Raw genomic sequence first — 72,089 nt, 5'->3', positions numbered from 1 at the left:
CCGTCCAGAACTCAGCACGTTGTGCTGCCTTGGGACTATTCACACAAAAGACAGCTTCTGACCATTGTTGCTTTTTTTTGTGAAAAATGTTTAAATGTTTTTACAGTTTTTGTTCCGTTCGTTATATTTAAAAGTTAATAAAGTTTTATAATCCTACTTTGTTGGAGTGTTTTTTTTTTTTTAAAAAGGGGTGAATGGGGCCTTGAATCGGGTTATTGTCATGTGTGGGCTTTGCAAGTGTACTGCTACAGGATCGGACATTTCAAACTCAAATGCACGTTCTTTTTCTTACCTTTCCGAAGCATGGAGCGCAATAGCAGGCAGAGAAAGGGTGATGCAAGTGTTGAACACTGCCTGGCCTGGAAGTTGCTGGCAGTGCCCCCCCCCCCGCCCGCTCCTGAAAGAGGACACACACACACCGCCGCCCCGAGTACTTCACAGATCTTTAAAAGACCATGCGCTTGTTCATGAGGCTTAAATGGTTTATCACCCCTTCTAGAACCCCTGCATCGACCCTCTGACGTTTCCTGGAAGAATTACCACGTAACACAATACCAAGCCTTGTCAGCTGAAACCCCCGAGGAATCGTGGGGCATATTATCAAGGGGGTTTATCTCCGCTTTTTTGGCTTTAAAAGCCAAGAAAGCGGAGATAAAATTATCTCCCTATTACCAAGCTGTCGCTAACACCAGTTAGTGACAGCTAAAAGGAGATAGCGACCATCTTGGGCCCCGCTTTGCATGTCAGTGATATTTATCACTAATGACATGCAAAGTGGGCGTGCCAAGATGTTAGCGACTGGAAACAGTCCCTAACATCGCTACCTCCTATTACCAACTTTTGGAGATATTCGCGCTAAGCGCGAATATCTCCAAAAGCTAACACCTGACCTGAGCAGTTCTTAGCCATGTTATCCAATGGGAGGTGGATAACATGGCTAAGAGCATTTGCTCGATAATACATGAATATCGCTGACTTTTCTGCGATATTCATGCATTGCGGCCGTTTTTTATCGCATTTGCGATAAACCTTGCTAATAGCAAGGTTTATCTGCGATAAAAATCGCCGATGTGCGGCGATAATTTTTGTCTCTAAACAAGTTAGAGACAAAAATTATCGCTAGTTGTTGGTAATATGCCCCCGGGTTTTTGCTTGCAGAAATCGGGAGGCGGGAGACTAGCACTGAAATCAGTAGTCTCACGCCTGAATCGGGAGGGTTGGCATGTCTGGATTCTCTACAGCTGGGGCCATAAACTACATCCGCAGGGGTAGGTGATAGCCTGGGACCAGCCTGGCATGTAAAATGGCTGCCGTGCACGACAAAACTGTGGCATTGGAAAAAAGGCAAGATGGCGCAGACAATGTTTATCAATAAGGATTCATTTATAACAAAATATTTTATCGCAGTGACAAATTGGCGGTCAACACTTCCTGATTTCCATCGAATCGAACGTTAACAGACGTCACGCAGCAAAAAAAAAAAAAGCTCACGCACAGCCGCTGGAAGAGATGTATCAACATATATGAGCCTCCTCAGCCACCCTCAGGAAACATAGGGGATTAGGATACGTCTCCCGCACCCCCTTATACCTAGTAATTTAATTAAAACGAAGCACAAAATGGCGAATTCCCTTTTCGCTACCAGTTTGCGGCCCAGTTCACGGCCCGTGAAGCGCTTCTACCGTGAAAAATCATTTTTTTTTTATTTTCCCCACGGGACCCTTTAATAACCCCAACAACATTCCTAGGGGGTCAAGAGGGGTATACCTTGCCCCCTTTCATTAAATTCCCCCTTCGTTTTTCACCTCTTCTTCTCTCTCGATCCTACCGAGAGATAAGATGGCGGCCGCTCCGGACTGTTCAGAATGTTGACAGACACCGGAGAGCCAATCAGCTTTCTGCACGCAAAGTTACGTTTCCGAAAAGTAAGCGAACCGGAGCGCAGTCCGGAGCGCTGTTACAGATATATATCTTCTTTTGAACGTTAATTTCTCAAAAACTACTGGAGCACATATATTGAGACCTAGCAAAGGCACATCGGGCTAACAGTCCCTACAATTTTGCCAAGTTTCGTGCAAATCCATTCAGCCGTTCGAGCTAAAAGTGAGTCCAACCGCCCTATGGAAATTAACATGGGAAAAACGCGTTTTGGGACCCCCCTTTTTTCTCGGCCCCCCCTCAACAAAACCCCCCCAAATTTTTAAGGGCTGCTCAGAAACAAAATGTGCCATTTTCCTGAAAATTTCAGCCGATTCCGTCCACAAACGCCAAAGTTATTAGACATAGAATTTTCAAAAATCCCATAGGGAATAAATCCTAACTATATATACCTACTGGCGATAGCCAGTAGGTAATATATATATATATATATATATATATATATATATATATATATATATATATATATATATATATATATAGAGCTTTTAAAACAAACACTCACTGATCTGATCACTCTGCACATTCAAGTCCACTGGGCCGGCATTGGTTTAACAGACCACAAGCTTCCTATTCAGTTTTTCACCCCCGCCCGAGCACCCAATACCAAGCTTACATACTATTTACATTGCAGCAATAAGCCAATCATGCTTACATGACACCAGGTATGAGCGGACACACACATAATGCCCCGGGACTCATGTAAACAAACAGAACAATGTATCCAAGGAATTAGTTGGATAACGTGTGATGCTATGTGAATATGTTAACACTGTCAACACCTTTAAGTAAGATATATTACGAGTACACAATATATGTTTTTATAATGTACCTGCTAAAACGTTTTTTGCAACAACAAGTGAAAAAAGACTGCCATGAATCTCCAATGTGCAAGTTATGAACTTGTCTATGTCAATGCATAGGGTGTGACCCTGAAACCATAGCAACAGCCAGTTTAAACCAGATTGTTAATTAAACCCATGACAACATGTATCTGTATATATGCTTCGTAATTTACAATGCAGATGTTAGTGAACAAGGCGGGAGCAAGCCGCCGAAATGTGTCTGAGCAGTAACTGAACATGTAATAAATCGTTTGGATTGAGATCCACGGAGTCAGCGCCTTGTTTGATTGGAAGTTTGGTGTGGTAAAGAATATATATATATATATGCACATGGGAGCTTGGGAGGAGCTGGTCCTGGGCCATGAATACCGCCATAACATTAGCAACAATTTGGTTGCGTGGTTTCGTTTTATAGACGATATTTTTGTTATTTGGCGTGGCAGTGAGGAGGATGCATTGAAATTCATTGAGAACATCAACATAAATGAACTACATTTGAGATTCACAGCAACATTAAGCCAAGAAAGTGTGACTTTTCTTGATACAGAATTGTATATAAAGGGCAACCAGTTAGAGCCTAGGATTTTTCGGAAAGCAACTGCTAGCAACAGCATACTGCACGCAGATAGCGCACATCCGCCTCATTTAATATCTAGCATCCCTTACGGGGAGATGCTGCGATTAAGACGCATTTTCAGCAACCCATGCGATTAAAAGAAAGCACAGGATGAGAGCATTAGCCGCTTTTTGGAGAGGGGTTATTCGAACCAAGTACTACAAAGGGCTAAAGATAAATCCATGGCTCTTTCTCGGGAGGAGCTGCTGACTAGAAACAGTGATAGGTCAGATGAGACAGCAGACAACCCAGCAGATGAGACTCCTGGTAATAACAATAGTTTTAGAGTTTTTACTGGATATAATAGACAACACCAACAAATCCGAAAAATACTTAACAAACATTGGCCTTTGGTTACCCATGATTCTGTCATAGGCAACATTCTCCCGAAACAAGTCTCCCTCACATTCAGCAGGGCACCATCACTTCGAGATCATGTGGTGGTCACGAACTCCAAACCCTACACTAAATCAACCTGGTGGGAAAAGAACAAAGGCTTTTATAGATGTAAAACCTGCAAGGCCTGTAGCCATGGACAAAACACAAAAAACTATAGGGACGGATTCACCAATATACAGCATCCCATTACTCAGGTGTTAACATGTAAAACCGAGTATGCGGTATACATAATGGAATGTCCCTGCGCACTGAAATATGTGGGCAGCACGAAGAATGCTGTCCACATTCGCATTCTTCAACATTTGCGGGCCATTGCTAATAGCGACAACACCTATCCAGTGGCCCGCCATTTTAAAGAATGCCACCACAGTGACAACACCCAGCTTAGATACTGGGTGATTGATTCAATTATGAACAGCAAGAGAGGGGGAGACAGAGATACAAAGTTGAGGAAATTGGAGACTAAATATATCTTACTCCTCAATACGAAGTCATCAATGGGCCTCAACATTACGGAGGACTTATACACATGTTTGCCCTGAAATAACTGCAAATGTTACCTTTAAGATCAGCAGGAATTATCCACATGGGTGTTCCCAAACCTAAATTCCCCTGAGGGAAAAGATTGTGGGTACATTAGGTGGAGAGAAAATAGACTTTGTCAATTTCAGTTTTCTTAAATCTGAGGATGTTGTAAACTATATGAAATCATTGATCATTGGGGAGCACAAATAGAAAATATTTAGATTGTGGTGGATCCTAAAATCCAGTCAATCTAATAGTATTATTCGTTACACCAAAATATATTCATATTTTTTCACTTTCTATTACTGAAGAAGACTATGGAAAACAACATGTAATCAGGTCAACAGGCAAGATCATTGACCAGGAATTACAGTGTGGCAGGATATACCCTAGCATCCATGTTTTCACTATCCACTGAATAGGGTATTTGTTGTTTAACATACAGATATGTGTTGGAATTAGGACTGTCATAGTTATAAGATCAAAACAATACAAAATATTGCACAATTTGCGGTTTTTGCACATTTAAATGCGATTTTTACATATATAATTGCGTCATTTGCACAATAGATGAGCGTATTTGCACAGTCTGGTACAATACCAAAAAACAGCACTTGCACTTTATTATTGACAGTTTTCAATTTGATTTACGATATGTGATACCCTACAGTGTGAAACAAAATGTAAAATTTGAATTTTGTATTTTACAAATAACTGTCAGGATGAAACGATACAATGCCATCAATTAGATGTTTTTACATATGTATATATATTATCATGCAGAGGTCAAAAAACTTTTTTGATTTAGCAAAACAAGTATTTTACTAGGAATACATATGGAGCCTATGTACAGTGAATGAATATCCACATGTATACAAATATTTATTTGTATGCAGAATATCTATGCAATCAAAACAGAGAACCTCTTATATATTAATTCTTTGTCAACATATATTTAAGCATTAACTGAGATCCCACATTATATTGGTATTTGACAGATATTTGAACTTATGCCTTCCATCAAAATATCGGAGCTGAAAAAGTTTATTTAAAACATTTCATTATGTTTTCTATGTCTATGCTTCAGACTTTCACATGTGCAACCAATTTACCTATCACTGGCACTTTAAAAGGTGGACACCGACAAACAAACATTGTCATTTGAACAAGGCTCGTGCGAGCTGAAACGTCATAGACTGTTTTTCTGCACTAAATAAATAAGAAACCTTATTGGTCCGTGTCCGGTTGGTGCTTTGCCTGGCTGGTTGCTACTTCCAAGACAGGCAGGACGGCGGAATACACGATATATATATATATATACCAGGATGCTCGCTGTTTAAAATACGCCCATTGGAGGGCTGGACAATTAATTGAAGCACCGATATGGTCAAGGTAATTGCAGCACTGCCCCCTTAGATGCGCCAAGCTCCACCTCTGAAGAAGACCGTTGCACTGTCGAAATGCATTAGGAACTGACACGGAGCTTTTAATAAAGCAGCTGAAAAGAAACGCGATGTGTGTGCGACTCGAATCTTTCCTCTGAAAGGTGTTAACAGTTTATAACGGCTTGGTCTGGCCGTGGAACACCGCACCGCCCAGAAGAGCGCCGCAACTGCCTGAATCTGACCGTCTGAGTTTCCCGCCGCAAGGCTACAGGGCAGCGGCAGCCACCATGGACTGGACTATGGTAGAGGTCCCAGCGGTTACGAAAAAGAACTGTTGGGGAATCGCGTCAGCATAAGTATGTGGCAAAATCCATCTCCCATTGAAGGGAAATCATCATCGGCGGCAAAGCAACTACAGTGACCAGGATGCTCGCTGTTTAAAATACGCCCATTGGAGGGCTGGACAATTAATTGAAGCACCGATATGGTCAAGGTAATTGCAGCACTGCCCCCTTAGATGCGCCAAGCTCCACCTCTGAAGAAGACCGTTGCACGGTCGAAATGCATTAGGAACTGACACGGAGCTTTTAATAAAGCAGCTGAAAAGAAACGCGATGTGTGTGCGACTCGAATCTTTCCTCTGAAAGGTGTTAACAATATATATATATATATATATATATATATATATATATATATATATATATATATATATATATATATATATATATATATATATATTATTTTTTTTTTTTACATACACAAAAAAACTTTTGGGACATTTTCATAATCCAACAAATAACTCAGCCTAGACGTGGTCACTGTTCTGTATTAGTATAATAAGGACATACCAAGGGCTAGAGGTACTCAACAGGTTACTATAAAAAAAATTATTAATTTAAAATAAAAAAGATAAAAAGCTATGATATTCATCTTTAAACATGTGTGCGACTGAGTTATCAAAATTGTGTTACGTCAAAACAAAAAAATAATGTCACACTATTTTATCCCCATTTTTTTGTATCAATACAAGTCAAGTCCCATCAGAAGAAGAAGATTTGGAAGGCCAGCGCCAAAAAGGTAAGTGGCGCAGCAACCAATGCCACAAGAAATGGGAGGACCTACAATGCTGGACCAAGAAGTCAACTTGGCCAGTCCTCTCAACATTCTAAGCATATGCACTGCACCCTGATCCCCCTAATGGCCCTCATACTTGTGGTGGCCTATCCCCAGCTTGATGATGCAGCTGAAAGCTCCTTAGCAGCATGGAGGGGATACGTTTTCTGTGTTAACATAGATTTAACATAAGTTTGTTAGATTTTATAAGGAACAGTTGTATTTAACAGGCCAGAAGTTTTAGTTGTGTCAGGTGTGATACTCTGTCACAATTGTGAAGGACGTAACATCCCCTCTATTACAAGTGACCTAGCATAAAATGCACTTATGATTCAATGGATGCTCCAAACTTCACATTTGTGAGTTAGTATTATAAACAATAAATATTAAAACTGAAGATTAAATGAAAAAAATTCTGATTGAAAACATATTTAAATTATGTTTTTATGAACTGTTTATTGAAAAATAAATTCTATAGGCATACATTTTTGAAGAAAAAAAACAGACAAGAATGTGAACATATTAGTGACAGGGTGACCAGAAAACATTAGTTTGATGTCCTTTGTTATGTCAAGATCAAAATTTAAGAATTAAAAAGTATAAAATCCTTAAAGGGCTTTTTGCAGATGGAATGTTCCATCATAAAAGAAAAATATATTTTGTCCAACCTATTCCAAGAGCAATATTTTATAATGCACATGGAATTTAACAGATGGAAATTCAGTCACTTATATGTTGGAGTATCCCATCTGTAAACCTCAAAATTATGCACAATAATTGACTCATTTAGAAATATTTGAAATGTATCAAAGGTAAAAAAAATCTAATTGTAAAATGCATTTTGAATTTTAATTTTAAAAATGTATATGAATCAATGTTTTCCAAAATTTACTGTCATATTGCATCCATTTTTGACTAAACTGAAAGACAGATTATTTTATTATTTCATTTTCTTTTTAATGGTAACACACACTAAAAATAATTGAAGATGTTGTAGAGATATTCTTTGACTTTTTCCTATCATACTAAAGTGGATTAAACATGTATCGACCCTATGTATTTGATTATGCAACAGAAGTAATTGAAAACTAAAACAATATAAGTGAAAACATAGGGAATTATACATTAATACACAACTCAAGTACTGAATCAAACATTTAACTTACTTTGTTTTAATATATTCAGTTCATTCAATTAAGTTTTACCATTGTGAAATGACCAAAAACAAATACTGGTTCAACATTACAATACTTATTACCATACATAGATTTATATTGATATCTATGAAAATAAATACAAATCTGCTTTTTTGCCTTGAACAAACAATGTGCAAAAGATTTTTGTGTTATATTACATTTTTGTAACATAAGTAACCCTGGGCAAAGCACTACGCTACGCTCGCATAGTTTGCGAAGTTTACGCAACTTCGCACTACGCACACTGCACTTAGCACAGTGCAAACATGTGTAGCGTAGTGCAACATTTGCTTGCTCGCGGTCCTCAACGTCGAGTTGGCGACCGCGAGCAAGCAAAATTACATCCTTGCGAGACTTTTCCCTTGTTCGTGATCAGCAACATCAAGTTGCCGATCACAAGCATGGAAAATAACCCTCCGGGCGAGATTCTTAATGCGGGGAGGTTAGGTTTCTCATTGCGAGTGGTCGCGCATGCTTGCGACCGGTCGCGATGAGAAACTACCAGTCCACGTTGAGAAAGCTGCAGCTCGAGTAAAAATCTACTCGAGTGGCAGAAAAGTACAGCTCGCACCGTGCAAGATGCGGTTTTCAATCATTGCACAAAGCGAACATGCTACTACGCAGTTTGTGTAGTGCTACGCATAGCGCGTGTAGTGCGAAGTGCACTTTGGGCAGCTATGCGTAGCGCTACTTCGTGAACTACGCCCACCCCTAAACATAAGTGCACTATTCAAAGCAACAAATCAGAACCATTCAGAAGTGTGAACGGATCCTGGAGAGAATAGTAAGACAAATGATCAAAAGAAAATTAGAAGCTATGATAGATAATTACAAAACTGTGACCAAATGGTTTCTGAAGATGTTCTCTTCATGCAGGAGATAACGATAAACATAAACCAAAATGTAAAAGATTTGACACAGGTGAAATATAAAACTTTAGAACATGTTTCAAAAAAAGGAATTCAAGATCAATTATATTCACACAGATACTGTACAACTATTTTATATGTGTTTATAGCATCTTCAGTAGCAGGTGAAGGAGATGTTGGCAAAGAAGGCAGGGAAGCAGATTTCCACTGAGTTTCAAGTGGAGAAACATCAGACACAGATGGGCAAGTGGCAAGGAGGCTGAGGGGACTGGAACGGAGACCACACACCATCATCTTCATTGGAGGCCTTCACAAGTGACCATTCCCTAGTGATGATGGACCCTACCAGAACTGTAAAAACCTCATCCTTATCAACCAACCAGAGACACATCTCCACCCTTCCTCCCGCCTTTCCCATGTTGGACAGACCTGAACCCCTGAACCCCTAGGAGGGCTAGGGTCTCCTTTGCCACATGCAACTCACCTCCTGCCCCTAACACCCTGGTTGCGCTGAGTGAGGAGGCTATTGACTTATTACGCAGCATCTCTCTAGGCCAGAATGCGATTGTGAATGGATTCCATGGGGTCACCTTCCAAATGCATTTATGGATTCCATTCACAGTTCAATGTCTGACATGCAGAGATTTCTTGCTAAAATAGCAGCCTACTCAGTCAACCTAGACTTCCAACCTGCCTAACCTTCTGTCTCAACTCAGGTCCTTTCTATATCCCAAATCCAAACTCCCAATGCAATCCCAAGCAAGCACACTCATTTCTTTGTAGGCATCGACTTTAACAGGCACAAGCAGCATTATCACACACACACATAAACACAAACACACAAATAAACACAACAAACACACAAACAAACATTCATTATTAAAACTTTACCCACAAGTACAATACCCACAAGCACCTCTACCGCACCCTTAACCACCACCACACCCACAACAACCATCTCACACACCACAACCACCACAACACCCACAAGCACCAAAATCACCACCACCATCACAACCACCACCATACCAACAAATAGCACAGACCCCACAACACCCACAGCCACCATTGCACCCAGAAGCACTACAACCACCACCACACCCACAACCACCACCACACCCACAAGCACCACCAAACCCTCCACCAAACCCTAAAGCACTACAACCTTACCAACCACCACAACAATGCACTCATCAAAATCAACAGACTCAGATACAAGCACCTACACACACAACAATCCCAACCAAAAGGCAATCCATACATTCACCAGAATATCACACACTAGCCAGAAAACACACTCCCAACATACAAAACAAGCACCATACCCAAATGCAACTTTCAAGCATACAGACACATGCACTTTGCCCACTCCAGCTCCCTCCACCTCCACAAATCAATCTTCCAGCACTGCTCCTACACTTACTCCTCCTTCCAAATGCTTCTCTCCAACTGTCCTTGAACCTGTAACAAACCTAAACCCACCCCCCCCCCCAAGAAAAATCCTTGAGGTGCCTCCTATGTGTCCAATAGATGTCCTTTCCTGAGGTGGCTATCCTTTGGACTATGTTTAGGAGGCAAGTTATGAGCAACAAAGCCACAAGGTATTGTTGTGGAAAACACTTTTTTTCGTATTTGTTTTGTTTGAAAAAATACTTAAGAGAATTATCTCAATTATAAATAAAAAAATATAATTTTACAACATTTGTAATAACATTATTATTCATTTATAAATTCATTGATTATTAAACATGTTAAGTATGAAAATATGAAATACGCATTCTTACTAACATTGAAAACAGAAAATAGTAAAGATGTTTTCTAATTACATAATTGTAAAGTCCAAACATAAGGAAAAAAAGCACCAGACATTATAAATTTGGTGGAGGCATTCATCATGATAATGGACACTTACACCAAAAAAAAATAGAAAACATTTATTTTATCCAGGTGTGTTTATTTTAACTTAATAAGTGAAAAAATAAACACATACTCATTACACCTTTAAAAAATAAATAGAATTCAATAAAATACAGAAAATGCACTAAACAAGGGAAAATGTGACATACATATATCAAAAATATGATTTAGGTTGAGAACTGCCGTTTAATTTAAATTATTTTGTAAAAAAATGTTTTACCTTATCTGGTACAATTACTGAATCATGCTAAATTTAAATTATTCCCAAAAATGTGTAATACATATGTTTAAAATTTGATAGTTTACGAAAAATAAGGAAAGACACCTGTAAGAACACATTACGAACTTTGATTATAATATGACACTTTGTGTAAGGCCTGATTACGAGTTTGACAGTCTGGGAACTGCAATACCCATGGTTGTGGTTGGACCGTTGCAATCTCAGCCGTCCAACTGCCATGTTCTAAGATTTTCCTTTTGCTTTTGCAAAGACTGCTGGAGAACCACCGACACCTCCATCCATCCATAGACTGCTGTGGTTGGGGTCAGCAAAAACTGGCTGACATAGGGCGGTACAGAGGAGTTTACCACTGTCTATGTTATGAGTTGGTTTTCCGACAACCCAACCACAGCGGTTGGACCGCCAGCTGCAAGTAGGCAGAATCAAAGGTTTTGTGGTGCATACCCATCCTGTTCTTCACATCAGAGTTCGACATGGATCCCTTTCTAAAGGTTTCCGCTTTATAGCAGCATTGTCACCCTGAAGAATATGACTCTGTTTACTGCGATATACAGGTAAGTCCATTTTGTACTACATACCCTTTGAGTGGACTGCCCAGAGTTGGGCCAGACTCCGGTAATGGGTAGGTGGTACTTTTTCACATGTATCATGCATATGTGTATATTTGACACATGTGTAATCGAAATATACACACAGGTATTGATAAAAATGGAAAACCATTGATCACCGCAAAGAAGACAGCTGCTGGCTCTGCAGTCAACTCGTAATACAGCAGTTGGAAGACCGCCGGTGCTGCAGTCTTATAGACACCGCAGCTGTGGCATTCAGGTGGTCGAACTGCTAAACTCGTAAGCAGGCCCTAAGTGTCCATTATTATGATGAAAGCTTGCACCAAATTTGAAGGAAAAATATTGTTAATACGTGTATTTACATACATTTCTCAAACAACAACATTACACACACATATGCATCACACACTAGAAAAAAATGCACTTGTCCAGGGCAAATATAAACAGACAATTCAAAATAAAATAAGTAAAAAAGAACCTTATCTTTGATTCAGGGGACGCAGGTTGATTTTCTTCGAGGTCAATCAGTAGATCTTGGAAAATCGGCTTCATGATGGAAAGGGAAGTGGAAAAAAGAAAATAAAGCTTAGGTTTCTACCTTAAATTCCTCCTAAGCCACTAACTTAAGTGTGAAGGTTTACCCGCCACACTTATCTCAATGGGAAGGCACATCATGATTGGACACAAAGAAATATTGGCTGAACTCTCTCTAAAAACTGCTTTTGCCTGTGAATCCATCAATGAAGGAGGAAAATTCTGGTGGAGATGGCATGACGGACTAACATCCATAGACCCAACAGCATCTAAATTGAGTGGCGGACTACATAGTAGGCAGACGGAGTACCCAACTGAAGAGTGATGGGGTAACCAGATACGCCATGATCTAAATCAGGCCCTCTGTCTTCAATGAGTTGTTGTCACTGGCCAGTACCCCAACTTTTAAAACTGTTCAAGCATCACTGTACCACATAATATTTATTCACCACGATCACTGTTTTACAGGCCATAAAAGGCAGATAATGGCTGATGAAGGACCTCAAAATGCAGTCTGCCCAATCTCTTTGCTCTGCTTGGTGCATTTTCAGATGCATGGAAAAAGAAATGTAAGAACATTTTCTGGACCCTTTTCAACAACTGTCATAATTATTGTGGTTGTAATAATGGGAAAACTATGCTTAGCTGCTATGTTACAAATTCAAACATTACTTTAATCCAGTGTAACACGAGTGGAAAAACAAATGTAGTTTATTAATCAAGAGGCATGACACGGCAAACAAAACAATTGTAGTTCTGATTACTCAAAAGAACATTGTAGTAACAAGAGCACACATTGACTCCTAGGGGCCCATTATGATGACGGCTGGACTTTGTCCACCCGTCATCCTATCATGGATAGGTACCGCCTGCCATAAGGGCGGGGGTCCCGTGTCTGGCATTAGGATGCACCCGCCACAGTGGCGGGCGCATCCAGCATTCCTAACATTGTGTCGGGCGGTGCACTCAGCACCGCCCACCACAATGCCAGGAAGGCATGCTGTGCACTTACATGCACAACATGGCAGGCACCGCGTGGTGCCTGCCATGTTGTGCATGGAACTGCGGGGGGCGCCATAGGTACCCCCCATGTGCACCCCCTACCTTCCAAAGTTCCTGGGGGCCCGCAACGTTTCTTCTTATTGAGGTGGGTGGCTTGTAGTTTCAGTAGCGGCCTTGTTGTTTCGTTGTAAGTAATTTTTCTTTTTTAATAAAGGAAACATGTTGCACAGTTCACAAAATTTTCTACAACCTTTGAAATCAATCTGCAATATTTATTCAATTCACTATGTAGCCCAGTAGTCTGCCAATAGGCCTTTCAGTCATTAAGCCCGGAGATACTCATGGCTGCCTGAAACAACTGTTTCTGTGGTGCCTTTTGAATTTTTACATCATTTGTGACATTGATGGCATTGGATTGAAATACAAAATGGTTTTTTTGGGGGGTTATTTTACTTATTTCTATGTGTGTTAACTGCCATTGTTGGATGTGTGTGGCTGTAATTTGCAAACCTTTTTTTGCCCTGTGAATTTTTTATTTTTGGCATTGTTGCATTAAAGATGTGTTGTTTAGCATGCCTCCTTTGTCTGGCAAATGTGCAAGTGTGTTTGTATTAGTGGGCCGTGTTTTCCTTGGCTGAGCCTCCCCATGTGGCCAGGAGCCATTTTGCAAAATCTGTGTCCATATAGGCCTGCTTGAGATCATTGTTTTCCAAGCCTCCTGCTAGATGCATTTCGACCATGTGGCTGATAGCCATTTTGTGAAGGCAGTTAGTGTGCTTTTGCCATGTATGCCTACATATCTGTCTTCCCTTTGTTCCCCTTGGCTTATTGCATTTCATTGTCATTTGTCAGCTGCCGCTCCTTAAGGGCTGCATCCCACGTGATGCACAATGCCAAACCGTTACATTTGTTTTTTTGTTGTTGTCCTTCTTCTTTCCGATCCTTTTTGAGTGTACTACTGTAGTGTACACAGTACATCATGAAAGCCCTTGTTGTTGTCAAAATCTCACAAATGGTTACACTGTATTGTCAATTGTTTTAATAACTGAGGTAATAACACTAACAAGTGTGACCACACACACTAAATTATATTGTATTTTGTTAGAAAGGGGGTGGCATGGTGCAGAGCGGGAAGGCCAAACTCTTGAGGACATGTGTGAAGCATCCACGCAGTACACACAGACAACACTCAAGGCACACTACAAAAAGAGACCACACCAGATTAGGTGAAAAAGAATAACTTTTGTATTGGGTCAAATATGCAATAGTAAACACAGTGGTCACAAGGCTGTGCCAACTGGCGCCAGGGCAATATAAACAAGGGAATTACTTGCAGGATAAATGGAAAAAAGAAGGTAAGTCCATCAGTGTCACTGTTGCAATTAAAATATAAGCATTAACATTTGGCAAATCCATGCAGTGGACACAAATCACGAGGCCTTAGACCAGAGGTCTTCAATCTGTGGGGCGCGACCCCCAGGGGGGTCGTGGAGTCCTTGGAAGGGGGTCGCAGATTCTGTCGGAGCATGCAGTTCCTGGCGTTGGGCTGATTGAGGGTGCTCACGGCGGAGGCCGAGTTCACACTGAGGGGTGAAAAACATCAAAGCCTCACTAACATGTAAATGGTCTTTTAAAGACCTGTCAAGTACTCGGGTGTGGCTGTGTGTGTGTACAATCCTGTGATCTACCACATACCAGGCTTACATGCCAGGAACTATCACAAGGAATCTGCTGCCCTTCGGGCCTGCAGGAAGGGTAAATTAGGATTTTGAACACAATTGCTTCAAAGAATAGCAGTTCCTTTTCTGCATGATAGTATCAAGAGCAGAAAGGGTGTGACTAATGATTGATTATTTTGTGAAACAAAATCACAATTCACATGTGCTACCTAAATTAGATATGCAGTAATTTTAATTTTAGTCCTCATTTTGAAATTATATTAATGAAAAGATTCACAATTTAGTTGCATCGGGTTTCGTTTCGTTCCGGAAAGGAAAGGTTGACAAATAGAAGTTTAGATTAATTAAAGATTGTTTCTCCATTTCTGCTGCTCCCAAAATGGAAAACACACCTCTCAGGAAGTTGGAAATCATGGAAACTCATATTAGGTCATCTTTGGTCTATCTCCCAGTGTTTAGGGTAGCTAATATTTGCAGTTAGTGGTAGTATGTGTTCGTCTAAAGCACCTTCTGGTGTCCTTTTAGGCAACAAAAACTTTGAAGAAAAATAGGCTGACATATGGCTTATTTGGGACCATTCTGTTTTTCCTGCATTTCTTTTAAATGTATTCACGTCTTGAGGAAGATGATCACTGCTTTTGTTACAATTGCATACTGCTCATATAAAGGAAGCTTGTTATATGCTGCTTTTTATGAGCGGGCTTCACAGCGCAGCTGTCGCCAGACAAATGTGAGCATCTCTACAGAGGTTTTGGCTCTGCCCACATTTTGAGAGCCAGGAGTACAGTAGGTATTGGAATTATTTCGCTTTTTCAAGAGAGACTCCCTGTAATGAGAATTCCTCGTTTACAGCTTTTCTTGCTTCTTTACTATCGATTGAGAACTGAATATGTTGTTCTGTAAAGAAATAGATGGGTTTTAGATTTGTGAATCTCCAATTCTTGCTATTTTCTTTCACAGACTTCTATTTTGCTGTTAATCCCGTGTTTATACATCTATCTTGTCGTTATTTTATGTTGTACAGATCCTTTATGCAAGACCTCTAAAGGCTATTTTTTTCCGTGAGCCACAGTAAAGGAGTTGGAAGATTGCCTTGTATATTTAATATTTGGAACTCTAGGCCTAAGAGCCTGTGATATCTAGTGCCTATACATTGCCTTTTTTTTAGATTTAAATATGTTTTTATTCATCAAAAGGAGTAAAGGTTAGATGGATTGATGAATAATGGATGGATGTGTGAAAAAATGGGTAGATGAATGATGGGTGAATGGATGGATGAAAGGGTGGATGGATGAAGGATGGATGTATGGATGGAAGGATGAAAGGGTGGATGGATGGAGGATAGATGTATGGATGGAAGGATGAAAGGGTGGAAGGGTGAAGGATGGATGGATGGATGATAGGATGGATGGATGTAGGATGGATGTATGGATTGATAAAAGGTTGCATGGATGAATGATGGGTGAATGGATGTGTGAAAAGGTGGGGGGAAGAATGATGGGTGGATGGATGTATGTATGTATGGATGAAAGGGTGGATGGCTGAAGGATGTATGTATGTATGGAAGGATGAACGGGTGGATAGATGAATGATAGATGTATGGATGGAAGGATGAAAGGGTGGATGGAAGAAGGATGGATGGATGGATGGAAGGATGAAAAGGAGGATGGATGAAGGATGGATGTATGGAGGGATAAAAGGTTGCATGGATGAATGATGCATGGATGGATGTGTGAAAAGGTGGGGGGATTAATGATGGGTGGATGAAAGGGTGGATGGATGGATTGATGAAAGGGTGGATGGATGAAGGATGGGTGTATGGATGGGAGGATGAAAGGGTGGATGGATGTATGGATGCATAAAAGGTTGCATGGATGAATCATGGATGGATGTGTGGAAAGGTGGGTGGATGGATGGATGGGTGGATGGGTAAAGGATGTATGTATGGATTGAAGGATGAAAGGGTGGATGGATGAAGCATGGATGTATGGCTGGAAGGATGAAAGGGTGGATGGATGGATGTGTGAAAGTGTTGGTGGATGAAGGGTGGATGGATGTGATGAGGTCTAACAGGTGCATTTATGGTTGTCAAAAGTTGATAATGAGGAGTACCAGTTTCTAGAAACTTTTGTCAGGAGGGGGTCCTTACGCCTAAAAAGGTTTTACAAGGGGGTCTCTGCATCAAAAAGTTTGAAGACCTCTGCCTTAGACATAGATGATATGGAGGCCCAGGAGCATTAAGGGACCATTACCGTGAAACATGAACCTGTGGCATCTCATGCATCCTCCCTGGCCACGTAATCCGGCCAGGACCTGGAAAGGAAACAGGCTTGCAGGCCCTTAGGCATAAAGCCTTAGCACCAAACATAAACCTGTGGGCATAACCCTTAGCTTAAAAGCAGTAGGCTCAGTAATTGTAAAATTTGCTATAACCATGGACCTCAGCATGCCAGTCAGCACATTAGCATTGGTCTAGATTATCAGCTTTGATGCAACATGAGGCGGAACTCCAACGCTGTAGACCTGCAGGGGTGAGCATCCCCTGTAACATGAGGGATGAAACAAACAGTGGTCAGGCGCAAGTCACAAGGCAAGGACCTGTGGGTATGGATGATACTAACAGAACTGTATTAGGACAGGCACCGTCTAGCTAAACATGAGGCAGGGCCATGAAGCCTCACGATGAGCTCACTACCACCTTGTTAGCTTAGAGCAATATGCCAGTCTATGTCACCCCAGACCTAAACCTGTGAGAGTAGGGGCATCATGCGGGGCAGAGGCACAACCTGCCTTCCAAAACAAACATGTCCACTGTAGGGGGGGGTAGTCCTGGGCGTCGCAGCACCTAGGGAGCCACCCAATCAGTGCCTCTCAGTCTAAGGAATGCCCATGTGACATCCGCCCAGAACCAAACACGGGCAGCTGGAGTCCCCTCTGGGTCCCTGAGTATCACCAAGAAATGACGTGGCCCACAGAAGAATTCTGGCCCCGGGGGAGGGCACCGACAATGTGCCCCAGTGCCCCCTTCCCCACTGGTTCCCTAAAGAGCCCCCACTCACCAGGCTCTAGGGGGTAGGCTATCGATGTCTTCTCACAGGGGACAGGCACCGGTATTGCCTCGACTGTCTCCTGCCTCCCCAGGACCTCTCCGGGCCTCCACTCACTCTCGGTCGGCCTCTGTGCAGCAGGAAGGAGGCTTCCCCTCCTCTTGGAGCCCCCAAGATGAGGCCTGCACCGGCCTCAGCTTCCTGATTCCTTCTGAGCCTCAGGGCCAATCAGGCCCGGCCCTCGGGAGGTGCGCCCGCCAAACCCAGCGCACTCTCTGGGGGTGCAGCAGCCTCCACCAATGGCTGCGCGGCGCTGTCAAGGGCGGGGCAGATGATGCGGCCGGTGCCCCTGTCATGTGACGGCGGCCCTCTCGGCTTCTCAGGCCCAGTGCGGGCCCTCCCAATTGATCGTGGCTCACCTTTCACTCAGGGGTCGGCGGCGGTGACTCTTGACCACAGGGCTTCTCTGGAGATCCCCGGGCCGCAGCGGTGAGTTCAGGCGGCAATTATGCGGGGTGGGCACCCGCTCATCAATTGTTCATGAAGCGGGGTAGGCAACTGCAAAAGTTTTGAAATACACCAAGGGCACCAACACACGCATGCAAAAGCGCGGCAGCACGCGGGGTAGGCACCCTTGGCGCTTTTAAGTAGACAATTCTTCCTGGGCACTCGGCGCTTGCGAATCCCTGCTCCTTCCTCCTGGGATAATCTAAATTAGGTGCCAGCAAGCGGCAGAGGCGAGCAGCCTCACAAAATGACGCTGCAGTCCCTGGCTCCCACCTCGTCTCTCAGGCGGCGGCAATACAGCGCTCCAACTACAGCGTCAGCGAGGCACTAGGGCCCAGAGGCACACAGTTCCACACAGCACGGCAGCGCCCACGCTCCTCACCTCCTTCTTCTTGAGTAGCATTCATATAGAGCGCCGCAGAAATCTGCTCCTCACCTCTGGTGCCGGGAATATAGCGCTGCACTCACCAAGCGCTAGTCAGCAGGCCAGCTTGGGACCAGAGATAGTGCTCTTCTTCGCTGGGACTCTGAATATAGTGCTCCTCCCCTCCTTCTGAGCGCACACAAAAAGGTGCTCCCTGGCAGTCAGGTAAAGCGCTCTTCTCTTTAGGCGCTTTTAGGGGTAGCGCTCGTGTGGCACACGGTCCCACCAGCCTCAGGGACCTAGGATGACGCTCCTTCTTCAGGGGCCAGGTAGCAGAGCAGTAGGCACTACTGGGCAAGGTCAGCAGTCAGTGGGTACTCATCAAGACAGGGCGGTAGGCTTTAGATACCATCCACACTGTAGAGTGGCACTCCTCCTGTACAGCAGCCTGTACTCCTGCAGTGGGGCTTTCACTAGCCCTGGGGACAGCATAAAGGTTTTAGTTGGGTGCAGGGTCCAGGACACATGCCCAAGTGGTGGTACAACTCTGGCAGCAGGTCCCCTCACGTTCATGTCCCTGCTCTGTCTGAGCACATGGTGACACAGCCCACTTATTTATGCGCCCCTCACCCCACCCACCAGGCAGGGCCAGAAGCTTCTAGAAGCCTCCGGGGAATTGATTCTAACTGTTTAGGGGGAGGAGTGGAGGACCCTGGGTGCCATGCTTTCTCTCCAAAAGCAGGGATGGCTGGGAACCGAACATCTAGACTGCTAAACATAATGCAGTCAGGTGGCATCACACACAGCCATGGCATCCATTTTAAATGCAGCATGTTACCAGGGTGCATTTCTACAATGGGGGGGTTAACAATTGCGCACACCATTGCAGTACATTTCCTAGGACATCTCACACCACACATGGCCTATACAGCTTTCTACCATGGAGGAGACTTCCTAAAACAGGGGGGTTGAAAAGCGAAAAATTTTGGGAAAATGGGCCAAGTCCAACATATGTGTTTGTACTAGTAATTGAACCGCAACAATGCCATGTTTCACTGATGTTCTTCTTGCTTGTTTGCTTCTAGGCGCAGAAAAGAGGAGGAAAAAGCATCCCCTATTGTATTACCAGACGGAAGGCTAGGGAAAAGGAAAGTTCCAGAAAGTCTAAAAGTTATGGAGGTAGATGTAGAAGAGGCGGATGATGACGAGCCAGTCATCATGGACATCAACCCCGCCCCAGTGGAGACCGATATTACATCATCCCAAATTACTGTGAGGGATGTGGCATGATACCACCAACACAAATACCACCAACACCACCTCCAGCTGCCATATTTACAAAGACCCTGCAGCGACCTACATCCACCACAACCAACTGAGTAGAAGTAGGTACTGCAGAGAGTCTAACATCATGCCCACCTACCAGTTCATCTGAAATTGCAAGTGGCACCAGCAACATCAGAAAGTTAACCTCTGCAGTTTGAGACTTCTTTTCGGTTTACAGGAAGAAGGTGAACATTGCTATATACTCCATTTGTGCAGTAGGTGTTAGTCGGAGTATGCTTGGAACCAACTATGGTACCAGAGGCCAAACAACCAATCTGAGAAAACACCATTTGATCCAGTGGGTGTCATGCCCCGAGAATCGCGACCTGCAGAATACACGTACTGCCCCTTTAACAGACAAGCCCCTATAAATCAGTCATGAGCCCTGGGAGCGACGCTTTACGTTCTTGCGCCTAGCTCTGTGTTCCTGTTCCGTCCTGTTTCCTGTGCCTGACTTCCGGTTACTGTTCACTTTCGTTTGGAGTGCTGCCGAAGGATCGCTGTCCTTCGTATTGCCTTAGAGTCTTCGAGGCTTCCGCTTACTTTCTCTTCTGAAGCCCGCTGACTCTATCAGCCTTTCCCGTTGCTCTGTCCGACAGCCGGGCTTGGTCTCCGCCGTCCGGCCGGGCACTTGTTTGCTCTGCTTACACTCACGTTTGTTGCTCCGCCCGACGGCCGGGCTTGGTCTCCGCCGTCCGGCCGGGCTCCACTCTTTTACCCCTTAAAGACCCATTGGTTGGCTACTCCGCCTGGCGGCCGGGCTTGTTCCCCGTCATTCGGCCGGGTGGTCTGCGGGTCTCCTTATTTAGGTATTTAGGTTATTGTTACACCTCGTCCACCTTTTGGCTGGGGTTTTCCTCGGCCATTCGGCAAGCCCACTTTCATTTACCCCCTTTCATTCCTTTACTTGACTGTATAACTGCTGGCCCCTCATCCACCATCATCTGGGTCATCATTCCATTGTGCTTGGGGATACTTGCGTGGATTCAATTGGAGGTGCAAGACAGAACAGACACATCTAAGAATCACGGTAACAGCGCTGTGCGCTGCCTACTTGTTTATTCCAGACATTTGATGTGCTTTAGTTTTTATACATGCATTTTGTTCTTTAGATATTCATCGCCCAGTGCTGGTGTTGGCATTTATCTCCTGTCAAGTGTACTATTGAACACCGCTTACGTTGGACAGCCTTGTGCTTCAGAACCAGTGAGAGAACTTTGTGTTTCAAGAGTTTACAGTGTGTGTTCTGGGTGGACAAAGTGTTATTGCTTAATCCTGTTTCATTCCTCTAGTTGTAGGTCAAGACAAAAACCTCTCCATCCTGTACATCCATCTGGGACATCAGACAAAACAATGGTGGTATGTTAGATTGCTATAGAGAATATAGAGGCTTATGCATGGTAGAAACTGTTGTTAGAAATACCTATTTGTCTTTCAGCCCGACGTCCTCCTTAATTCAGCATAACAAGGTGTCCAATCGTCACAGAAGATTACAGTCAAGTTTTCTTTTGTTTTTCCCAGCCTATCCTTGTTTTGTCTCCCTGTTTTCCCCTGGCGAACCTCTCGATACTCTAGTGTTTGATAGAGTCGGAAGGCCGTAGGGGAAGGCTGTGGAATTATCATCGGATTCCTGACGCTCCTGCGGAACCTGCCTGGATACAATTACAGTGGGAGGCGCACCTTAGCGGCCAAAAAACTGCAAGTGTTATTGGTGGAGGGAATGAAGAAGATCCGATCATGGTAGAAGGTGAACAAGAGGGAAACATTTTCTCCAGTACACAAGCAGCCCTGTCCCCAGCTGTGCAGTAGTACCACCCACATAATCATCAGCAACATCTCAATGGTACAAGAATCAGGTTGAGACACCAAGGGGTACAAGGCAAGAGAGTACTGCATCAAAAAAACACACATTGAGCCTAACTTCTGGTATCAAGAAGTCACCTGCATCAGTGGCACCCGAAAAAAAAGTCCAGGCTACCATTTTTAGCATGTTTAGGTCGGAGGGGCAGTATGACTTCAATCACCCAACAGCACATTTGTACAATGCAAACCTGGCTAAAATGTAAGCACTGGACCTCCTCCCTTTTTCATTTCTGGAAAGGTGGGTTTTTTTAAATTTGTGGTAGCCATATGCCCAAATTAGAAGGTTCCCAACCGGTCCTATTTCTCCAGAGTTGCTGTTCCAGCACTACATTACCACATGGCGGAATTGCTTGGACCCACAATGATTTAGATCTTCGATCTATGAGCACATCTGATAAGAGGAGGACATTTGCTGGATTGATACACCATCAGAGGTGAGACTAAAGAAACATAGTTTTGCAATTTATGTTTTGTTTCAATTTGTTTTGATAATTTCTTTAGGGATCCATTTTAATCATGAGTAGCCTACACTCACGTACATTGTGTGTGATTAATTTGGGACTAAAAGGTTTATGTTCCAGATGTCAGAGACTTTTTCATCGTACATTGCATATCATGTGTATTAGAAATGTATATGACAACTTTTGACTTCACATTAACACCCAAGAATAATCTATCATTAAATATGTTTGTGAAATAATTGATAATATCATTGTCATAACAATGTAGTAGAAATTGGGTATCCATGACATTGTGGATGGTAAAATGATTTATTATAAGGGTCACAGAGAAGCTGCATTGAAATCTGTGTGATGTTAATTTAGACAAAGCAGTAGGTCTGAATTGTGTTTCTGACTCGTTCCCCCGACCAGCATTTAACATTTTTTTGCTTGTTCTGTGAAATGTTGCATCTATTTGTGTTCCCACTGCAGGTGGACAAGGCATTGTTGGCTTAGAGAAGGGTCCTTTGTTCAGTTGATAATTAGGCCTGGGAAGGAATGCGATAATTAAGGCGGAATTAATTCTCATAGGAGACAGAGATGGCACCAAGGACATATTGGGAGTTTACAGTGTGAAGCAGAAGGCGAAGAAAGGAATCGATGACGGCTGTTGGAAAATGGAAAACGACTTCACAGTTTGGGAGGTGCCACTATTGGGAGTCTGCTTTAAACTAAATTAAAGTTAGGGACAGCTAACTCTCTTCTTGCAAACTTTCAGAGGTATTGACCTCTCCTGCTGATTGTGGAATTAAGCTACCTGACCAATGTTAGAGTTTCTCTTAGGAGGGGTCAGACAACTGACACCTTTGATGCTTCCCTTGAACTTGCTAAGGTTAGGATGCCCTTCTCCGTAGTGGATAGTTATTGTACGTAGAGAATATTTCTTCTAAAGCCTTCAATGCAATCCAATTTACATTTTTGCCTTTTAATAATGGCTATAACAGAACTCATAGTTGTCCTTTTGTTATAAAGGGTGAATCGGTTTCAGAAATGTGGCTTCATCCTATTTTCACTGTGTTTCTATACTATTATGCTTAGACTGATATATTTGAATCTGTTTCAAAATTTGGAATAAATGACTAACGACTATCTAGTTGTGGACCTGAGTTACTGAGAAATTTCTGTTTCTGAGGTGATGAATTGAGGAGTTCCTTACCTTTCATGCTGCGTAACAAGAGCCAGCGACCAAAAGTTGAGACAAGTCTTTGCCCTGGCACATGCGAAGAGTATGTGGCCTTTTGAGTGCCTCCATAAGGCAACATAATGAAGTAGCATACGAGCAACACATTACCTAATGCAGGAGTTAAAGATAAGAGAGTGATAGATGTATTTGTGGCTGTGGAGCAACTAAGCAAAAAAATCATATTTTGCCTGCATTGAGAAACATCCTGTGCCACTTTCAGAGCGAAGTTTGTGATTGTTATTTTAAGATGATTTGTTGTAGAATTAAATAGTAGAGTCCTTTAGGACAACATTCTTTTTTTTAATCAGTCATGTGTTTGTTGTTTATCTGCCAGTCTTAGGTCCCAGGGTTTCTTTCTGAACAACGTAGTTTTGACAACTTTGGTTGTTATGTTTTTCTTTGCTACAGACAGGAGCAATTAAAAAGAGAAATCACAATAGCTTTCTCTATCCCTAAATACAATTCATAATTTGCTTCCAGGTAAACAAGTAGATTTACTTTATGAAGTGCTCTTAAAAAGATGAACTTATTTCCTTCTCCTTTGTAGCAGTTTATCAGCTTCGATATTTTAACTGCGTTTGAAGAAGGGAATACGTTAGAAAGTCTCCTCTTCCTTCGTTACTCGAACAGGTGGTCCACCGGCTGCGTCATGCTGTACATTACTACAGAGCTCTGACAATTCCGAGCACTCCCCTATGGCTCTATAAAAACAATTGGGAGAAGACCACTGTGCACAGGAGGGACGCAGGCAATTTTAATAAACTGCAAGCGGCCTATATAAAATGAAAGTTTAATGAAAAATGCACCCCGTTTGCTGTGCTCAGCTATTATTAGGTGCTCCTAGTGCTGCCACTCGCCATCACGGCCAGCCAGCCGCGGAGACTGAGGAAATGCAAGTGCATGAAGGAAAGTTCTATTAAACAGAGATTCACAGATAATTTGTCTTTGGGGAGAGCTATTGGCTTTAGAAATTGAAGTTGTATTAAATTGCCTTGCATAAAAAGCATTCAGGAAATAATTGGCCTTAGAGCTAAGAACATTCCAGGGGCTCATTATGGAAGGCAAGGTATGTTGCAGAGTAGGGAACTATGCAGTGACCCCAAAATGCTCCTTATTTCTGCCGTATGTCAATACAGGAAAGGACAAATTTGCAATTCATGTTGTTGTAATTTATAATATTTTAATACGTATGTTTACTGACAAAGTCACGAATTAAATTGAATGAAGGTATTGTTGGATTTGTCTTGCTATCCACTGTATAAGCGATGATTTGTCTTAACCGTTTTTCGTTCCCATCTACCTACCAAATACTGAACTAGAGGTCTACAGGCGAGTAAATTAATGCTAATGCTAAATGGGCCGGGCTTCATGAAAAGCTTGGGTATTGGTCCAATGGTGATCCTGAGCCCCATTACAGTACTTTTTTAAAACATCCCTATAGGCATCTCTAAAATAAAAATATTTTGCTAAGGCAGCGATGTGCATGACACCTTCTGTGCTGTACTTCAAATACACCTAAGTATCCCACTGAGCCACGCAGGGCTTCCCACTTTGTCCTTGTAAGGACTAGTCCGCTGTCCCATCAACCATGTTCTTCCCTCGCCTTACTTTGAAGTGCTACACTGCCCCATGCTAGGTAAGTATCTACATGTGAACTATGTAACCAGACAGACGTGTCAAACAGCCCATTACTCTTTCAGCGAACCTCCACCTCGCCCTCTTCCAAGATCAAGAACATGGTCTATAGACCAAAAATAATAATAAGAGGACTCCAGCTGGAAGATTATAAAGTGTGAAAAGCATCAGTAAAAAATGAGTTTACGTTTTCCAGTTGTATATCTTGACTGTAAAGGGAAAATCATATTCAATTAGCTTATGTTTTGCTGTGTCATGTTTTGTATAGTGCTGTTAAAAATGGAGTTCCTGATCGGCTAGGGTATGTATCTAAGTGAGGCAGAACCCACTACTCTAGTCAGGGCAAGTAAGTTACACATCAAAGATAACCTGTGCTCACCCTCTGGTAGCTTGGCGCAGAGTGTTCAGGCTTATCGTCAGAGGACATGTTTAAAGCGTTTGCACAACACACTCACAGAGCAACACAATGAATACACCACAAAAAGAGACTCCACACAGGATTATATCAAAATATATATGGTATTTTAAATATAAAGCAATAACAAAACGACATGAATCATAAGATTGTGCAAACTATGCAAATCCAGAGATAGTACTCGTTATTCTGACAATGCAAGAATCACAACAACATACATTACAACATCAGGGCATGAAATCCAACAGTTTGGTTAGAGTAAGAAAATACATGAATCACTATACATCCCACAAAATCATAAATATTTTGCGGTTAATTAAGTCTCTTTTAGAGGCCACAAAATGAAATCCCCATATAACCACAGAACATAAGATCCAGCGCCTCTGCGCTTCTGCCAGCAGAAATTTGGTATGTGAGAGGGCTCCTCATCTAAAACAAGAACATTTAGGCATGAAACATAGGTCTCAGAGTACTACTTGTTATACGGTAATTCCACAATTTTCTCTACATGCAGTAAGTTCCTGAATAAGACAAGCTCATAGGGGCGATTGGGCCTCCTTCATTGATCTGCTCTGCAATACTGAACCAGTGCCCCCAGGTACATTTTACCAGGCATGGGGGTACCCAAAGTGCGGATTCGGTGAAGAGACCTAGCTCGGTCCCCTGCATGCAGGGAGATTATGGGCAGCTACCCATGAACACACGGTGCAGCAGCAAGAAGTACAGGACATCCACAAAACCTGGTCTCGGACTGAAAAAGGAGGTTTCACACTGCCACCATGGTGTTCGAAAAAGTGGCCCATTGGGATGGAGGCAGTTCCAGTTAGGCAGCTGCATTCTCAAGCTCAATGGTATCTCAATGCAGCGGATGTAAGGAAACAAAAATAAGTGAGGGTCGGTCAGTGGATGTTGTCTCACAACGGGGACAGCTGGGGTGGCCTCAACTCGTCCATCAGGATTGGGCCACACTGGTGGATCTTATCCCCTGCAAGGCCGAGGCAACCTGAAGGAATACACAGGTGGGGCCTTCACTCGGCATGGGGAAAAAAGCAGGTAGCAAGTAGCAGGGTCGGTATACCGACCTCCTACTCAGTCAAATGTTGTGATGTGAATGTAAATGTAAATGTAGTACACTTGTAAAGCGCACAGCTGCCCCCGCAACGGGGCGTCCCGGTGCTGTATAACGCTGTGGAGCCATTCCTGGCTCTCCCTGTGAGATGCCCCTCCTGGGCACCCCCAAGGTGAAGCCAGGCATCCCAGTGTTGTTGGGGCCGTTGTGGAGATTAAGCAAGCTATTGCCCAGAGTTGCAGCGTGGGACCCATGATTAGAGTAGGCCCTGAAGCGAGAATTATCGAGTCCGCGGACATTGAGCCCAAGACCCCGCCGCATCGGGAATTGAGCCCTGGTCCCAGGCCTGAGCTCTGCTTCAGAGTCTGACGCTTCTAACCAGTGAGCCACACTTCTCCACAATAGTGATAGTGAGAATGCCAGCTCAGCGGATGCACTCTGGACCGCAAAAGGCCCCCTTCAGCACTGCAGCCTCGGTGAGCCAGAAAGCACTAGAATCATCTCCCTACTGGCAGGCACCGGGAGGTCCTGGACGTTTGTACAATGCTCAACCTGTCCTGGCTAAAGCAATCCCCAGCCCTCACCCTGCACTGACTTGGGGCACCTGGAGCAATAAACAGCACTTGCCATGCACTGATTTAATAAAAAAACATGTAACGGACTCGTTTGTCCAAGGGCTGGTTTCAGGCAGTTTTGGTCGAATCCTTCTTGTTTCCTGGGATTACAAAGAGCAGGGAGGCGGGCCACAAACAAACAAGCCCCTTGAGAGCACTGGGGCATAAAGCAAGTAGCAGGCAGGCCAAAAGCAGGGTGTCAATCCCTCCAGCAGTGTAACAGGCAGCAGGCCAGCACATTAAAGCAAATAGTCTTATTGGCAGTTCCTCTAGGTAGCACAGCAGTCCTCTAGCAATGTGCAGTCTGTAGAGCCAGCAGCATCTGGCTACAACTCCACACAGTGTCTAAAATCATGGGGTCAGAGACTCTGTACTTATACTCAAAAACGTCTTTGATGAAGGAGTGACTTTGAAAAACCTTTATAAGTGTGCAACAATCCCTTTCAGCCCAGTCCTGGCTCCAGACAATCAATAGGGGGTAAATCAGCACTTTGTGTGACTGTAGGACACAACAAATACAAATGTAAAGTGTGAAAGACCTCTCCATCTCCCAGCCCAGGAAAACCATCTGTATGCAGATGAATGCAGATGTATCCCTTTCACACCCAGCCCTTCCTGTGTGGGGTCTGTCTGGAAAGTATATACCATGTGTAGCTGTGACCCCGCCCTAGACGTAAATTATAGTCAGACTTAAAGCACAAAAAATTATAAGCACAGAGAAAGGCCCACTTCTAAAAGTGTAAAATCCAACTACACCAGTAAGTAGAATTTCTTATACTATTCAGAACATACCAAACATGGCAACGCTACTCCTTTCAGATCAGGAATTACCACTTCAGTACATATAAGGGTATTTCCAATGCTAGCCTATGAGAGGAGTAGGCCTCACAACACTGAGACACAAAATAGGCTGTTTATCACTACCAGGACTTGCCAGACAATAAAGGCACATGTCTTACCTTTTACTTACACAGCACCCTACACCCTACAGCTTCGCAAGTACTTTTATATACAGAGACAAGGTCTCAGTAAACTGTGCACATAGGGCCCTGCAGTGGCAGGCTTGAGACAGGTTTGAAAGGCTATGTCAGTGGGCAGCACAAGCAATGCTGCAGGCCAACTAGAAGAATTTAGTTTAAAGGCCTGGGTATATGAGATATGATTTTACAAGGGACTTACAAGTAATTCAAATATGCCAAACAAGTGTAAGCCAAACCGAAGTAAACCAATCATCCATGTTAAGAGTAGAGAGCATATGCAGATTAGCACTAATTAGTAGTGGTAAAGTGCCCAAAGTCCTAAAGCCAATTTAAAGGTCAGAAACAATAGGTGGAGGAAGGCAAAAGATTTGGAGATAAGCCTGCAAAAAGGGCTAGGTCCAACAAGTGCATAGTTTTTAATATGCCAGATGATTATAGGTCTGTGTTACCCTCCCTCTCAAGTCCAGCGAAGATGTTCCTCTCTACCCCATAGCAATCTTTTCAGTTTATATGTTCCTTCTCAACAAAGTTAAACATTTAAAAACAACAATTTACAGTCAGCTCTTTTAATCTTTGACTTACATTCTGCATAATTGTGTTTATTGTTTAAAAACATACGTAAGAGGTTGTGATGTCAATTTCTAGGAAGCCGTGCTCCCTATTTACAAAACAGTCACTGGAATAGTAATTCAAAAACATACAGAAAAAACATGAATATATATTCAAGCAAACTGAACTATCACATTGAAAGGAAAAACAGCATTATTAAATGTGAATTTACATTTGAAAAATATACCTGAATAAATGAACATATGAAATTTAAATGGGAAAAACCTAGAAAAGAAAATGTATGATAACAATAGCATTATGCTACCGGTATTTTAGTTGTCCTCAATGGGGTCTGGAATCTTGTAGTTCCTCTACTTTGTACTAAGGTGTTCCATCCCCTAAAGTCGAGGGTAGGGGCACATAGGCAGAAGAAGTACCCCTTTAAACTCTGGAGACATATATTATAGACAGGGGTCTCCGACAGTTCAATCGCGAGCAACCAGTGGCTCGCAGGCTGCCACTTCTTTTACATAATTGCCTGTCAGCAGGTTTGGGAATATACATCCGCCAGCCCGATAAGGCATCTATTTAAAACAATGTGCCTGTTTTCATGAGGGCTCGAAAGCTGACAGGGCAGGATGATGTAGTCTGCCCTCTTTTGAAAAAAATCTTTCTTTTACTCTTTTTCTCCTTTCTTTTTTGCCTCTCCTTCTTTCCCTTTCTTTTTGTTGCTGTCAAGTCTTTCTCTTTTCTCGATTTCTTTTAGCCCCTCTTTTTAGCTTTTCTCTTTCTCATTTTGTGTTCCCTTTGTTCATATCTATTTACACTACACTACCTCTTTATTTCCCTCCTTTTTGTTGTGCATCCTTTACATTTTCTTTATTTTTTCTTCTTGACTTTATTTTACCATCAATCAAAATAGAGAGAGGCAGTCTTAATTTGACATTTCTTAAATTCAGTCAGGGATTCCTAATCATTGGTTGAATAGAAGATATTAAAAGGATTAAGTCTATTTCTTCCTTAGTATAGCTCAGTCACTTTTGTTCCTTTTAACACTTTGTTTGGAAGGTTTTCTATCAATTAAACTAACATACATATAACAGTTGACATTTCATCCATTAAAAAACATAATACAATGTTATAAAAATTAGAAATTACAAATAGCAGCAAGTTAAGAGATGATAAAGTGCCATTTGCCTTCACTGCATATCAGGTAGGATCAACATGTTTCATTTTCAGACAATTGAATAATAAAAGAACGTCGCTCAACGTTATATATGAGAAGTGGAATTATGGATAACAGCAATTTTGAAAATAATAAAGTGCTACATGACCTAACAGCATGTCTTAAAAATAAACCTATTTGTAGGCATGTTTCATTGTCGGACAAAAAGATAACAGAAGAAAACATAGCTCCACACTGCTTAATATCACTGTATTTCCATTTAAAAAGCGGAATCAAGAATAACCTTGTATAACATTCCAAACATTTACAAGACAGTACAAAATGTGGCATAGCTTCATGTGACTTATTGTCAAATTTTGTTCCCCCAGTGCTGCGTTTGTATTGTCATTGCCCGCCCCGCTCCCCGCTTCCCTCCGCCGTGCTAGTGGCCACGCCCCCTTTTCCTTCTGTGCCCTCCCCGCTCTCACCTCCCAGCTCCTCCTCCCTCTCTCCCACTTGGCCATAAATGGCGACCGTGCGGCGCAGGTGAGTGTGATCTGTCTCGGGACACCCCCGCGCCGCACGGCCACCAGCTGCTGCATGTGCTCCTCGCCCCACTGCTGCTCGCAGAGCCTGCCTCGCTGACCCCGACCCTCCCCGTAACTGCGTGTGCTGTATTTCTTTTTGTGCCGTATAATATCACTTTGTTTGTATTTTCCCCCATTTGTGCCTTATAATCTCAGTTTTTTTCTCATTTCTGCTGTTTATTCTTTCGTCTCCATCCTGTTACTTGCATTTGTATTTTTGTTCGCCAAGTGCTGCGTTTGTATTGTCATTGCCCACCCCGCTTCCCGCTGCCGTGCTAGCGGCCACGCCCCCTTTTCCTTCTGTGCCCTCCCCGCTCCCGCCTCCCAGCTGCTCCTCCCTCCCTCCCACTTCGCCATAAATGGCGACCGCGCGGACGCGCAGTGGTCACACGCAGCGGGCGCGCCGATTGTGCGCCGAAGGAGCACCAAAGGTAAGCCTGTCTGTGCCCGTCCGCGCCTGGACCGCGCCCAGGGCCATGACCCCTGGCCCCCACTGACGCTGCAAGACGAACCGACAGACCTACGACGCCGCTGCCCTCAACGCACTCAATGCTGGCCGGAGCCCCGCCTGCTGCCGAGCCGCCCCGAAACGCTTCCACGGACCCTTCACCTGCACAACCTGCAAGTTCACCTGCCTCTGAACATGCACCGCGCCCGCAAAGCCAAAACCCAGCAGCAATCTCAAGTGCATCCTGCTCAACACCCGCTCCGTTCACAGACACGCCGTCGAACTCTGGAACCTGCTCGACACAACATCACCAGACGTTGCTTTCCTCACTGAAACATGGATGAACGCCTCCTCGGCCCCCGACATCGCCATTGCCATCCCGGATGGATACAAGATCATCAGGAGGGACCGCGTCAACCAGACCGGAGGAGGCATCTCCATCGTCCACAAGAACACCATCCGCATCACGTCCGACGCCGACGACACCTTCACCGCCGCTGAACACCTCCACTTCCAGATTCACACTGACCCAAAGATGACCCTCAGAGGCACCCTCATCTACAGACCCCCGGGACCACGCACACAATTCGGCGAAGACATCACGGACTTAATCAGCCCACACGCCCTCCCCTCCGCCGACTACATCCTCCTAGGGGACCTCAACTTCCACCTGGAGAACAACAAGGACCGCAACACCGCCGCCCTGCTGGACAACCTCGCAAACCTCGGACTCAAGCAACTGGTCAACACCCCCACCCACTACGTCGGCCACAAGCTTGACCCCGTCTTTTCATCCAGCAAGCACATCGCCTTCAGCCACTCCACCGGACTTCACTGGACCAACCACAGCTGCGTCCACTTCAGCTTCAGAAAAACCACTACCCACCACCACCCGCAACAGGTTCCTCACAGAAGCTGGAGCAAGATCACCGCCGACCAGCTAACCACCTCCCTCAGCCAGAACCCATCTGCCAGCAACCTGGACCCCAACGAAGCAGCCCGCAACTTCACGCAGTGGCTGACAGCCTGTGCCGATGACCTCGCACCACTGAAGAACCCTCCCAGCAAGCCCAGAAGCAAGAAGGCCCCCTGGTTCACCGACGAACTCAAGGACTCCAAAAAGACCTGCCGCACCCTCGAGAAAGCCTGGCTCCTCGACCGGACCACTGGCAACATGACCCCCCTCAAACACGCGACCCGCAAGCACCACCAGCTCATCCGCACCACCAAGAAGAAATCACTGAAGGATCAACTGGACAACAACGCCCACGACAACAAGGAACTCTTCAGCATCGTCAAGGAGTTCTCCAACCCCAGCACCGGCAACAACGACATCACCCCCTGACAAGATCTCTGCGACTCCCTCGCCTCGTTCTTCCACCGCAAGATTGCTGACATCCACAACAGCTTCGGCACACCATCCTCGCACCCAACCGTCGAACCAACGCACCCCACCACGACCCTCCGCACCTGGACCTCAGTGACCACCGAAGACACAGCCCGCACGATGAACACCATCCACTCCGGATCTCCGACTGACCCCTGCCCACACCACGTCTTCAACAAGGCCGACTCCACCATCGCACCCCAACTCCGAGACATCATCAACACCTCCTTCAACACCGCCACCTTCCCGGAGAGCCGGAAGCATGCCGAGCTCAGCGCCCTACTGAAGAAACCAACAGCGGACCCCACCGACCTCAAAAACTTCCGCCCCATCTCGCTCCTCCCTTTTCCTGCCAAAGTCATCGAGAAGATCGCCAACAGACAGCTTGCCACCTTCCTTGAGACGAATGGATCCCTCAACCCCTCGCAGTCCAGTTTCAGAGCCAACCACAGGACCGAGACGGCCCTCATCGCAGCCACCAACGACATCCGAGCCCTTCTCGACAACGGGGAAACAGCGGCACTCATCCTCCTGGACCTCTCGGCCGCGTTCGACACTGTCTGCCACCGCACCCTAGTCCAACGCCTCAGCAACACCGGCATCCAAGAGAAGGCATTGAAGTGGATCATCTCGTTCCTCGCTGGTAGAACACAGAGAGTTCGCCTCCCCCCGTTTCGTTCCGAGGCCACCAAAGTCATCTGCGGCGTCCCGCAAGGATCATCACTCAGCCCCACCCTCTTCAACGTCTACATGAGACCTCTCGCAGCCATCGCACGCCAACACAACCTCAACATCATCTCCTACGCCGACAACACCCAGCTGATCCTCTCCCTCACCAGAGACCCAGCACCGCCAGAACCAGCCTCCACGAAGGGATGAAAGACGTCGCCGAGTGGATGAAGAACAGCCGCTTGAAACTGAACTCAGACAAGATGGAAGTCCTCATCCTTGGACCATCACCCTCCGTCTGGGACGACTCCTGGTGGCCCCCAGCCCTGGGCACCGCCCCCAAGCAGACAGACCATGCACGCAACCTGGGCTTCATCCTGGTCTCCTCCCTCTCGATGACCAGATAAGTCAACGCCATCTCCTCTTCATGCTTTCACACCCTCCGCATGCTCCGCAAGATCTTACGATGGATCCCGATCGAAACCAGGAAGACGGTCTCCCAGGCCCTCGTCATCAGCCGGCTGGACTACGGAAACACCCTCTACGCCGGAACCACAGCCAAGCTACAGAAAAGACTACAACGCATACAGAACGCCTCCACCCGACTCATCCTGGACATCCCTCGATGCAGCCACATCTCCGGCCACCTGAGGAACCTGCACTGGCTCCCCGTCAACAAGAGGATCACATTCAGGCTCCTCACCCACGCACACAAGTCTCTCCACAACCTGGGCCCCAAGTACCTCAACGACCGCCTGACCTTCCACACGCCCACCCGCCAGCTACGGTCCGCCAGCCTCGCCCTCGCCGCCGTACCACGCATCCGAAGAGCCACCGCCGGAGGCAGATCCTTCTCCTACCTGGCGGCCAAGACATGGAACTCCCTCCCCATCCACCTTCGGCTGACCCAGGACCACCTCGCCTTCAGGAGACAACTCAAGACCTGGCTGTTCGAGCAGTAGCGGCCCCCTTCCCCCAAGCGCCTTGAGACCCTTCCGGGTGAGTAGCGCGCTATACAAGTGTTTTGATTGATTGATTGATTGACATGGACAGGGAATTGCAGCAAGGTTTGGTTGATACCCAAGTGGAAAACTCAATAAAAATTTAATGGTGTCGGCCCGAAACCTGATTAACAGAGAGCACTCCCATCTCCAGCAAGGCTGCTCTAAGTAGACAGGAGACAGGTCGGCGGTATTTAACTGTATCCCTTCCATTTAAAGCAGTTTTTATGCGCTAATTCATAAAAAGCTGATACTACTACCTTTTTTTTAAGAGTAGGACATAGATTATTCTCTATAAGTTTAATTGACCATCTTTATAAAACATATCCTAAGCAGATTTTAACAAAATTAAACGATTGGATTGAGGAGAACCACATTTTATCCCAATAGCAGGCTGGGTTTAGAGCCAAGACCAGTACCATTGGTCATGTTTTTAGATTTGTTTTTATGACCTGGAAATATACAATTTAAAAAAAAGGTCACTTGTACATAGCTTTTATAGATTTGAAAGCTGCCTTTGACCTCATCTCCAGAGATTTGCTCTGGAAATCTTTAAGAAGCCACGGTGTACCAGAGGATCTTCTAGCGCGAATATTAAGATTGTACGAAGATAAATATGCAAAGGTTAGATGGGGTCCAAGGGGAGAGCTTACTGAGGCAATCCCTGCAATCCCAGTAAAGAGAGGTGTAAGGCAGGGCTGTGTACTGGCACCAACCCTATTTTCATTATATGTAAAAAAGATGCTCCGAATTACCTTTTGGGATGCACACATGACACACCAAAGTTAGGTGGGGTGCCAGTACCCGCTCTTTTATTTGCGGATGACACTATTTTAGTGTCACTGACCCCGAAGGGCCTTCAAGGTCTATTAGATTCTTTTAGTGTCTATTGCGATTTCAAGGACCTAGAAGTTATCTCTAGCAAAACAACATATATGATAGTCAATCCACACAGATTATTCAAGAAGAATATAACTGTCCAAAAACAAAAGCTAGAATATGTGACAAATTGTAACTACCTAGGTATAACACTAGACACCAAAATTACCTGCTGGCACCCACATTTAGAAAAAAGTAAGACTATCCGGAGTCAAAACTCCATACCAATACTAAAAAAACCCACAGGAATAGCATCACAAAGGCAGAGACCCCTCACTGGAAGTATATAAATACAGGGCACAAGCAGCATCCCTCTACGGTGCAGAAACATGGGGGGCTAGCTGTAGGAACACATTTGCGAGGCAAGAAAATAGGTTTTTTAGATCGCTGCTACCTCTTCAATGATCATAACCATTTTTATGGACGTGGATATAAAAGGCATTGACCATCAGGCCATATTGAGACCTTTGTTGTTTTGGGTATGAATATGCACTACAACAGAACTAGCTAGTTACAAGGAAGGGTTAGAGGAGATCCTAGAGTTCAACAAAAGTAACACTCTCCATTGGTTTAAGCATGTACATACATGGTTTGATAAACTTGGGCTAAAGCACTTTTGGGAAAATTCCTATTCTACTGACATTGAACACTGCTTTCTGGGCATTTATACAGAATAGTGTTTCCCACGACCGAGAAACATGCAGATTAACGTCTCAGTTCCTGCTTATAAAACCATTCCCAGTTTTTTAACAATACCTGGATGAGGTACAGCACTAGTTGGCAAAAACATTGTACATGACATTTCGCTATGGTATACTGAAAATTAATTCAAAAACAGTGAAATGGGGTCACAGGACTGATGTGACTAATAATGATGACTGCTGTGTCTTATGTTAACACAATTCACCAGAAAATGAGATACATATCTTATTCATTTGCCCTGTATTTGCCATGCCGAGGCAAAAATGGATTAACCCCATTTATCGAAAACTGGGAACTAGGTCTTGTTCTGAAGCATTCATAATACTAAAAACTAATACCTTACAGAAAATTGTTTTTTTAGTATCAGTTTATACTTATTCACTGTGGGTTATTAGGAGAGAAAAAAGGTCTGATATTTTAATGTTTTAATGTGTAGCTGTAATTTCCAGCATATACTTTCTTATTTTTGGCCTTGCACTTTGAAATGGGTAGTGGTCTGAAAGAACTTGTCTCGCTCTGTTCCATTTTGTCTATATGCACTTTCAAAAGCACCTGCACTATGGTTACTTGACTCTTAAACTCATTCTCCTGTGGTTTTACCTATATAGGATTAGAAGCTTAGCAACTTTTTATTACATTTTAATCGTAACATTTTCATTGCTGGGCTTATTTTTTTAAGTTCAAAATGATTTTATTGAAATATTATGTAGACAAAAGAAATAGAAAAGTACAATACAAAAAGAATAAATCTTACATGCGTAAAGGATGAAATGATGATCAAGAAATGCAATAAGCAAAAAATGAAGAGGAAGGGAAAAGGGAGAAAAAAGGCAGTAAAAATATTTTTCTGGGGGAGAAAGGACAGGGGATATAGGGCCCGATGTAGGTAAATCCCATTTACCGATTTAGAAATACCGAATCTTACCGATTCGGTATTTCAAAATCGGTAAATGGGATGTAGGTCCCAACATCTGGATTCGTTACCGAATCCTTAACAATTCTTTAATTACTGATTCGGTAAATACCGAATCGGTAATGCCCATTCATTCCTATAGGCTTTGAAGCCCATAGGAATGATTAGGCATTACCGATTCGGTATTTACCGAATCGGTAATTAAAGAATTCACAAGGGTGCAGGGGGTGTCACTTTGACACCCTCTAGCACCCCCAAAACGGGCATGTGTGCAATGTGGCACACAGACATGCCCTAAGGGCACGGCTGTCTGTCACATGGCACATGTGTACATGCACAGATGTGCATGTACACAGGAATCGGTATTTTACCATGGATTTGTATTCCATGGTAAAATACCGATTCTGTAAGCCATGTGCCAAAGGTTAATTTTCTACCTACATTGCTTTTTCGGTAATTTAAACGAATCGGTAAATATTACCGAATCAGTAATTATTTTACCGATTCGGTACATATTACCGAATCGGTAAATATACCGATTCGGTAATGATACCGATTCGGTAAAATTACCGAAAATGTGCCCCTACATCTCGGTAGCACTTTACCGATCGGAAACGGCCGAAAATCGGTATTTTCGGCCGATTCGGATCGGTAAAGGGCTACCTACATCGGGCCCATAGCCCCTAGCCCCGTACTGGCATGGACGGCGGTAGACGGGCTTGCATTTTGTGCAACTTCAGCACGCCGGTGGCACGCCCCCTGCGCGAAGCGGAAACCATGTGATGTTTATAGGTCTGGCAGCTAGACTGCTGACCTTGTGGTCCTGCCCTGCCCCCGGCTGGAAGTGAGGTCTGTGATGCAGCTACTCCCTCCACACAATCGGGAACTGACCCGTGGTGGACAGGTGACCGTGGCGATAACTCTACCGGCGAGTGGGAATGGAACGGGAGGAGAATAGTAAGGTGCAAGGTGCCTGAACAGGTAACTGCATTCTACTGTGTGCAATATTAGGTGACCAAGCCCCCGAGGCGAAGAACGCAGCACCCAGATATGGAAATGTTTTGACATTAGTTAGGAAGTTTTCACCTACTTGCATCCTGGACAATTGAATGCAGTGTGGACCGCATGCCATAATGTGTTATTTAGTAAAATTAGTTTTAAGATCAAGCTCAGTCATGAAATCAGTAAACGCAGATACTAAGAGCCGCAGTGCGTTTGGGTTCTGAGCCATTAGCACAGCGTTGTCCTCATATAAAAGTACAGGTAGGAGATTCACCCACTGTTAAATACAGACTACCATTCTTGAAACCATTGACACACCAATACCAGTTACTATATACGCACTCACTGATTCCTAGGTCTACACACACATTCACTCATTCACCCATAGAATCACTCATACATACAGTCACTCATCAATACAACACTGTCATATGCACTCATACACCTATACAGACACTCACACACTGCCACTCATCCATGGAGTTACTCACACACCTAGTCAGTCATGCAAAGAATCAATCATACTTCCATTTCCTCAACTATACAGTTATACACACAACACCTTACTTATTCAAACATATACTAACACATACTTGCTCAATTATACAATCACTGATACAAGTACACAATGATCCATACAGCCACTCGCACATTAACTGGCTCTCATGTATAGTCATTTATGTATGCCAACTCTCACATGCACTGTGTTTTACATATGTACTTACTTGGACATGTAGCACTGAGATATCCATTCACTCACCAACACACCCATATACACAGTCAACCGCCCATATATCTGTTTCAACATGCAATCTTGAACTCATACACATAGTGAATCAACTGCTCACACATCTATGCACCGAGTCACACACCTCCTAGCCACCCACACACACACTGAGTCTCTCATTCAAATACTTGGGCAACCAATCAATAACCCATATAGCCACTCATATAGCTACTGATCAACACATGCAGCAGCTTACACAACAACAGACATACTGATGCACACATTCAGACAGTTTAGTCACTAACCCATGCATTTAGTAAGACACATTTAATTACTCACTCATACAGTCACTCATGCACCTACTAAATCCTTCATCCAGACACTTATACATCCACTCATTCTTCAATATGTAAAACATATCTAAACTTTACAGAAACACACAGTCACTGGATGATGTCAGCTGTGATGTCATCAGTGATGTCAAATGAGATGTCATCAGTGATGTCATCAGTGATGTCATTTGAGATGTCATCAGTGATGTCATCAGTGATGTCACGGACCATGTCATGAATGATGTAATATGTGACATCATCAGCAGTGGATTGCGGGTGCGCGAAATATAGTTAGTATAACTAACTATATAGGAGCAATTTCAATGGTTTTTAAATGCTAATTCCTAACTATATAAGGCCTGTAACCTGTGTTTTTTTAAGTGAATATGTATATCCATTGGTTTCAGGGACGTTATAATTAGTTGAACATTTGACTCTATAAAACCAGCGAAATTCGCCTGTTATAGTTAGTTGAGCTAACTACAACTTGCGCGCCCGCAATGCACTTGTGATGACGTCACGTATTACATCACTCATGACATGGTCAGTGACATCTCAAATGACATCACTGATAGAATCATCCAGTGAATGTGTGTTTCTGGAAAGATTAAATATTTTTCATCATGACTGACTGTATAAGTGTGTGATTAAACGTGTCTTACTGAATGCATGGGTTATTGATTACAGTGTGTAAAAGTCTGTATTAGTCTCTCAGTTGGTGTGTGAGAGGCTGTATGGGTTGGTGAGTAGCTACATGAGTGTCTTTATGGGTTATTGATTTGTTGTCTGAGTATCTGTATGGGTGCCTGAGTGTCTGTGTGGGTATCTGTGCATTTGATTGCTTCATAACATTTCCCATTGTAACATTTGGACGACCCCACCCATTTTAGTCATTCTCTCTACAGGGTTTGATGAGAGACACCTCTTTTGCTTAGAGAGCTTTTTTGAAAAGTATTTTGCTTTATACACATATCTTATACTACACATAACTTGCAGCAATCATCTTGATCGATATTCATGGTCTGTACATTAGCCTTTCACGGGTGAAGGCCATGCATATCAAACGTTACATCAAAAAACAAATGTGTGTTACACGATGCCCCTGATGTGTGTGTGTGCTCATTATTGGTCTGCCTTTCAGCCTAGGTATTGATGGCTCTCAGATGTATCATCAGCCACGGGCAGAGTAAACATCCTAGATCACATGTGACAAACAGTTAACAGTAATGTGTAGATTTGTATTGCTGTATGCTCTGTTGTTAGGCTTTACCAATATAGTAGTGTGTTACATGTGATACTTTCATGTTTGACATACATTGCTTGACTGTAATGAGCATTATCACTGTGTATGATGTAGGCTCACTGCTGATCCTCCCTCCCTATGAGCACATTCACATGTGTACGCTTCGCGATAGCACCACTTTCAATAATATCGCACACCATTGCCATGAGTGTCTGCGCATATCCACAACCTTGACAATGAAATGTAATGTTCGCCATACAATCTTTTCGAACAGCATCTCATTAGCGATAGTTGCCGCCTTCCCGATACATGCTACATTAATGTAAATTGCGCATTCTGCGACATCAAAACTGCAAAAAAAACACACATAAGTACACTTCCTGGCCAGGCAGGAACTGAACAACGCCCAGATCCCCGGAACAATTATTCACACCCCTACGCTGGCCTAGCTTATGCAAGCCCAGCCCACTTTGTGTACGTATAAATAGGATAACGACTATGCCACACGTCCCAGTTCTTCCACACTGCCTCAGGTGATATCGCAGTATCCACCTCGTATATTACAATGCGCAATTAAAAAAAAGGGTTCCATGAGGTGTACACCATCCAGGCAATCAACACTGGCTCTAAATTTTGAACGCAACTGCCGGTCGTGTTTCGAAAGGTTTTCATAAGGTGTACACCATCCTGCAATCAACACTGCAACTGATTAGTGAAAACTGCTGCCCGTAGTGCTTTCACACACAATAATGACAGCAGGTGAGTAGTGGGGCCTGGGTGCACAGTGGCTCCAATTGAGCGCGGTGCTGCGGGAGGGGTGGGCTGCATCAGCCTGAGTGCGCCGGTGCGAACAAGCGAATTTGCCCTGCGTAATGATGTGATCTCTGACCCCATTCAGTCACATCTTTGTCTCATTTTAGATACCCCCTGGACCGTACTATAGGCCTGAGCCAGCTGCCCTACAGAAACAAGTTGAGCACAGTGCTGCGGGAGGGGTGGAGTGCATCAGCCTGGGTTTGCAGGTGCGAACTAGCGATTTTGCTGTGCGTAATGATGTGATCTCTGACTTCATTCAGTCACATGCCTGTCTCATTTTAAGGACCTGCTGGACAGTACTGTAGGCCTCAACCAGCGGACAGCACTGCTCAACATACACATGTTGAGAGCAGTGCTGCGAGAGGGGTGCGGTGCATCAGCCTGGGTGCGCAGGTGCGAACAAGAGACATTGCCGTGTGTAATGATGTGATCTCTGACCTCATTCAGTCACATGTCTGTCTCATTTTAAGGACCTGTTGGACCGTACTGTAGGCCTGAGCCTGCGGGCAGCGCTGCCCTACAGACACATGGCGTTGGTTTTTGGGGCACTGTAGTGAGCTGATTACTAAGTGTACATGCACACAGGAATCCGCCACTGCATTACACGCGCACGTTATGCTACTAGCATGCGCTCTGTTCCTTTGTATGTGAATGTTGGTATAACATATTATTATTTAACCTTGTGTATTCTCGTGCACTCCAACTCCTCTCTGAACCACGATTACTGCTAACAGTTGGTAGATTGTACTTTAAAAATGAAGGATGCACTCAACTGGTGTTTTCTATTAAGCTTGAAATAAACCTTCATTTACCTTCAGACGTTTCCACCATTAAATTATTTCTCCCTTTTCAGACACTGAATTGATTGAGCCAAGATGGGCGGAGCAGATGCTCACCCCGTGATAATGCCCTCTGCATTCTGATGACTTCCATCGTGGTATCAAGACACCGTCCCCGACCGGGGACCTGCTCTCCTTCCCTACCAAGGTACCCCGGACTCTGAGGTTGCACCGACACGTCGTTGGACACACCAATGGTGGCAGGTGAGCAGTGAAGTCTCGGTGCGCATGACCTACAATTGAGCACAATGCAGGGGAATGTGCTGGAGTGAAGCACCCTGGGTGCACAGGTGCAGGCAAGCGATGTTCCCGTAGCCAATAATGTATTCTCTGGCCTCATTCATATGTTTCATTTTAAGGGCTTGCTTGACATCAATCTTTCTCGCGGACCCCAACGTCCTAGACAAACGGGTGATGGGAGGTAAACACTGAGGGCTGGGTGCAGTAGGCCAATGCTCTGTCTCCTCCTACCTCTGTTCATTTGACTCTCTCACCCCTTCTCCCTTCCACCCACTCCCTCTCCCTCCCATTCCCACTATCTTCCTTTTATTCGGACTACCTTTCTTTTCCTCTTCCACTTGGCACACATACTTATGAATAATTGTTGTTTTACAGGTTTTGTACGCTGCTCCGGAGGAGTCCCATCCAGGTATTTCATGTTATACTGTTGTTTGTTCTAATAAACTTGCATTTCCATTTATTTGTGTTGTTCTAATACAGGTTATTTGTTTTCCAATAAATAAGTGAGTGTATAGGTCTTCTTTTTCTGACAACACTTGTCTGTAGTTTATTGTGAAAATTGTCTGTTTATAGGAGGTAATGAGGGAAAACATTTCTAATTTTGCGCAGCACCTACCAAATATAAACCAACAGACTAATACATTGATAAAGCCTAGTCAATTCTACTACTGCAAGGGTTCTATGCATGTTTCTCTTTATAACACCATGAGTACTGCCCGTGTGATTACAGAGCCAATAAGGCACTGCCTAGGTACACCGAGGCTTCAGGGAATCCTGAGGCCCACCCTGCATATTTAAGTAAAGCCCTGGAGGGTGGCGATCCCCGGACTTCAGTTGGCCTTGAAGCTCCCCGAATAATTAGTAAACAATACCCGGGAAGGTAGCGATCCCCTACGCTGCGAAACATCTCTGTGCCCTCCTGCGCCTAATTTACATGTGACATTAGGATCTCCAGTCCTGCAGAGACCCAGCAATATAATAATAGAAAAATTGACCACGGAACATTACCCACCAGGGGCCTCATTTAAATAAACGGGTGAGACCCTGCTTCCTTTTTTTTCCCCTCCATTTTTACCATCTGAATCCGCTCTATTAAAGCAATACGAGGTTTTCTTCCTCTCGCTTCAACTAGTCAAACAAGGATTTGTTATCACAGGGTGGAAGCCATGCACCCGCTCTCTAATAGCAAACATAAATGTCATTCATTTGTCGGACTTTTCTTCAGGGCTTAATTGCTGGGTACCTTCTTATACTGTATGGTCGAGTCTGTTGTAGTTGTCTAAGACTCTTGACTGGCGTTTAAATTTTACTATTTTTCAATGACTCGTGTTTTTGACACCGCATGTCCTTTACGCCGATCCGGTGCGGTTTTAAACAGTTGAGAAGCTCGTCGGGTGTGCTGGCTTTACTTTATTTAACGGGACGCCATCATTTTGTCAGGGGCGCTGCCTCTATGGTTTCATTCTTGTTTGCCCGCGGTCACCGGTTATTCGCGCTTTTATCTGGACTTCATCCTATTGTCAAGGGGGTCGCTGCCTCTTTCGTTTATCGGAGTCTTGCTTCCTGCGGACGCTGCAGTGTTTTCGTGTCGTTCTCAGTCAGGTAACAATCCACCAGTGGATTGTTACCTGATTCATTGAAAAATAGTAAAATTTAAACGCCAGTCAAGAGTCTTAGACAAATACAACAGACTCGACCATACAGTATAAGAAGGTGCCCAGCAATTAAGCCCTGAAGAAAAGTCCGACAAATGAATGACGGACTTGGAAACGCGTCGGCTTAGAGACATTCGTAAATAACGAATGCGTTTTGCGCAAAAGGCTTTGTCAAACATCTCCATGAGTTCAATGGCTTAAAAAAACGTACATTTAACCTACAGCCTTTGTGTTACCAGGTTTATACTAAATTCAAAAAGTTCTTTTCAAAACCTGGTGGAACTATTAAGCAGGGTACAACCTTGAAGTTAGAAATATTTTTTTGTGTTAAATGTCTTGTAGAAATTGTGAAAAATGTATTTATTTATCATTTTCTATTGTGTTCATTGTGAATGAGGTTAGAGTACATGTAAATATATGTTCTTTGCACGACAACGTAACCTCAGATTTGGTTTCAAATTTTCTGAAAAAATGTGCTAAAATTTGTAACTACTTGAAAGTTAAAACATCCAAGGAATAATTACCTTGGGGTGTGATTCTGCGTAAAATAAAATACAGGCAAAACAAAACAGTGAACGGGTCCCTTTTTATCTTCAAGCATTTTATGTTGTCCTACCCGGCCACATCACAGACACAACCCCTGTTTTTGATACATAATTTCACAGGAAAGCAGCATGCTCATTGGCTGTCAACACTTCTAACCAGGAAGTGTTGGCATTCATCTTGTGCTATGTAGACCAAGGCACAAGAAAGCAGAAAAACAAACGTGTACAAAAAAAAGGTGGCAGGGTAGAAGCACCCTGAGCCCCTAGGCCTGCTCAGGGGGTCCCACAAGGACCCCCAAGGCCAAAAATGTTTTTTTTTTAAAATCTGGTATGTTCATTTAAAAATTACCCCCAAGGGGGACCAAATCGCGGGGGCATAGTGATAAAGAAGTGTGGGGGTGCCCAATTCCCCCCCACACTGCCCCGGGACCTCCGCTCTCTGGGTCAAAGCAGCCTCCTGGCGCATACTGGAGGCTCCTGGTAGGTTAGTTGCCCCCCAGGGACCCTCAGTATGCAAGGGGAATTAGTTCCCCCTCTGCAAACATGCCCTGGGGCTGCGTTGCAGAGAGGTGTAAAAAAGGATGTGGCCTCATTACACTTCTCTGCAAAGCAGCCTACTGGCTTATACTGGAGGCTCCTGGTGGGCTAGCTGCCCCCCAGGGACCCCCAGTATGCAGGGGGAATTAGTTCCTCCTCTGCAAACTCTCCAGGGGTTGTGCTGCAGAGTGTTGTAAAAAGGGGGCGTGCCCTCTGAACACCTGCCTGCAAAAATGTAGTAAATCAATATAAAACAAAAATAACAATTAATACATTTAAAAATTGTCATTTAAAAAACCTTCAAAATTAAATGAAAAAACCATAGGTTTCAGGCCTGATCTAGTTAGGAATTAGCATTTTAAAAACCATTGAAATTCATTAAAAAATCATAGGTTTCAGGCCTTATATAGTTAAGAATTAGCATTAAAAAAACTTTAAAATTCACTGAAAAAACATAGGTTTCAGGCCTTATATAGTTATAAATTAGAGTTTAAAAAACCTTGCAAATTCACTTAAAAAACCATAGGTTTCAGGCCTTATATAGTTAGGAATTAGCATTTAAAAAACCTTGCAAATTCACTTAAAAAACCATAGGTTTCAGGCCTGAAATACTTAGGAATTAGCATTAAAAAAACCTTGCAAATTCTCTGAAAACCTTACGTTTCAGGCCTTACATAGTTAGTAATTAGCATTTAAAAAACCTTGCAAATTTACTGAAAAAACCATAGGTTTCAGGCCTTATATAGTTAGGAATTAGCATTTAAAAAACCTTGCAAATTCATTGAAAAAACAATAGGTTTCAGGCCTTAAATAGTTAGGAATTAGCATTTAAAAAACCTTTGAAATTCACTGAAAAAACATAGGTTTCAGGCCTTATATAGTTAGGAATTAGCTTTTAAAAAACCTTTGAAATTCACCCAAAAAACTATAGGTTTTAGGGGTGTTATAGTTAGCTGGACATTTCACTCATACAAAACCATTGAAATTGCTACTATATAGTTAGTTGTACCAACTATATTTTGCGCACCCGCAATCCACTGCTGATGATGTCACATATTAGATCATTCATGACATGGTCAGTGACATGCAGAAGATAGATTATGCGAACCATTTAGCAAACTCGAAATAAGGGAAAGGTAAAACAAGGAACATACTATTTCAAGAAACAGACTTACGCAATTTGACTAAAGGAGGGTAAAGAAAAGGAACATACTAAAACCAAGAACCTTCGCAATTGCTAACGGTTTAAAAAGAGAACAAAATATGCAATATCGAAACTCTATTTTAGCACATAATTATAGAGAAGGTAAAAATTTGGAACACACTTTAAATTCAGATAATCAAGCTTACCTCCTTATAGAGAGGGTAAAGAAAGGAACAATTATGCAAAACATTTAGCATTTAACTAAAAGGTGGGTAAGAAAGTGGAACACGCTAATAAACAACAAAACACGGATTTATCATAATAAAGGGAAGGGGAGGGTAAGAAAAAGGAGAATATGCAATCAAAAGTTTAATGAAAACAAGTTGAAGAGAGAAAAACATATGTAATGACGAACCCACACAGATTTATATTCACCTAGAATGGTGTGAAGACCAACCCTGGCCACAGGTCAGTTGAAAAGGGCAGGAGAAACCCCAAAGATTTCAGTGCCAGTAGGCCAGTAGGCGAGCAGGTGCAGATCAGGAAATATCAGGACAGGATAACCCCAGATTTTGGACCAGGACCGGACCACCAAAGGTTAAGACCAGCACCCACAGTTTCGGTTGCAACGCCTGTGCTACTCCCTCTCTGCAAGGAATCAGCCAAAACCCCGATTGGGTTACAGCTTTCACCAGCAAAGTGCTTCACCAGCACTTCACTTCCCAGAACCCCGATTGGGTTCCCGAACCTCCCAACAGAGTGCTCTGCAGCCCTCTGCTCTTAGTCACCTATTGAGTGCGTTGGGTCAGTGACAGGTCAGCTATTCCGACAAGTCGGACACTTTCTCTAGCTAAACCTATGCTAGTTATACTGTTTTCCAGGTCAGTGTTCCACCCCCAATGTTGCAAGTGTAAAGATCCCCAATTTCGATTGAACAAAGGAGGAGGGCAGGTCATCACACCACCTAAATTTTAGACTTTTGCCATCTCCTTATTCAAATTTATGTCTACGCCCATCAAATTCAGGTTTTCATGCCGATTTCTTCTTCCTAACAATGGATGTTCTATTGACGATTACACAATGTATACAATTTAGAGTTCATTGGGACAGTTTCTCAGGAGCATCTTCTAGTCAGTCAGCTCCTTGGCAATAGTCCAAAGGTCACTGCTCCAGAGACTTGCGATTCTCGCTCAGTCGTAGTTTCAACAAAGATGGAGTACAGCGTTAAGAGACAGGCCAGTTTTCAAAGTGTAACATAAAATGGAAAAAAAACTGTTTTAAAACACAGAATAAATGAATACACTGTATACCATGAATTTCTACACTATACCCATTACTTCATAATAAACTATAGCATTAGAATTAGGCAGAACAAACAGTTTAGCAAAAGTAGCAGTGCGAGCCTCTCGCATGTGAGAACACAGAGCAGCCATATTAGCACTAGTTCGCAGATGCAACAGATTTCCCTCCAAAGCTGCGAGTACGTCATGTCACGTGGGTATGACAGACTCATGTGCAGTAGAAATTCCCGTGTAGCAGCAGCCATCTTAGATGCAAGCGTATTAGGATTAGAAAACACATAAGCAAGCTTCACTCGGATACCCAATATTGATGGAAAAAGGGTAAATTAGTAAGTCAAACATGTTGATTACATAGTTAGGGTTATTCGAGGTTCATGATTACAAGCAAGTCGCTTCTCGTGCGAATCCTTGCTCCATCAGTCTAATTTGATTTAGATACAGCAGGCACGGTGCATTCCTGGAGTTAGAAAGTCCTTACATTCTCTGACATTGAATATTTAGGCACGAGACACAGCATGGCCCAAGTTCAGCTTAGCCCATGATGGTTAGCAGCGATACTGCCGATTGCAGCAATACATCTCATCTGTAATCTCTACTCCAGGCAGATGCAGAGGTGCCAAAGAATGTTAAAGAGTTACAGTACCATCCCACCCCATGACAAAAGTAACAAGTACTGTAAAACCAATTGGCCTCCCTTTGCTACTCAGCGCTGACCTATCGGCTTTCCCATATAAATACCCATTGATGCAAGGGGTGTACATACTAAGTACAGAAGTCAAAATATCAAAGGTGTTGAATATCAAGGACAAAATATTGAAAAATAAATATCGACAGGTAAGTACATCTACATTTTCTATACCTAGCTCCACATATATGTACCTACATGGTACATACATTTTAAAGGTACGTAGATGTGGAGTTAGGAATAGTAAAACCATACTTCTGTATATGTACTTTTTCTGGTATGTCGAAATTCTTTATGTTGATATTCAGTAGTACAATAATGCACAGCAACCATCTTGTAATGTGTACACCTTTCAGCACTATGAGCATCCCTTAGTTACCACACCTTCCTGCCCTTTGAAACCTGAGCACCCTGCCACAGTTGGAAATAGTAACAGTGACATGTAGGATCACTAGAGGAGCTGGGGCAAGTTTCATGCAAATCCATTGGGTACACATGGGTCGCTGTGGATGGCGTGTCAGAAACAGCTTGTCTCAATTCAATTTAATTAGTATTGATTATGATTTAGAATTCCGAAGAATTCAACATAAAGTACAAAAATAAAACATCATTCATTACATACAGAAATGCCAAGGAAGAATACAAGTACAATTTTATACTAAAATACCAGCAATTAAAAGAAAGGACCTTTTCCTACAGTAAACTAAACTATACACTGGGATACGTCATATCAATGCAAAAGATCTTTTTTCAGTTAAAACATGGGCTGTCCGGAGAACCTATTTTAAAAAGAGGTACACAGAAGAGTTAATCTCAATCATAATAGGGTCTTGGGGACAGGGAAAAGCACTACCCCATCATACAAAAGTGCAAGTGCTCTAGGCAATTTCCGGAGGGGTGCCAACCAAAAGCTCCCCTACAAAAAGTGTGAGTGCATTGTGCAATCCTTTTGGGGCAAATGCCTCCCTCCCTCCCCTAGCAACAATATATTTGCTTTAACATCGAGATATTATAAGTACTCGAGTCACTTAAATAAACATCTTTCTATTAAAACACACTATGGGCAGTCAGGAGTACCTGATTTTTAAAAAAGGTACACAGAAGAAACAATACCAGATGTAATCCGAATTTAAGGAAAGGGAAAAAGCACTACATTAACATAGAAAAGTGCAAATGCTCTGTGCAAAATTTTATTACTAACACTCCCCTAGCAGTTATACAAACATTTTAACCCCAAAGTATTAAAAATGACTATTTACATGTCATACAAGAAGTGCAAGTGCTCAGTGCAATTTCATTTAACAAATATAGCAGCAATATAGATGAATTACCATTGAAATATTTCAAACTTTCAACTCACTTAAAAATATTTCAATCCTAATAAACATTTAAAAATTATTTAAAGAACCGAAATTTTTTAAAACACATCAGTTCAGACGGTAGGGACAGAAGACATCTACGGGCCTGTTTAGCTGTTGAGATATTATACTTTAAAAAAGCAATCCTTAAATATCTTTGTCGTATTGAGTGGAGTGCAGGACACACAATCAAAACATGATTCAGATCTTGTCTCACTTTTGCTACTATTTAGCTTTCCAATATATTTTTTGTTGGTCATTCTGTGTGCATCTACATTTATGATAGCCATCTTACAATCAATTCATAAAAGCACAAAAGAAAATCTATTGCAAGATGGCTATCATGCACACATATGCATGCACAGCAACATATAAAGAACTTTGACAACGCCAATAGGTCGGCAACAAGTATCAAAAACTGTATCTGTTGTCTTTGGAACTGCTTGTTTAGCTTTATTGGCAGTACAAATTCAAGAAGTGGGCTACTTCCAGGAGTATAACCAGAGAAGAAGTGTTGCTGGACTATCTTCGGTAGCTTTGCCTTGTGGTTTTCTGGTTGGCGTCTGTGAATCTCCCTATTAATTGTGAGGTGTTGAAATAATAGCTGCGTTCGATTTTGTTCCTCTTGTATTGTGGCAAAATGTTTTTGATGAAGCGGAAATTTTATTTAAATTGTAGGGATGCATCATAATCATGTTTGGAGCACACCTGCATATAAACACTTGCTGTATTAATGTGATGTGTTAGAATTTTGAAATGTATTAACGTGAATAGGAGGTGTAGTTTAGGCCACTGACAAGTGACGTGGAGAATTAGCGAAGAAAGTGATTGTAACTTGCAGGAAACATTAACATGAAAAACTTGTGTTGTGAAACTGACAATTATTCATGTATTAAATGTGCTTATTAATTAAGTTATTTCATACATAGGTAAATATATTATTTGAAATGGTACTACTGTTATGGGATTTTGGAAAGCTTATATGCTTTTATGTTAGCTGAAATGCTAGGCCTAAAATGCAAATCCCTGAGACTCTCTCTTTAGAAATAAATGTCTGACTGACTGGCAGAATTTCACATGTGCTGTGGAATTTGTTCTTTCTCACATTTTGTGTTGCAGGTCAAGCAGCACTCATTTAGATAGAATACAATCTTGTTTTACTAGTCTGGCAAGGAGAGAAGAAGTTATAATGTGTGGCTTGAATTGATAAAGAAAGGTCATTGTGCTTCACACAGGAGAAGGCTTGGGAACCAAGGGCAAATTGTAGTGAGGAAGATACACCATCCACATCTATTTTTGGCTTTGTAATAAATTAACTACCCCTAAGTAGTCAGCCGTGAGTTATTATGTATCCAAGAGAATTATTGGTTAATTGTTTTTTTTCCTTACTACCTTCCTCCCCTTTACACTTTCATGCTGCGAAAAAGAACCACCAGAGTGTGACTCTAGAATTTATGGGTCCGGCCCTTTCAGTTGGTAGCAGTGTAGGATGGTTTGCACATGAAGTAAAGGAGGAATCTAGAAGTAGTCTAGAATAGGTGGAACTTAGAACCCCAAACTAAAGCCAGACGATTGAGAACAGAAGGTAATGGAATTTGGCGAAGACCAACTAAGTTTAATGGTGCAGCAAGATCAGTAGCAGAAGGAGGAGTTTGTATAATGTGCATGTTGTGTGTTAGATTGCTGGAATGATTTGATTTTGTGATGTCTTGTGAAGTTGGATTGAGAGGCGTGTGAATGTGGTTTTGGGCCGGAAGTGGTCCAAGGATTGAGATTTGAGTTGCAAGTCCCAAAGTGGCCTAAGATACCGGGATATATTAAAAGATGTAGAAGACACAGAGATTGTGATTGTCTGACTGTACAATTGAGGGACCTTCGTAAGACATCATCTGCAGTTCCATCTAAGACAGGTAACCTTGTGTAAATGCGACGTATGGGAAGTGTCTAGTGGACCATGTGTACGGGAATTAACTATGCTAATTCGACTGGTCCACGATGGTCGAGGGTTGCTATGCATGAATGTTCTTGAGTGTTTGAATGCTATCAATCTTTTGATATGGCAGACATTTACAGATTTAAGATGATTGTGTGAGTGAATGCGTACAGAGAAACTGTGAAGAAGGGTGACCTGCTTTGAGGAGTGGGAGTGACAGCAGAGTGTGCAATGCTGTAATAATTCAGTTGGTGTGACGCTGCACTGGGATTGGTTGGTAACCATCGGTAAGTTGTGGCTGAAAAAGACTGGTCCGTCATAGTAAATTGAACGAAAATTAACATTTTGAAATCATGCAATGCTTTGGAATGTTGCAGCATTTTTTCAGACGTAATGAAGGGGTTCCTACTTGAGTGGGAGAAGAGGCACACCCCAAGGATACTCCAGCACACTATATGGTGACAAAAGGTGGGCTTCACACTCTAATTTGGCTTCAATATTGGCATATGATAACTGAGAAGGAGGGGACTTGTAATTTCTATGCTTTTGTTTATTTCAATTGGATGTATTGAATCAGCTCAGAGGAGCAATGTTTGCGCTGCAACCTTTGCCTAGACCAACACTGTTTGAAGCGTTATATTCATGGGTGTGTGCAGCTCATGCTAAGTAGGGGGAGAGATATCAAGGGAAATTGAGGAATACTGTAAGGGCATATCAAGATGCACAGTGGGATGCGAGGCTTAGGAGATGGAGAGTGGATACCATTGAGGGAGAGAGGTTGTAACCAGTACTAGTAGAAGATGGAGAGTCACTGAATAGGAGTGACTGTAGTGACAACAAAGACAGCTTGTTGGATGGGTTGTTAGCTGATCTTCCTCTACCTTACTTTCCACAGTCGGGTGAAGGGGGTAGAAACTTGGAATATGTTGAGAAAATTTTGGGAGTTAGTAGCTCAGGTGGATCCTAATCCATAAGTCGTAGGTAGGATATCAACAGGAGTCAGGGGAAAGGAGTGCTGTCTTCCTTGGGAGCTATGGAACATAATAGTGTTAATGCGGCCTTAATGTTACAGTACTGGTTACCATAGGTCCTGTTGTTCCTGTTTACGACCCAAATTCAGTGGGAAACCCTTATCCAGAGACAACCAATACATGCTGAAGGAGCTGGATTTGGAAGAACAGAGAGAAAGATTAGGAAATGTCCTTCATTAGCGCCTATTTAATCTAGTACCCCTTTAGCGGCTTCCGCTGACCCTTCAGGAGTACTTATTGGCACCAGAACTATACGGTCTATACCAATGGGAAGCCATAGTTCAGATCTACAGATGTAGGAAACTCTTGTGAGAGGACCAAGTGGTGTGACTTTAGTAGCAAGCACAAGTCAGAGATCCTCTGGAAACCAACATGTTCCCGACGTAGGGGACTTGCAGCCCTGGTTGAGAAACCATAATAACACTAAGGAAAGTCAGAGTAGTACATTGAGCCAGGGTACCATCAAGGCTGCAATGGAGGTAAGTTAGTGGATGTGGTAAGGCTGAAGTCTGAAATAGACAAAAGTATCAGTGGAAATCTACCTTTAGATGGAATAGGGATCTATGGGCCAGATGATCAGTTGTTTGTAGCAAATTATGTCACCCAAAGGGCAAGACAAGCACATGAGAACCTGTCGGAGTTGGCTCAGAGGTATGGAGTAGAATTGTCTCAAATAAAAACACTACAGGGAAATCATAGGTTACTCACAGTGATGAAGAGCTTGTGGAAAAGAGAGTGACTGGGTTAAAGACACGCATCTGTGAGATGGTGATAGGAATAAGGGCCTGTATTATGTTGGATAATTATTAGGAGAGATGGTCAAAGAAGAAGAGCATCAGAAGCAACAGAGCAACAAGAGAGACACCTCCTCCAGGAGGGGGAATGCAGTGAGTAGAGGCATTTTCATTACGGGAAGTCCCTAGTGGGTGAAATGTGCATTGCTTGCTGTGTTCACAAATGATTTTCCCAGAATGAGGGAGAAAACAGTGAATGGTATAAGCAAGTCAATTGCTTCGTTAAAATCTCGAAGGTGTTGTGGTTTAACTTAAATACCTTGTTCGGATTTGTGGTTTCTAGAGATTTATCGTCTGCTTGTCAAAGAGCTATTTAGTGGCCTGCTGCTGAACCAGAAAGAGTTCTGGTAACTAATGGTCCTTCACCTTTGGTTATGAAGAAGCAGTGGGTTAGACACAAGCAAATGGAACAATATGTATCTGAATTTGTGACTGGATTGAGGCCGGAGATCAGCCTCATGATCCAGTAGCACCTAATCAGTTGGCAAAACAAATCTGTAGACAAAATATTACTGCATGCTAGGTACTGCAGTGATGAGGTGGGACTCTTAGCATAGAAGGATAAAGGAGAAATTGATGCTGATCCAAATGTAAAATGCAAAAAAGGAAGAACAGGTACAGGCAATGAAGGGGACTGTAGCTTGCGGCCAAGGGAATGTTCCAGGAGTAACATCAGTCGCAAAGTCAACAGGACAAGGAAGAGGACAGTGATAGATGTTGCAACCCTGAAGTAGGGAACAGCCTGTCATATTTGTCACAAAATCAGGCAATGGAGGTGCGATTGCCGACTTAATCCTGTGAATCAAGTGAAGGAAGGAGAACAGGTGCAGGTGGCAGATGGGGTGAATCAGTTAGCGACAGTAACTAGCCCAAGAGATCTAAATGCAGGAGGGGACCAGAGCCAATTAGTGCAGGGACATAAGCCCCGTAAATTTTATAGGGCAACCAAACTTAACACCAGATGCCTTTAATGTAAGTCCTGGATGGGTATGAAGCTGATTCGTCCTTCTGACGTGCCTGTGGAGGAGGAAAAATGTACTTTTGGAACAGCATTATAGGTAGACCAGAGTGGACCATATGTAGAAGTCAAGGTGGATGGTCACCCCATTAGATTTTCTTATTGGTACGGGTGCTACCGGTTCTACTGTGATATCTGCAGTAGCCCCAAACCTGCCCCTCTCTGGAAAACCGATTCAAGTTGTAGGAATGTTAAATAAAAGAATGGCAAACCCTTTGACAGAAGAGGTGCTGGTAAAAATCTGAGCTTTTCAAGATCAGCATCAGTTTGTGGTTTGGGACTCGAGTCCAGTCTGTTTGCTAGGACATGACCTGCTGTGCAAATTAAATTGTACCATATACTGTACAACAAAGGGAATCAAATTGCAGACTAACTACGAGGATGTTGCTTTCAAACTGACAAATCAGAACTTTTTTGCTACTTTGTTTCCTTTGCTGACAGTGTAAGACATGTCGCTGGTTCTGAGAGACACAGTCTCTCCAGTGGCATGAGGCTTCTAATGGGAGGAAATCAAACTGATTTGAGGAGACGAACCAATCCACATACAGGTTGATTATGCAGGGCATCCTAAAGGAAATCATGGGAAGTCCATGCAATTCTCCTATCATGGGGTTGCAGTGGGAAATATCAGATTGTCCTGGACCTGAGTAAAGTCAATAACATAGTAATTGCATGTTGTTGCGTGTTGTCGAATCCATCTGTGTTCTTGTTCTGGATTCATTGTGTAGCTGAGTGGTTCATTGTGAATGACCTCTGCCAAGAAATTTCTCCACCCAGTTGCATGAGAAAAGACAACTTTTATTTGCTTTCTGCCTGGAGAATTGTGTCTTAAAGTGGTATCATATCCCTCAAGGGTATACCGAAAGTTCATCTATATTCAATCAAGTCTTGAAAAGGAAACTTGAGAACTTGATTCTGCCAATGGAATTCAGTGCTAGTTCAGTACATCCTTATTGTGTCTGAGATGCGGGAGGCGTGCAGGGACGATACCATCGCCTTACTGAATCATCTAGCTGAAAATGGGCAGAAGTGTCTTCAGGTAGGCTACAGTACTGTCTAAATGAAGGGCAGTACCTGGGTCATCAAATTGAAAAAGACAAAAGCAATCTGTAACCAGAGAGAGGGAAGACGATCAAGAAAATGAATCCACCGAATACACAGAAAGAGGTCAGAATGTTCTTGGGAATGGTTGGCTACTGCCGACAGTGGATTCCTAACTTCTCCTTGATGGCGAAGCCTTTGCAGATACTGACCTGCAAGAAAGTGTGTGATATGGTGCCTTGGGATAACAACTGTTTGCTTGCCTTCCTGGAGTTGAGAGAGTGCCGGTGTCAAGCTCCAACTTTAGGAATTCCTGATTACAATAAAGCATTCTCATTATTCTGTCATGAGTGAGACGGTTGTGCACTATCTGTACACACCCAGGCACATGGAGGTGCTAATAGACCACTGGTCTACCTCTCAGCAGCATTGGATCCTGTAGCAACAGCTTTGCCCAGATGTCTCAAATCTGTTGCTACAACTGGTTTCAGTATTGAACAATGTGAAAACATTGTGATTGGTCATCGTCTTACAGTGTAAGTACCTCATTCAGTTGAGCTCCTTATTATGAGAACCAAAACACAGCACTTGATGAATAAAGGTTGGCAAGATATGACAGGTATTACTCGCTGTTGAGAACATGATGTTCTGTGTCAAATCCTGCTACCTTGTTGCATGTTCTAAATACTAATGGGAAGGATAGTGAAGACCATGACTGTCTAGATGTCACTAAGCTCTGCATGAAACCGAGACCTGACATTGTGGATGAGCCATTGCCTGATCATGATCAAGTCCTTTTTGTTGATGGTTCATGCCTAAGACACAATGCAGGAAACTTGAGACATGCTGTACAACATCCCTGATGCTGTGAGAGCAGCGTTTGCTGTCTGAACCATTTTGGGAGTGGTTGAAGCTGCTTGTTTACAGGGAGTACACTCCGCACAAGTGTCAGAGATCATTGCCTTGACATGTGCATGGCTTATTTCTGAACAGATCTGAGTCACCATTTACACCGATAACCAGTATGGTTTCGATGTGGGCCATGACTTTGGACAACTATGGTCGCAGAGAGGGTTCCTAACGTCATCAGGTTCACCCGTCAGGACTGGGGAGTATGTGAGACTACTGTTGGAAGCATGGCTGTATAAAAAAATGAGTGTCCAATCGTGTCAATTTGTAGTACATTCATCACGCATATGTGCGCCTACACAGTAATGCAGCAGTCTTTTTTTCTTTTTATACACCGATCCAAGTTGCATTGAAAAAATAAAACCACAAAAAATGTGCAAAAGTGTTTTTTTGGAGCACAAGTGAGGAAGACTAAAATGGAGGGCAGGAGGAAGCTACATAAAGGGTGGGTAGGGAAATGAGGTAATGTGTAATGAGTGCAGGAGAAGCCCAAGGGCAAGAAAGTAATGGGGAGAGGACACAAGAGGGAGGGCAACAGGAAAAGAATTTGTGGAGAAGCCCACAAGCTACCAGGGGTGTAGCTTAGTCATTAAGATTACAGAATGTGAATCTCCAATTTCCCAGCTAAAAAGGCAGTGTGCTTCAGGGCGGATGGTTAGATGACCAAGGTTAAGGATACCCCATGTTTACAAAGGAGAGGGTCAGTACCAATTTACATTAGGTGGGCCTCTGCCTTGAGTGGTGCGGCGGGAAAAAACTATTGATTGGAAAACTGCTGGAGTGATTGCCACTGTTTGCAAGAATTCCTCCCATCGCCTCTTGGGTGTTTGACTTCAAAAAGTAGTACATTTTCACATACTAAAGGGGTACTTCTATGTGTGCAGATCAGCGACTTTGTTTGGTAAACATGTCTGTGTAGATATTTAGCATCCTGATCCAAAAAATGAATGTTAAAACCTCATTGTGAAATAAGACCAATAAGAAAAACCAACACAGACATAGCAGACCTGGCTGACTCAAGGACCCCAGACCCAACTACCAAACCAATAATGCACTAGAGGGGTGTTGCACCCCAAACATCACCTTTAAAGCTACTCCCCTGCCTGTCTAACGTAGAACTGGTGGTTCACTGTAGTAACTCATGACTAAGGTCACGCACAACACACAGGCCTGGAGTCCCTGTCCTGGGATCACTTATATTAAATGTATGTTCACTGCACAGACTCTTCTTCGTCTCTGCTTCACAAAGTCTTGATGGTAAGATTGCCAAATCAGTGCACATGAGCAGTGCATCATGCTTCTACTCCTTGCCTTTTGCAAATCATTTTATCAAGTAACTGATGGCCCCATGTGCTAAGCCAGATTCACAAATAGAGGAGGGTACACAGGCAAATTACCAAGGTTAGTGAGCCAGAGCCAAGCCATGGGTCGGGCTTGCCTCTAAGAGTGTGTGCTTGAGTCAAGCCAAGAAAATTTTTCAGTTTGGCATACATACCAATGCCATAAGTGAACAAGTCAGTAATTATGTAAAAACCTACATGTGGCCTAACCCTTATTACAGAAGGAACAACGTTATAGTCTATTGCTATGTACACCTCACATATTGTAATCAAGTATTTAAATGTCCCCATATACTTGAAAATAAAGAAAAAGGAGGATATGTGTAATGAAATATTGTCTAGGATCAAGCAACTTAGACAAACTGAAAATCCTGTATTGGTTCCTGGTTATATGGTTTCACATTCTTAAATTAAGCCACCAGATAAGTATCTCTCTCTCACCCTCTTTGTGTCTCTCCCCTTTACATCATAGGTTAATGTTTTATCTTTCATTCTTGGAGCACACCAAGGAAAACCAACACTGAGATAGCAGACATGACTCAGGGCCCCCAGAACCAACAAACAAGTCAAGAATGCATTTGTTTGGGGATGTCACACCTCTTAAAAAATACCTGAAGCTAAGAGCCTGCAAGTGACAGCGTGGAAGACGGAGTGCAGGGAGAGAGAAGTACACAAGCGAGACAGCTGGAAATATATGCACTTTACTAGAGGGCTTAATCAAAGAAAATGTGATTTAAAAGCAAGCAGTGGATGCATAGGAGCCAGCCAATCAAAAGAGATGGTAAAGAGGCTATACTCATGTGAGAGACAAACACAAGATAGGGAAGCTGGGACATGAATAAGAAGCAGTACTATGAGACAGACAAGAAAATCAACAAATGCTAAACAATGGGCATACTCCAAGCTCCTCTATCTACTTGGTAAGTCCACAATCTGTGTTTCACTGTGCTGTCTAGTTGGCTCGACTTCAAAAGTGAAACAGAGTGATGCAAATGATCTAGCCTCCCTTCCCAAAAAAAATTTCAAAAGATTAATCGTAGAAACACCAAAATCATATATATTAAAAACCCAATATAGCCCACAAAAAAAGACATATAATGTATAAATATAATGATGTTGTCAGAAAAATAAAACACTCCTCCACAACTAAAGCAACAACATCAGATTCCATTATAAAAGAAATTGGAATGCTTTCTAAATTGACCTCCTATTATTTTGCTTTACTATAGGTTTAACCCATTCGATGCTGATGACAGAACCGCTCCGTCATCAGCTGCGGTTGGGCTGTGCTGATAACGGAGCGGTTCCGTCATGACCCGGCCGCCGCGCCTGCGCGGCGCGTTCTATCGAGCGGGGCGGGCCATGACGGAACCGCTCCGTCACGAGCACTGCCCATCCGCGGCTGGTGACGGAGCGGTTCTGTCACAAGCATGCGGCCGCTGCGCGGCCGCCCCGCCCTGTTAGCACTGCGGCGGAATAGCCGCCGCAGCGAACGAGTTAAAAAGTATTTTAATGGTCCAATACTTTTTGGGTCATAGGCACAAGATGAGAAAGGTCATTCGGGAAATTTTGGGCATATTAACACTGGCCAAACATTGACGTCATTTAGGGGTCGACAGGAGAGAGCAGGGGCAGTGAGCCACATTCACAAGGAAAAAACAGCCAACTCTACGGTGTGAATGGTCGGGTAGCTTTTGGAAGGGGATATCACCATTTGCTGTAAAAAGTGCAGTGTGGCAGCACCAGCTGGTCAAGCAATTTAAGCATTATAGGCAGCGAGGGAGGAACAGATCAGACAGGAATCGAATTCCAAACTGTGTCGGCAAACCAATCACAATGAATGCTTGATCGTGTCCTCAATTATAAATGTTAAGGAGTCGCACAAAGTATAACATTTATTGCTATTTGCAAAAGTGACACTTTTTACTCTACTCTTGTGCCATAATTTAAATGAGGGTCTATTTCCCGCAGTTATTTGAAACACAATGTTGCAGCGTTTCCTCCGGAAACAGAATAGACACTTTATTCAGCAGTTACCCTCGCTTTTTACTGTTACAAAGTCTGAAATCGGAAATTACATTTTTCACACAATTCACAAAATAATGTACTTGGGAACTGCTATAGAAAAGAAACATGAGAGAGAGCTTTGTTTGGCATAATTATTTTCCAAGATTCAAATGTCCTTTTCTAGCCCTAACGCTTCTGAAGATAAAGTTGGCTTCATGTATAACTTCGTAGTGTGAGATGAGTGGCAACTCCAGCTACTGGAGCTTTGCAAAAAAATATCAATCTATTCGCTGTTTGGCACTATTTAGGTGCCACCCATGAACTAACTGGATTGCGATTATTATTATCATTATCATCATGAATTGCTTTATTTAACTTGTATCATAAAAGCAGTGTGCAACTTTTATACAAAAGGTAAGAAATTGAGATAGCGCAATTAATCAATTGATACATGGTTGATCTAAAGTATATACTCACTCAGTATATTTAGACATGTTGTTGCACCACAAGACATAAAATAGTTATCGGGTAATCTGTACAATAATCATTTCTACAAATTCTTAACTAAAATCGTGCATAGTTTAGATGTGATTAGTTAAAAATATAAAATCTTGACAAGGCAACCCAATGGGCTTGTGTAAAGTGCAAGTGTGTTGACATCGAAAAATTACTCTTGGGTTGAGGTGACATTTCATAATGACATAGAATATAACATTAAGGCACCCCTCGCAAGACTTTTTGTCTAACAGTCCAAGCACGGCTTAAGAACTTAGCCAGCCCACTAACAAAATAAATCATAATAAATAAATCATACGTTCTTATATAGCGCCTTTCACCGTAAGGTCTGAAGGCGCTTGCTTTGGGAACCCGTCCTGGCCTTTCTCTGCGAGATTACCCCGACTGGGCATCCCCAAGGTGAAGACCAGGCATCCCATTGCGGTGGGGCCGTAGCGGAGATTAAGCAAGCTATTGCCCAGAGTTGCAGAGTGTGAACCCACAATTCGAGTGGGCACCAAGGCGAGAATTATCGAGTCCATGGACATTTTGAGCTCAAGGCCCTGCCGCGTTGGGGATTGAACCCTTGTCCCGGGTCTGACCTCTGCATCAGGGACTGCCTCCTCTAACCGGTGAGCCACACTTTTCCACAAAGAGCTCTTGAATCGGATTTCATAATGCGCAGAGCAACTCGTTGGTCGTGGGTGCCCATGTGTCTGCAGATTGGTTTCACTCATTTGGACCTCGCAATGTTGTAAGCTGGGCAGGCAAACATGACATGGGCAACACACTCCAGCAAGGCTCTGAAGCAAGGGCAACCTTCTGTTGTGTGTTTGGGTGGGCACCATTTTGTTGTTAGTGCATGGACTGGAAGTGTGCTGAGCCTAAAGTGAATATACAATGCCCTATCTCGTGGGACCTGGATTAAGTCCAGGTAAGGCTCGAGGCTTCTGGTCTGCTTGTGATTAAAGAATTCTTCTGTTAGCCTCCCCACGTTGGACTTGCTGAGTTCGTGGCTGCCTGTCCAATCCCAGTATATGCGTTTAAGCTCTGTCTTGTTAGGGTTTTTTTGGCTATCCCATGATTCTTTGAGGCCCAGTAGTATCACAGCTTTTCTAATGTTTGATATCCATTTAACTCTATGATCCACATCTAGGCTCATCACCTCAGTTAGTGCGGTGGTGTATTTAGTAAGCTCAGGAGTACACCTTAGACGGGCAGAGAAGAGCAATGTGCACAGCTTGGCAATATCTCTAAACGACCTCTTACCCAAACATTAAAGGTGTTAGTGTGACATTGCGGGGGAGCATCACCATGTTCCTCAAAAACTTGTGCTCGAATCTACATATGTCATCTACATTATCAAACCCCCATAACTGCTCCATACAGGGCTGAGCTAACTGCCTTAGCATCATAGACTGTGAGGGTCGGGCAACTGGCTACTGTACGAGGAGTGATGTTCTTTGCCTAGTGCCCCGAACACACGTTTGTAGCTCATGAGCATTTTGGATATATTGGGCCTCCATAGTATTTTATCTGAGAGTCGGATGCCAAGATAGTCAAAAGTGCTGGCTCTTTCTAGGAGGGTACCATTCAACGTGAGGTTGTTACTAAAGGATTTGTGGGGATTGAATATTATGAGCTTTGTTTTAGAGGTATTGATGACTAACCCCTGAGCGTCGCAGAAAGGTTGGTATCTGTTCATTAGTTTTTGCGGCTCAACTGGGGTCTTCGACACCAACAAGGTGTCATTGGCAAACAGGAGGGTCGGTACCTTGTCGCCCGCAAGGGCTGGAGCATCAGCTGGATCTTCTTGAAGGAAGCTCACCACCCCGTTCACATCTAAAGAGAGGATGGTACAATGGCACAGCACTGGGGAACTCCCCTGCCAGCGGGAATCTGTTCCGTCGGCTGGCCTTGGGTCCCCTATCTCACCTGAGCATAGTTACCTACATTAAGCTGGACCAATAAATTGAGAATTAGAGATGGGATGCCCATATCTTTAAGGATCTACCACAACCTATTCCTGGGTACCAGATCAAAGGCAGTCTTTAGGTTGATGAATGCAAAATAATGACTGCTCTTGCCGATCACCACGACTTTCCAATATATAAGCAGTAGCATAAATACCTGATCGATCGTTCCAGTGTTGGCCCTAAAGCCAGCCTGATATTAGGAGAGGACATCTTCCTCCTCTGTCCAAGATTGAATTCTCTGTAACAGAACCCTACCAAATACCTTGTGCATTGCGTCGATCAGACTAATTGGTCTGTAGTTTGAAGGATCATCTCTGGCACCCATTTTGTTGATAGGGACCACCTCTATGCCCTTCCAAGATTCTGGCATTGGGCAGCCACTCAAGTTTCAATCTTTATTTCGATCAATTAGACCATCAAAGATATACAAATAATCACAATCATTTTAAAACATTGGTTTTAAAAATTGGGCATGGCAGTATAAAAATAGTCCATCAGCAATAAGTTGAGCAAAATGAATGAAATAAAATAAAATGTAATGAAATTGTTAAGGGCCCAGCTCCGCTTTCAAGATACGGGTGCGGATAAACCACATGGCTGTGAGGTATTTCGCCAGTGCAAAGACAGTTGGGGGTGAGACGTCAGTTTTTAAAATTCTGTACATGGGGGAGAACTGTCTGCAACCAAAGTTTCTGATAAGCCAGCGGACAAGCCAGTATTTTCTGATGACTTGGTAGGCCTTGCAAAATAGAACCACATGTAAGTCATTTTCCACAGCGAGAGCACATGCCGGGCATTCCTTTGTAGTTGGTGGCGTTGTCCAGGAGCTGGTGAAAGACCTAAGGGGCAATGTGCCATATCTCCACTGGAGAAATAACTTCCTGGTCAACACAGGGGTCATCCCATCCAGAACCTTCTCCAGGCAGTAGGAGTCTTTACTTTGGATGAATAGAGTCGTCAGTGAACCCTCACGCTTGCTGTCTAGAGCAATAGTAAGTTTTAGGTCATAATAAGCCTTTGACAGAACTTTGCTTGGTATCCTGGCAGATGCGTTAGCTGGGTCAGTCCATAGTTCTGGGAACCCTAGACTCTCACATGATGATTTCATGTATTTTAGCTAAGGAATCTGCATGGCTTTTGGTTGGGTTAGAAACTCCTTGAGCTCATACCTGTACTTGATAAGTTCCTCACTACTCCATAGCTTTCGCCAAAATGTTAAAGGTTTAAGACCTAGTTCCTCTTTGATTGGTGTAAGTCCTAGGTCTAGCCTCAAGGGAAGCAGCGGCGTGCTTGATGGAAGTACAACCAATTGTCTGATGAATTTATTTTCGGTTGTCATCAAGTTTAGGCTGAAGTGTGACCCCAGAGTTCAGCCCCGTAGGTTACAGCACCCAGGCCTGGGCTTTGTAGATCTGGATGACTGGGCCCAGTGGACAATGTGTTGATTTAGTCATCATCCTTGTTATACCTCCCGCGATCTGCACCAATTTCAGGTTGGCCTTGGTCTGATGTGCCCCCCATGTCATGTTCTCATTTAAAGTTACACCCAGATATTCAAATGTAGAAACCCTAGTCGTGATGGACCAAGCAATGGGATGTATGTCGTTACAACGCATACTTTTACTCCGCATACCATTACAACGCGGTATTTACAACGCATACCGCTACAACGCATAGCGCTTTGGGGTGCTGGATAGTGGTAAGTATAATTTACTATTCTAACTCCAGTCCCCGTGGACCCTAGGGAAGGTGTTGGATAGTAAATTAAACTTACCTCTTATCCTAGAGCGCCCCCCAGCGCAATGCGTTGTAACGGTATGCGTTGTAATGCCTGCGTTGTAGTGGTAGTGCGGAGTAAAAATTGCGTTGTAACAGGTGCATACCCCAAGGAATGTATTTGGACGTGTCTTTGGGGTGGGATTTAGGATCATGAATTTAGTTTTTAGAGCATTGATCTCTAAGCCCCTCTCCGTACAGAATACCAAGAAAGAGTCAAGCTGGCTATAGCATTGGTAAGTAGTCTAATATACTCTGACCAATTTCTGTGGTCAGCGAGAATTAAATTTCCGGGCATTATTATTACTTTTCTGTACAATCAGTGCACATCTAAACAGCGCACAACAAGTATCCTTCAATTGTCCTGATCAAGAGTATGTGGCTGAAATGTTTTCCTGGAAGTAGGGATACATATTTTTTTGGTATCTGTGTATTTTCAAATATATTAATATTTTTACATCCACTTCCTTTTGTGTAGCTTCAGTAGCTTCATCAGACGAAATGTCATATGATAACTTACAGTGATTTCATCAGGGTTAAAGGTGAGGTGCTGTCACTTCCTGTGATGCCATTTTGAAGTCATATGGTATCTGATGTGACATCTGCTACCTATAGCATTTTGGTGACTTGACGTCCATGTGGCCCATCCTTATCATCTGATATCCCACATTACCTCTACTGGATCTATTTGGCATGGCAAGCATATTTGGTGTCATGTGTTGTCAGTGCAGTCTGTAGACTTTGGTCAGCTCCAGGTCTAAATACTTTCTACGGAGTGCCATGATGCATACCATGCAAATGTGGGGTCCATGTTGAGAGGATTCTAAGAATTTAAGGTAGAGTTGTCCGCATGAACAAGTCATTCTATGTTCATGTTCCATGCAGGGAATGAACGCAGAAGGTATTCCTAGGAGTGATTTGCAATCAGTGGACTTGCCCTTCAGAGCAGTGATTAGGCAGAACTCAAAAATCTTAGTAAAGATTAGTGCAAGTCATCATTGGTAAAATATCTGAAATGTGTGTGATTGTACAACATCTTTTGTATGAGCAAGAAACTCAGAAAGAACAGTGTGCAGTAGAAACCCATCTTGCCTTACACCAAACTGTAGTAGATCTGTTTGATAATTGGTATGGACATATACAGAGCATTAACGCAATTTATTGATAACCGTATTTTTATTATGCAAAGGCATTCACAAGCAACAGTTTGGGCCATAACTGGCTGCAAGGAATATAACTGATGTAATAGTCCCAAAGACACATTTCTAATGGAGTGCATAAAGCATAAATTGCATTAAAGTAAATGTCCTACTATTGCAGACACCTGCACTAATCAGCACTATTTGAACATCTGAATGCTTATTTACTAGAACCCTGCATCACTTTTGCACCAAGTAAAGTGGCAAATGTATGACACAGGGCTCTCATAAAGATTTATGAAGCCACGCAAAGCCACCCTGTGTGGCTTTGTGTGGCCTCATAAATCATGAGTAATGCAGAGCAGCGACAATCGCTGCGTCGCCTTACTCTGCACCCAGGAGGCATAACGATGAGAAATATGTTATTTTCTACTCGTTTTTTCCTCTTTCAATGTGTTCTGCATTCAGCAGCACAGATAGAAAGAGGGAAATGCTGCATAGGATTGTTTTCATGCAGGAAGGTGCCTCTTCCTGCTCATAAACAATCCTGCAGGCAACACAGGCACCCTTGCACCATGGTCCAAGGGTGCCTATGTTGGCGCTAGGAAGCTGAAATGCTGCCAGTGCAAGCAGAAAGGACAGGAATACTCCATATTGGTTAAATACGGCACTTTTTTGCCCTTTACATTGGTGTAGGGCAAAGCAGCAAAGTGCCTTGCTGCGCTGCCTAACACCAAAATGCCATAAATGAGGCCCCTGGTTTGTTTGCAGCCATATGGCAACAAAATGAGAATCTGATTTACAGCTTGGTGGAGAGGGACTCCTTCACAAATGGGCCAAATATCCTATCAGTCCTAGTTACTGCCATAGAGGATAATACAGCTGTTATGTGGTGGATGAGATCTCCGTCACAGTTGTGGCAGGGTAACCAGTCTGCCAAACTCTAAATCAGGCCCTTACCTTTTATACTTGGGATATGTGATTATACTCTTGAGGCTGTTATAGTTGAATAAATTGTAAGTCGCAGCCATCGCACAACAGCACAACCTCAACATCATCTCCTACGCCGACGACACCCAGCTGATCCTCTCCCTCACCAACGACCCCGCCACCGCCAGAGCCAACCTACACGAAGGGATGAAGGAAGTAGCCGAATGGATGAAGAACAGCCGCCTGAAACTGAACTCAGACAAGACGGAAGTCCTCATCCTGGGATCCTCACCCTCTGCCTGGGACGACTCCTGTCGCACCCAAACCAACAGACCACGCACGCAACCTGGGCTTCATCCTGGACTCCTCCCTCTCCATGACCAGACAAGTCAACGCCGTCTACTCGTCGTGCTTCAACATCCTACGCATGATACGCAAGATCTTCCGGTGGATCCCCACCGAGACCAGGAAGACGGTCACGCAGGCCCTTGTCACCAGCCGACTGGACTACGGCAACTCCCTCTACGCCTGAATCACCGCCAAACTCTAGAAGAGACTCCAGCAGATCCAGAACGCCTCAGCAAGACTCATCCTGGACATCCCCTGCCGCAACCACATCTCCGGACACCTGCAAGACCTGCACTGGCTCCCGGTCAACCAGAGAAACACCTTCCGTCTCCTCACCCACACACACAAAGCCCTGCACAACCAAGGACCAGGATACCTCAACAGCCGCCTCAACTTCTACGCTCCCAAACGCCAGCCCCGATCGACCGGCCACGCCCTCCCCGCCGTCCCCCGCATCCGAAGAGCTACCACAGGGGGAAGGTCCTTCTCCTACCTCACCGCCAAGACCTGGAACTCCCTCCCGACCCACCTCCGCCTGACCCAGGACCACCTCGCCTTCAGGAAGCAGCTCAAGACCTGGCTGTTCGAGCAGTAGCGGACCCCCCTCCCCAAGCGCCCTGAGACCCGCCGGGTGAGTAGCGCGCTATACAAATGCTTTGATTGATTGATTGATTGAGTGTGGTTTTTTTTTATTATTTGTTTTAGGGTAGCTCCTCCTGCCTATCGTCCACTGAAGGATAATAGATAATTGTAGTAGCTGGTTATGTCTAATTGCTTTTTCCCAAAGGTGTGCCAGAGTGGAACAAGGAATCCTAGGTGGGACGTGATTTATGTGTGTCATGAAAGAAAATTTTCGGATTAGAAAGTGCCGACTGACAAAAATAGGCATTTACTTACAAATTTAGGAAATTACGGCCACATGCATCAAGGTATTTAGGAGTCGCAAACGGTGCGATTCGGTAAAATTGGCCGTTTGCGATTCCTAAATATCTTTTTAGTATGCATCAATAATTTTTGGCAAAATCGCTATTTTTAGCGATTTCCAAAAATGCGATTGCTTCTAAGGAATCACAAATGTGCGATTCCTTAAAAGCAATGCATAATTGTTTTTTAAATTGCGAATTCGCAATTAGGGGATGAAAAATTACCATAAGGGTGAACCTTGTGGTAATTTGCGAAAAAAAATTAAAATGCTCAAATTAGCATTTTGAACACTGTCATGTTACAGACACACATGTCCTTAAGACATGTGTGTGTGAAACATCCACTTTAAAATAAATTTCAGGGGTGCAGGGGGGTGGGGTCCTTTGGACCCCCCCTGCACCCATGGAAGGCATTAACATTTTGCGAATTCTAATTTGCGAATTCGCAATTCCCATTGATTTCTACGGGCCTTTTGGCCCATAGGAATCAATGGGAAATGCGAAATCGCAAATTAGAATTCGCATAATATTTGCGATTCGGTAAAAATTGCGATTTTTACCGAATCGCAAATATTATGCGAAAATATACATGCATCCATTTTGCGAATTCCAAATTGCGATTGCCTATTTTTCGCAATTTGGAATTCGCAAACGGCCGTTAGTTTTAGAAATTGCAGCACTATAAAACAAATGGACCAAGCACATTCTGCGCCAAGATATGACCCAAACCTTACTTTAGCTAGTATGAAAATGTTATTGCAGATGCATAAACTCTACAGAGAAACGTTGAAACGTCCATTTTCAGCAGACAGACAGAATCAGCATCTTCAGAATAATTATTTACTTTGTAAATAATAAAAAAAGCCAAGAGCACATTTGAGGGGACAAGGTACTCCGCATTTCTAAATATGAACTCAAAGTATATTTATAATTGTTATGCAATTTCAGAAGTGAACTCCTCATTGCTAGATAAACAGCAGATCCCTTTCCTGTGTTAGGTTTCCCTTTACTGAATGCTGATATACTATATCAGGCTGTTTCGCTCCACGGGTGACAATTTGTGAATGATGATGCTGCTGTGTCACACACCTCATACCTCCCCACGGGAATGAACTGATCCAATTGGGGATGACACTGTGACATGATTGATTGGTGCGGAAGGAGACAATGTTTGTCGCCATCTCACTTTTAAACCGTCCACTCCTTCTGTCATTTTTACACTAGTGACCCTGGACTAGAGTAGTATGTGCATTGAAATTGTGCCGCCCACTAATTGCTGCTTGCCATGGCTTTTAAGAGTAGACATCAGTTATTTTTTAGACTTCAAAATAAATGTGATGCTTTTTAAAATCTGGATTTTTGCAAAACTTTGAATTTCTCGGATCTGAGGAGTCGGTGGGTCAGGAAGGCTAGAAAGATCTATCGTCTTTGATGCCGGCAGAGTTGCATTTTTATTCCCGAGGTGAGAGTCTGACATGTATTATGTGCACTGTGACAAAGAGGTCTTGAACTAAAGTAAAGTTTCTCTTTGTGAAGATGCTAGAATCTGTTTCTGACACTTCTTTGGAGCACAGACTCTAACTTAAATCGTTAGAACTATTTCCTCAATTTATAAAGTGATTGCGGGTGCAGAAATGTTTGACACTGCATTGCTTTTACCATTTTGAAGTAGTGCGTTTTTAAATGCCTCACTTAATTCTTTCCATAGTTTAATATAGTTTTACCCCTGCCTTATGAAAGGAAAGTTGGCCCCATGTCAGAAAAAAATAGTCTTAGACTTAATAAAATAGGCTTATATTTCTTTGCTTAAGACACTCTCGACACTATATTAAGCAAATACAAATCTATTCACCAGGCCCTCAAAGAGCTCTTGCTTGGGTAGAGGGGGAGAGCCACTGAAAGGTTTAGCGAGGGAGCCTGAAGCCGGGCTTTGGCTCAGCTCGAGGTCGCGTTGGAAGGCCGAGCCCATTACAAGCCTAGCTTTCTTTCATGTAGCTTCTGCCTTCCCTTCTCCTCTCCACAAGATGTGGCGTTATGATCGGAACTGCCACCTTTGGAACTGCAGAACTTGTTTCCAGCCTTGTTGTCGCAACATCCTGTGATTATGGCCAAATGACTTGGGCCATATGTATAAACACATTTCCCCATAGACACAGAATCGGCAAAACCCTTTGATACATCTGGCCCTTAATCCCATATGCCTAAAGAAGAATATAAACCTATATAATGTCAGTGATAATGTAAAACGCTCAAATATCTTGTGATTAAGCGCTCCAGCACCTTCCGGACAAGTCTGCACTCGGTAAAATTGCAAAAAATAATTGTGTGTTCTCGATCCCGGCGTTGTAGGCTATGGCTCAGGTCAGGACTATCTGTGCACCGTTTTTTCCACCTACGCCTGCTCGATCACCAGGGCTGCTGCAATGTAAGCAGGGCAATTGTCATTACATAAAATGACGGTAGATCGGCTTTGCTTATGATGTTCTTGTATGTTTAACCCCCCAGCTGGAACTACAGGCTTGACGGGAGATTCTTGGAAGGAGTTGGGAGTAATGCAAAATAAAATAATATCGACGCAGTAGAACATCAAAAAAGATAAAAGGACGGAAAAGAGAGCAGATTAAAAGAAAAACCAGGAGATTGTCTAGCGGAGCACTCAAAGTTTTAGGAAAACTCGGGCCTTATTTACAAAAAATTGGTATAGGGCAGTGCCGCAAGTCTTTTTGCTGCGCTACCCTACTCCATTTTGAAAGGGAAGGAATGCACTGTATTTATTAGATATGGTGCATTCCTGTTTTTTGACCCCACACTGGTGCACAATTTGGTGCCTAGTGCCAGCACAAGCACCTTTGTACCATGGGTCTTTCTACATTGTTGGCAGGATTGATTTTGTGTAGGAAGGGACACTATCCTGCACAAAAACAATCCAGAGAGGTGTGGATTGTTTTTGTTCAGGAAAGTGTCCCTTCCTGCACAAAAACAATCCTGCCAACACATGGAAAGAGGAAAAAAGGAGGAAAAAATAAAACATTTCTACTCATTAAGCCTTTGTTGGAAGTTGTAAGGTTTGGCGCTGCCTCAGGTTTCATGTAATTTTGTAAACATGAGGCCCATCAAAATCCATTGGTGCTGCGTTGAAACACCCACCACAACGCCCATGGAACGCCTCCTTGATGTAGAGTAAGACAACGCTGAGCTTTGTGCTGCATTGTGTTACTCCATATAGATAAGCCCATTCAAAACCACGTAGGGTGGCTTTGCATCATCTCATAAATATGATTGGGAGTCCTGCGCCACCGGAGAGTAAAAAAAAGTGACGCTCTGGCAACGCAGAACTCTTGTGAATAAGCTCCCCAGTAACTATAAATGTGCACTGTATCTTGCAGTTCAAAATACCACATCTGTCCAGTAAAAAGATTGCAACATTCTGTGTTTGATCTGCCGGACACTGCTTTGAAACCTGGTGGAATAGTTAAATTGGCTCAGTGTATGTGTAGTGTGCCTGCCACAGATTCCTCTTCACATTTCCAAACACTATGGGTAAGTGCACCTACCGTGCAAATAGGTGCATATATCCTGCACCTCACAGATTCTAATTCCATTAAGATAGTTTGATTGGTTAATGCACCTACTGGGGTATTTGTGGTAAATCACTTAATTCTCGCTGTGCGTATAAAAAATTAATGTGATTTTGTGTAATGTAACTCGTGCTCATGGAAAGGCTGCAAAATGTTTGGGTTGAGTTTGCTCAATAAAAAAACTGGAAAAAATGCACAAAGAGCCAAAAACTAAGGGGTCCATTAGGATGTCGGGCAGTGGCACCACCGCGGTGCTGACGGTCTGGAAAAAAGCATTTTTCCGCCCGCGAGCAGCAGTACTCACGTCCGCCATATTAGCATGGCCAAACAGTGCAGCGTGAACCGCCGTCAAAGTGCGCCCGCCACAGCGGCGGTGGGAGCCAATGGAGACTTACCGCCGTGCGCAATGACGTCTGCCCCGCTCCATAAATTAGGATGCCCCAAACAAGCAGACGCACCCCAGAAGAGACACCGCACAATCAGAGGCGGCGGAAACTCGACAGCGGAGTGCAAAACCAGAGCCCAGGTCCGCACCACCCGGTCACGACCGCCATGGACCCAGCTCTACACGTTTTTCCAGTGCAGTACCTGCTACATCACGAGCAATTCATGGACCACCCCGGACACTGCCGCAGGTACACAACTACACAAACACAATACATGGACTGCCACAGGGTCCAAATCCACAACAGACACCCTGATGGGACAGGAACACATCCACAAGGGCACCCACATATGACCCACCTGCCAGCAAGTCACCCCTCCGCATCCAGGATACACATAAACCACAATCTTGCAGCAATGTCTCGGTCACGTCACTGCAGCGGTGAACACAAGGGAATAAATGTGCACAATGCAGACGGCAGGGCCAGCCAAAGGCATGGGCAAGGCACAAATACCACAGGACCACACCTCCTCCCACCACACATTAGCACACCCCTTGGAGGCACATGCCATGTCCCCATCCTGTGCCCCCCCATGCACAACAACAAGCCAGGTCAACAGACAACCATGGAGACAGCCACTGCAGGAGTGGCTGCACAGGAATACACAGCGCAGTAGTACAGGGCCAGGGAAACACACACACCACAACACCACCACACTCAGGAAAACAACAATGAGCACAAGTACCAGATGAACACATACAAGGAACAAACATACAAATGGACACACAGCCTGCATAGTCCATCATACATACCACAGACTAACACACAGACACATACACAACCAAAGGATCTCAACCAATAGGAAAACCAAAGTGGGATGCACACAAATGGAAGGCCATGGAGACATACAACAAACATGTGCACATCACATGCAAGACAAGGAACACAGAACACCCCCTTCAAACCATCAAACCACACATTATACAGCTGGGAGGTTTTTTGAGTAATCCAGAATGACTAGGCGCACAACCTGAGTAGCCGCAAAGTAAATGGTGACAGGAGGTGGTCAGTATAGGCAGTAGGGCGAGCGGTAAACCCTCACAACCGGTCAAGGTTGGATCAAGAGGATCCACACAAATGCAAGAAAACAACAAAGCCCCTGCTCTATAACATGTAAGTCAATTTTTAGTAATGCTGATGTCAATAGAAGTGAATAGTTGTGCACATCAAAACTTTCAGTGTGACACTTCGAGAATAGTAAGTCATCAGATCGACATATAACAATTTCAACAAGACGTTCTGTTCTTGGTGTGGTACATCAATTTATTGTTCCTTTGTACAGGCCAACACGTGTTTCATCGCAGGGAACACACTGCGAATCTTCAGGGCTGGGTAGAAACATAAAGATTA

This window comes from Lissotriton vulgaris, chromosome 1_1, assembly GCF_964263255.1.
Source record: "Lissotriton vulgaris chromosome 1_1, aLisVul1.2, whole genome shotgun sequence".
Classification (NCBI taxonomy): domain Eukaryota; kingdom Metazoa; phylum Chordata; class Amphibia; order Caudata; family Salamandridae; genus Lissotriton; species Lissotriton vulgaris.
This window is presented reverse-complemented; position numbering follows the sequence as displayed.